Source organism: Tinamus guttatus, unplaced genomic scaffold (genome assembly GCF_059628265.1).
Source record: "Tinamus guttatus ecotype Peru unplaced genomic scaffold, ASM5962826v1 Tinamus_guttatus_pri_ptg000568l, whole genome shotgun sequence".
Taxonomy (NCBI): domain Eukaryota; kingdom Metazoa; phylum Chordata; class Aves; order Tinamiformes; family Tinamidae; genus Tinamus; species Tinamus guttatus.
Window position 1 is genome coordinate 1 of NW_028289102.1, and position 70,890 is coordinate 70,890.

The 70,890-nt window shown below is 64.1% G+C and overlaps 1 protein-coding gene across 1 annotated transcript; it reads right to left on the reverse strand.

Moving 5' to 3' along the window:
* Positions 1-4,497: 4,497 nt before the first annotated feature.
* Positions 4,498-58,621, reverse strand: LOC148592526 (SH3 and multiple ankyrin repeat domains protein 1-like; the record flags this gene model as incomplete). Its single annotated transcript, XM_088534569.1, has 17 exons — positions 58,579-58,621; positions 56,396-56,599; positions 54,779-54,850; positions 51,703-51,811; positions 48,989-49,146; positions 45,802-45,969; positions 41,508-41,624; positions 40,198-40,275; positions 38,573-38,639; positions 37,222-37,480; positions 33,980-34,146; positions 27,548-27,661; positions 25,681-25,756; positions 12,756-12,838; positions 9,720-9,844; positions 6,585-6,720; positions 4,498-4,581 (listed from the first exon to the last, which is right to left on the reverse strand). Coding segments are annotated over exons 1-17 (2,059 nt in total), but the record flags the coding sequence as incomplete, so codon positions are not given.
* Positions 58,622-70,890: the final 12,269 nt, after the last annotated feature.

A 70,890-nucleotide genomic window follows, 5' to 3' on the forward strand; every position in this document is an offset into this window, starting at 1 on the left:
GGTGTGCAAAGGGTGACAAGAGGGGGCAGAGACCGTGAGCCAGCGATGGGTGTGCAAAGGGTGCAACGAGTGTGCAAGGAGTGTGCAAAGGGTGCAAGGAGAGTGCAACGGGTGCAATGAGTGTGCAAAGGGTGCAATGAGTGTGCAAGGAGTCTGCAAAGGGTGCCAGGAGAGTGCAATGGGTGCAATGAGTGTGCAAGGGGAGTGCAAAGGGTGCAAGGAGAGTGCAATGGGTGTAATGAGTGTGCAAAGGGTGCAACGAGTGTGCAAGGGGGTGCAATGAGTGTGCAAAGGGTGCAATGAGTGTGCAAGGAGTCTGCAAAGGGTGCAAGGAGAGTGCAATGGGTGCAATGAGTGTGCAAAGGGTGCAACGAGTGTGCGAGGGGAGTGCAAGGGGGTGCAATGAGTGTGCAAAGGGTGCAAGGAGTGTGCAAAAGGTGCGAGGAGAGCGCAATGAGTGTGCAGAGGGTGCAATGAGTGTACAAGGAGTGTGAAAAGGGTGCAATGGGTGTGCAAAAGGTGCAAGGAGGGTGCAATGAGTGTGCAACGGGTGCAGTAAGTGTGTAAGGATGCAAAGGGTGTAAGGAGCGTGCAAAGGGTGCAGGGGGTGTGCAAAGGCTGCAAGGAGTGTGCAAAGGGTGCAAGAAAGGCTCAAAGGCTGCAAGGAGTGTGCAAAGGGTTCAAGGAGGGTGTAAGGAAGGTGCAATGAGTGTGCAAGGGCTGCAAGGAGTGTGCAAAGGGCGCAAGGAGTGTGCAAGGAATGTGCAAAGGGTGGAAAGGGTGTGCAAAGGGTGCAAGGAGTGTGCAAGCAAGGTGCAATGAGTGTACAAGGGCTGCAAGGGGTGTGCAAAGGGTGCAAGGAAGGTTCAATGAGTGTGCAAAGGGTGCAATGAGTGTGCAAAGTCTGCAAGGGGTATGCAAAGGGTGCAAGGGGTGTGCAAAGGCTGCAAGGGGTGTGCAAGGAGTCTGCAAAGGGTGGAAGGGGTGTGCAAAGGCTGCAAGGAGTGTGCAGAGGGTGCAAGGAAGGTTCAATGAGTGTGCAAAGGCTGCAAGGGATCTGCAAGGAGTGTGCAAAGGGTGCAAGGAAGGTGCAAGGAGCGTGCAAAGGCTGCAAGGAAGGTGGAATGAGTGTGCAAAGGGTGCAAGGGGTGTGCAAAGGGCGCAAGGAGTGTGCAAGGAGTGTGCAAAGGGTGGAAGGGGTGTGCAAAGGCTGCAAGGAGTGTGCAGAGGGTGCAAAGAAGGTGCAAGGAGTGTGCAAAGGGTGCAATGAGTGTGCAAAATCTGCAAGGGGTATGCAAAGGGTGCAAGGAAGGTTCAATGAGTGTGCAAAGGCTGCAAGGGATCTGCAAGGAGTGTGCAAAGGGTGCAAGGAAGGTGCAAGGAGCGTGCAAAGGCTGCAAGGAAGGTGGAATGAGTGTGCAAAGGGTGCAAGGGGTGTGCAAAGGGCGCAAGGGGTGTGCAAGGAGTCTGCAAAGGGTGGAAGGGGTGTGCAAAGGTTGCAAGGAGTGTGCAGAGGGTGCAAAGAAGGTGCAAGGAGTGTGCAAAGGGTGCAAGGGGTGTGCAAAGGGTGCAAGGAAGGTTCGATGAGTGTGCAAAGGCTGCAAGGGATCTGCAAGGAGTGTGCAAAGGGTGCAAGGAAGGTGCAAGGAGCGTGCAAAGGCTGCAAGGAAGGTGGAATGAGTGTGCAAAGGGTGCAAGGGGTGTGCAAAGGGTGCAAGGAGTGTGCAAGGAGTGTGCAAAGGGTGGAAGGGGTGTGCAAAGGCTGCAAGGAGTGTGCAGAGGGTGCAAAGAAGGTGCAAGGAGTGTGCAAAGGGTGCAATGAGTGTGCAAAATCTGCAAGGAGTATGCAAAGGGTGCAAGGAAGGTGCAATGAGTGTGCAAAGGGCGCAAGGGGTGTGCAACGAGTGTGCAAGGCCCCTGCAGCGTGCAGGGGCGGGGAGCATGCGATGCGTGCGCGACGTGTGGGCGATGCGTGTGCAACGCGTGTGCAACACGTGTAACATGTGCAACGCGTGTGCAACGCGTGTGCAACGCGTGTGCAAGGCCCCCCCCCACTCACCGCTGCGCTTCTTCCAGGGCGAGACTGGGGAGACACCAGGGGCCGTTATGGGGGGGGGTCCCCAGGATTTGGGGGGGGGGGGTCTTGGGGGGGCGGGTCCCAGGGTTAAGCCCCGCCCCCCGGGGTTAAGCCCCGCCCCCCTCAGCCCCCCCCCCCCAACTTACCCTTCTCCACTGGGGGCAGCAGTGGGGGGGGGGGGGAGAGGTTAGAGACCCCCCCAAATTGAGGACCCCCCCCAAATCCTCATGGACCCCCCCCAAACCCCTGAGCCCCCCCCAGACACCCCCAAATCCCTTGGGACCCCCCCCACTTGGGGGACCCCCCTCAAATCAGCCCCAGGGACCCCCCCAAAAACACCAGGACCCCCCCAGGGGACACCAAGGACCCCCCCATGGGGACACCAAGGACCCCCCCAAACCAGGAGTCCCAGAGACCCCCCCCAGAGACCCCTCCTTCCCAACCCCCCCCCAGGGACCCTCAAAACCTCCTTGGGGACCCAAGGAGCAGCTGAGACCCCCCCAAACCCCCCCCCAAATCCCAGGGAGACCCCAAAACACCCATGGGTGCCCCCCCCAAAGGACCCCCCCAAACCCCTCTGAGCCCCCCCAAAACTCTCAGGGCCCCCCCCACAGGGGACACCAAGGACCCCCCCAAATCAGGAGTCCCAGAGACCCCCCCCTTCCCAAACCCCCCCCCCAGGGACCCCCAAAACCTCCTTGGGGACCCAAGGAGCAGCTGAGACCCCCCCAAACCCCCCCCCAAATCCCAGGGAGACCCCAAAACACCCATGGGTGCCCCCCCACCCCAAAGGACCCCCCCAAACCCCTCTGAGCCCCCCCAAAACTCTCAGGGCCCCCCCCAGGGGTACCAAGGACCCCCCCAAATCAGGAGTCCCAGAGACCCCCCCAGAGACCCCCCCCTTTCAAAGCCCCCCCAGGGACCCCCAAAACCTCCTTGGGGACCCAAGGAGCAGCCGAGACCCCCCCAAAAACCTCCATATGAACCAACCCCCCCCCAAGCCCCCCCAAATCCAGGGAGACCCCAAAACACCCATGGGTGCCCCCCAAAGGACCCCCCCAAACCCCTCTGAGCCCCCAAAACCCCTCTGAGCCCCCCCAAAACTCTCAGGGCCCCCCCCAGGGGGTACCAAGGACCCCCCAAATCAGGAGTCCCAGAGACCCCCCAGAGACCCCCCCCTTTCCAACTCCCCCCCAGGGACCCCAAAACCTCCTTGGGGACCCAAGGAGCAGCTGAGACCCCCCCAAACCGCCCCCCAAATCCCAGGGAGACCCCAAAACACCCATGGGCGCCCCCCCCACCCCAAAGGACCCCCCAAACCCCTCTGAGCCCCCCCAAAACCCCTCTGAGCCCCCCCAAAACTCTCAGGCCCCCCCCCAGGGGGTACCAAGGACCCCCCCAAATCAGGAGTCCCAGAGACCCCCCCCAGAGACCCCCCCCCAGGGACCCCCAAAACCTCCTTGGGGACCCAAGGAGCAGCCGAGACCCCCCCAAAAACCCCCATATGTACCAACCCCCCCCCAAGCCCCCCCCAAATCCCAGGGAGACCCCAAAACACCCATGGGTGCCCCCCCCAAAGGCCCCAAACCCCTCTGAGCCCCCCCAAACCCCTCTGAGCCCCCCCAAAACTCTCAGGGCCCCCCCCCAGGGGGTACCAAGGACCCCCCCCAAATCAGGAGTCCCAGAGATCCCCCCAGAGACCCCCCCTTTCCAACCCCCCCCCAGGGACCCCCAAAACCTCCTTGGGGACCCAAGGAGCAGCCGAGACCCCCCCAAACCGCCCCCCAAATCCCAGGGAGACCCCAAAACACCCATGGGCGCCCCCCCCACCCAAAGGACCCCCCCAAACCCCTCTGAGCCCCCCCAAAACTCTCAGGGTCTCCCCCAGGGGGTACCAAGGACCCCCCCAAATCAGGAGTCCCAGAGACCCCCCCAGGGACCCCCCCCTTTCCAACCCCCCCCAGGGACCCCCAAAACCTCCTTGCGGACCCAAGGAGCAGCCGAGACCCCCCCAACCCCCCCCCCAAATCCCAGGGAGACCCCAAAACACCCATGGGCGCCTCCCCCACCCCAAAGGACCCCCCCAAACCCTCTGAGCCCCCCCAAAACTCTCAGGGCCCCCCCCAGGGGGTACCAAGGACCCCCCCAAATCAGGAGTCCCAGAGACCCCCCCCTTTCCAACCCCCCCAGGGACCCCCAAAACCTCCTTGGGGACCCAAGGAGCAGCCGAGACCCCCCAAAAAACCCCCATATGAACCAACCCCTCCCAAACCCCCCCCAAATCCCAGGGAGACCCCAAAACACCCATGGGTGCCCCCCCCAAAGGACCCCTCCAAACCCCTCTGAGCCCCCCCAAATCCCTCTGAGCCCCCCAAAACTCTCAGGGGACCCCGGAGGGGCCCAGGCGTCCGGGCACCCACCCATCTCCTCCAGCTCTGACGTCATCGACTTGGAACGCAGGGAAATGGCCGGGGCCGGGAGGCGCTTGGGCTGCTGGGGGGCGGCTGGGGGGGGGGGGTCAGGGTTAGGGGGGCCCAGGCGTCCGGGGGGACCCCCTAAACTCTCCATGGGGTCCAGGAATCCGGGGGGGATCCCCTTAAAGCCCCTTGGGGGGCCCAGGCGTCCAGGGAGACCCCCAAACCTCCCCAGGGGGTCCAGGAATCCAGGGACCCCCTTAAAGCCCCTTGGAGGGCCCAGGTGTCCGGGGACCCCCCTAAACCCCCTTGGGGGTCCGGAAATCTGGGGACCCCCTTAAAACCCCTTGGGGGCCCAAGCGTCCGGGGGGAGCCCCCCAAACCTCCCCAGGGGTCCAGGAATCTGGGGACCCCCTTAAAGCCCCTTGGGGGGCCCAGGCGTCCGGGGGGACCCCCCCTTTCCCAGCCACCAGGGGCCCAGGCGTCCAGGGACCCCCCTAAACTCCCCAGGGGGTCCAGAAATCTGGGGACCCCCTTAAAGCCCCTTGGGGGGCCCAGGCGTCCGGGGGGACCCCCCTTTCCCAGCCACCAGGGGCCCAGGCATCCGGGACCCCCCCCTAAACCCCCTTGGGGGGCCCAGGCATCCGGGGGGACCCCCCTAAACTCCCCAGGGGGTCCAGGAATCCGGGGGGACCCCCTTAAAGCCCCTTGGGGGGCCCAGGCGTCCGGGGGGACCCCCCCCTTTCCCAGCCACCAGGGGCCCAGGCGTCCAGGGACCCCCCTAAACTCCCCAGGGGGTCCAGAAATCTGGGGACCCCCTTAAAACCCCTTGGGGGCCCAGGCGTCCGGGGGGACCCCCAAACCTCCCCAGGGGGTCCAGGAATCCGGGGACCCCCTTAAAGCCCCTTGGGGGGCCCAGGCGTCCGGGGGGACCCCCCCTTTCCCAGCCACCAGGGGCCCAGGCGTCCAGGGACCCCCCTAAACTCCCCAGGGGGTCCAGAAATCTGGGGACCCCCTTAAAGCCCCTTGGGGGGCCCAGGCGTCCGGGGGGACCCCCCTTTCCCAGCCACCAGGGGCCCAGGCATCCGGGACCCCCCCCTAAACCCCCTTGGGGGCCCAGGCATCCGGGGGGACCCCCCTAAACTCCCCAGGGGGTCCAGGAATCCGGGGGGACCCCCTTAAAGCCCCTTGGGGGGCCCAGGCGTCCGGGGGGACCCCCCCCTTTCCCAGTCACCAGGGGCCCAGACGTCCGGGGACCCCCCTAAACTCCCCAGGGGGTCCGGAAATCTGGGGAACCCCTTAAAGCCCCTTGGGGGGCCCAGGCGTCCGGGGACCCCCCTAAACCAACTTGGGGGGCCCAGGCGTCCGGGGAGACCCCCAAACCTCCCCAGGGGGCCCAGGGACCCCCCCCCAATCCCCCCGGGGGCCCAGGCGTCCGGGGACCCCCCTAAACCCCCTTGGGGGGCCCAGGCGTCCGGGCCCCCCCCAACCCTCCCAGGGAGCCCAGGGAGCACCCCCCAACCCCTCCAGGGGACTCAGGCGTCCGGGGACCCCCCTAAATCCCCTTGGGGGGCCCAGGCGTCCGGGGAGACCCCCAAACCTCCCCAGGGGGCCCAGGGACCCCCCCCCAACCCCTCCAGGGGATCCAGGCATCCGGGGACCCCCCTAAACCCCCTTGGGGGGCCCAGGCGTCCGGGGAGACCCCCAAACCTTCCCAGGGGGTCCAGGAATGTGGGGACTCCCCTCAAACCTCCCAGGGGGCCCAGGAACCCGGGGACCCCCCCCAATCCCCCCGGGGGCCCAGGCGTCCGGGGGACCCCTCTAAACCCCCTTGGGGGGCCCAGGCGTCCAGGGGGACCCCCAAACCTCCCCAGGGGGCCCAGGAATCCAGGGGGACCCCCCTAAACTCCCCAGGGGGCCCAGGAATCCAGGGACCCCCCCAACCCTCCCAGTGGGCCCAGGCGTCCGGGGGGACCCCCAAACCTCCCCAAGGGGCCCAGGAATCCAGGGGGACCCCCCTAAACTCCCCAGAGGGCCCAGGAATCCAGGGACCCCCCCCAATCCCCCCGGGGGCCCAGGCGTCCGGGCGTTACCGCGGCGACGGGGACCCTCGGGGGCCTCGGGGTGTCGCGTCACCATGACGACCTTGACGACGAGGCTGTTGCCGCCCTGGCGGATCATGTTGACGACCTGGCGGTGCCCGACCTTGACCACGTTCTGCCCGTTCACCTGCACACGCGGGTGACACCCGTGTCACGCGTTTGTCACCCACGTCTCACCCGTGTGTCACCCGTGTGTCACCCGCGTCACCCGAGTGTCACCCACGTGTCACCCATGTCACCCGCATGTCACCCACGTGTCACCCGTGTCACCCGTGTGTCACCCATGTCACCCGTGTGTCACCCATGTCACCCGCGTGTCATCCGCGTGTCACCGGCGTGTAACCCGCGTGTCACCCCGTCACCCGCGTGACACCCGCGTGTCACCGCTATGTCACCCATGTGTCACCCATGTATCACCCATGTCACTCGTTTGTCACCCACGTGTCACCCGCGTGTCACCTGTGTGTCACCCGCATGTCACCCCAGTGTCACCCGCATGTCACCTGCGTCACCCGTGTCACCTGCATGTCACCCACGTGTCACCCGCGTCACCCGTGTGTCACCCACGTTTCACCCGTGTGACACCTGCATGTCACGCCCGTGTCACCCGCATGTCACCCGCGTCACCCGAGTGTCACCCCCGTGTCACCCCCGTGTCACCCACGTCAGCCGTGTGTCACCCGTGTCACCTGTGTGTCACCCATGTGTCACCCGCGTCACCCCCGTGTCACCCCTGTGTCACCCCCGTGTCACCCGCGTCACCTACGTGTCACCCGCGTCACTCGCGTGTCACCCGCGTGTCACCCCCGGCCGCGTCCCATCATCCCCACCACCACCGGAGCCCGCCGTGTGACACGCGTGTGACACGGCTTGGACATGCCTTGCACACATGTGTGGCATGCCTTGCACACGCGTGACACGCCTTGCACACGCGTGTGACACGCCTTGCACACACGTGTGACACTCCTTGCACACACGTGTGACACTCCTTGCACACACGTGTGGCATGCCTTGAACACGCATGTAGAGAGGTGTGCATGCAGGAGTACATTTGTGCATGCATGCAGAGGCATGTGGAGGCGTGTGCATATGTGTGCACGCATGTAGAGACATGTGCAAGCACAGATGTGTGCATGCAGGCACACGTGTGTGCATGCAGAGGCATGTGTGCATGCATGCAAAGATGTGTGCATGCAGGCACACGTGTGTGCAAGCATGCAGAGGCATGTGCATGCATGTGGAGGCATGTGCATGCATGTGGAGGCGTGTGCATGCATGTGGAGGCGTGTGCATGCATGAGGAGGGGAGTGCATGCATGTAGAGGCATGTGTGTGCATGCATGCAGAGGCATGTACATTCATGCAGAGATGTGTGCATACAGGCACACATGCATGCACGCATGCAGAGCCATGTGCATGTGTCCATGCATGTTGAGGCATGTGCATGTGTGTGCATGCATGTATAGATGTGTGCATGCAATTAGAGATGTGTGCATGTGTGTGCATGCATGCAGAGATGTGTGCATGCAGGAGTATGTTTGTGCATGCATGCAGAGGCATGTGTGTGCATGCATGCAGAGATGTGTGCACGCAGGAGCATGTTTGTGCATGCATGCAGAGATGTGTGCACGCCGGTGCACATTTGTGCATGCATGCAGAGGCATGTGCATGCATGTAGACACACGTGCGTGTGTGTGCGTGCATGCAGAGATGTGTGCATGCAGGCACATGTTTGTGCATGCATGCAGAGGCATGTGCATATGTGCATGCATGTAGAGGTGTGTGCATGCATGTAGAGACGTGTGCATGCAGGAGTACGTTTGTGCATGCATGTAGAGGCGTGTGTATGCATGTAGAGGTGTGTGCATGTGCATGCATGCAGAGAAGTGTGCATGCAGGAGTACATTTGTGCATGCATGCAGAGATGTGTTCATGCATGTAGAGGCGTGTGCATGTGCATGCATGCAGAGAAGTGTGCATGCAGGAGTACATTTGTGCATGCATGTAGAGGCATGTGCATGTGCATGCATGTAGAGGCGTGTGCATGTGCATGCATGCAGAGATGGATGCATGCAGGCGCACGTTTGTGCATGCATGCAGAGGCATGTGCATTTGTGTGCATGCATGTGGAGACGTGTGCATGGGTGTGCATGCATGCAGAGATGTGTGCATGCAGGCGCACGTTTCTGTGTGCATGCAGAGGCATGTGCATGCATGTGCATGTGCACGCATGTAGAGGTGTGTGCATGCATGCAGAGACGTGTGCATGCAGGAGTACATTTGTGCATGCATGTAGAGGCGTGTGCATGCATGTAGAGGCGTGTGCATGTGCATGCATGCAGAGATGGATGCATGCAGGCGCACGTTTGTGCATGCATGCAGAGGCATGTGCATTTGTGTGCATGCATGTGGAGACGTGTGCATGGGTGTGCATGCATGCAGAGATGTGTGCATGCAGGCGCACGTTTCTGTGTGCATGCAGAGGCATGTGCATGCATGTGCACGCATGTAGAGGTGTGTGCATGCATGCAGAGACGTGTGCATGCAGGAGTACATTTGTGCATGCATGTAGAGGCGTGTGCATGCATGTAGAGGCGTGTGCATGTGCATGCATGCAGAGACGTGTGCATGCAGGAGTGCATTTGTGCATGCATGTAGAGATGTGTGCATGCATGTAGAGGTGTGTGCATGTGCATGCATGTAGAGGTGTGTGCATGCAGGAGTACATTTGTGCATGCATGTAGAGGCATGTGCATGTGCATGCATGCAGAGATGGGTGCATGCAGGCGCATGTTTGTGCATGCATGCAGAGGCATGTGCATTTGTGTGCATGCATGTGGAGATGTGTGCACGTGTGTGCATGCATGCAGAGATGTGTGCATGTGCATGCATGCAGAGATGGGTGCATGCAGGCGCACGTTTGTGCATGCATGCAGAGGCATGTGCATTTGTGTGCATGCATGCAGAGATGTGTGCATGCAGGAGTACGTTTGTGCATGCAGGTGCATGTGTGTGCATGCATGCAGAGATGCATGCATGCAGGAGTATATTTGTGCATGCATGCACATGTGTGCGCATGCACGCCGAGGAGCCCCCCCGCGTGTCCCCGCGTGTCCCCGCGTGTCACCTCGATGAGGAAGTCCCCCATGCGCAGCCCGGCCCGCCAGGCGACGCCGCCCTCGTCCACCGACTCCAGGTACTGGAGCGCCGGGAACGCCGGCGTCGGCGTGAACTCCTCGATGGGGGTCTGCGCTGTGGGGGGGCGGCCCGTCACCCCCCGCCGGCACCCGGGAACCCCCCGGGAGCCCCCCAGATCCATAGGAACTACCCCAAACCCTCTGAGATCCATAGGAACCAGCCAAGATCCATGGGAACCCCCCGAGAGCCCCAGGAACCCCCCGAGACTCCCCCAAGAGCCCCAGGAACCCCCCGAGAGCCCCCCAGATCCATAGGAACGCCCCAAAACCCTCTGAGATCCATAGGAACCCTCCAAGATCCATGGGAAGCCCCCCCAGAGTCCCAGGAACCCCCCAAGAGCCCCCCAGATCCATAGGAACCCCCTGAGATCCATAGGAACCAGCCAAGACCCATGGGAACCCCCCCAGAGCCCCAGGAACCCCCCAAGAGCCCCCCAGATCCATAGGGAACCCCCAAAACCCTCTGAGATCCATAGGAACCAGCCAACATCCATGGGAACCCCCCAAGAGCCCCAGGAACCCCCCGAAAACCCCCCCAAGACCCTCAGGAACCCCCCAAGGAACCCAGGAACCCCCCAAGAGCCCCAGGAACCCCCCAAGAGCCCCCAGATCCATAGGAACTCCCCCAAACCCTCTGAGATCCATAGGAACCCTCCAAGATCCATGGGAACCCCCCGATAACCCCCAAGACCCTCAGGAATCCCCCAAGGAACCCAGGATCCCCCCGAGATCCACCCCAGATCCACAAGAACTCTCCAAACCCCTCTGCGATCCATAGGAACCCTCTAAGATCCATGGGAAGACCCCCCAGAGTCCCAGGAACCCCCCAAGAGCCCCCCAGATCCATAGGAACCCCCTGAGATCCATACGAACCAGCCAAGACCCATGGGAACCCCCCCAGAGCCCCAGGAACCCCCCAAGACTCCCCCCAGATCCATAGGAACTCCCCAAAACCCTCTGAGATCCATAGGAACCAGCCAAGATCCATGGGAACCCCCCGAGAGCCCCAGGAACCCCCCGAGAACCCCTCCAAGACCCTCAGGAACCCCCCAAGGAACCCAGGAACCCCCCAAGAGCCCCAGGAACCTCCCGGAGAGCCCCCCAGATCCATAGGAATGCCCCAAAACCCTCTGAGATCCATAGGAACCAGCCAAGATCCATGGAACCCCCCGAGAGCCCCAGGAACCCCCCGAGAACCCCCCCAAGACCCTCAGGAACCCCCCAAGGAACCCAGGAACCCCCCCAGAGCCCCAGGAACCCCCCGAGAGCCCCCCAGATCCATAGGAACTCCCCAAAACCCTCTGAGATCCATAGGAACCAGCCAAGATCCATGGGAACCCCCCGATAACCCCCAAGAGCCCCAGGAACCCCCGAAAGCCCCCCAGATCCATAGGAAACCCCCAAAACCCTCTGAGATCCATAGGAACCCTCCAAGACCCATGGGAACCCCCCGATAACCCCCAAGATCCTCAGGAACCCCCCAAGGAACCCAGGAACCCCCCGAGACTCCCTGAAGCCCCCCAAGATCCCCCCAGATCCATAGGAAACCCCCTGAGATCCATAGGAACCAGCCAACATCCATGGGAACCCCCCAAGAGCCCCAGGAACTCCCCGAGACAACCCCAAGACCTCCAGGAAGCCCCCAGGGCCCCAGGAACCCCCTGAGACTCCCCTGGGATCCATAGGAACTCTTCGAGATCCCCCAAGGTCCATGGGAACTCCCCGAGAGCCCCAGGAACCCTCCCAAGACTCCCAGGAACCCCCCAGGATCCATAGGAACTCTCTGAGATCCATAGGAACCACCAGAGACCCCCCCCCCCCCGAGATCCATAGGAATCCTTTGAGATCCACAGGAACCCCCCGAAACCCTCTGAGATCCATAGGAACCCTCTGAGATCCATAGGAACCCCCCGGGATTCCCAGGAACTCCCCGAGATCCATAGGAACCCCCCGAGACCCCCCCAGATCCATAGGAATCCTCTGAGATCCACAGGAACCCCCTGAGGGGCTCAGGAACCCCCCGAGACCCCTCCAAGACTCCCAGGAACTCCCTAAGGGCCCTTGGAACCCCCCAAGACTCCCAGGAATCCTCCAAGATCCATAGGAACCCTCTGAGATCCATGGGAACCCCCCAAGACTCCCAGGAACCCCCCTGGGATCCACAGGAACCCCCCAAAAGTCCCAGGAATCCCCCAAGACCCCCCAAGATTCCCAGGACCCCCCAAAAAACTCCCCAGAGACCCTCAGGACCCCCCAAATCCCCCCCAGAGGACCCCAGGGACAGGGCAGGACCCCCCAGAGACCCCCCCGGGGCAGCGAGATGTCCCCAAGGCCACCCTGGGTGTCCCCAAGAGACCCCAAAGCCCCTCCAGGACCCCCAGAGACCTCCCAGGGCCCCTTAAGACCCTCCAAAAGAGCCACCAGGGCCACCAAGAGCCACCAGGGCAACCAAGAGCCTCCAGGAGCCACCAGGGCCACCTGGGGACCATCCAGGGCCACCAAGAGCCACCAGGGCCACCAAGAGCCTCCAGGAGGCACCAAGAGCCACCAGGGCCACCTGGGGACCATCCAGGACCACCAAGAGCCACCAGGGCCACCAAGAGGCTCCAGGAGCCACCAAGAGCCACCAGGAGCCACCTGGGGACCATCCAGGGCCACCAAGAGCCACCAGGGCAACCAAGAGCCTCCAGGAGCCACCAAGAGCCACCTGGGGACCATCCAGGGCCACCAAGAGCCACCAGGGCAACCAAGAGTCTCCAGGAGCCACCAAGAGCCACCAGGGCCACCTGGGGACCATCCAGGGCCACCAAGAGCCTCCAGGAGCCACCTGGGGACCATCCAGGGCCACCAAGAGCCACCACGGCCACCAAGAGGCTCCAGGAGCCACCAAGAGCCTCCAGGGCCACCTGGGGACCATCCAGGGCCACCAAGAGCCACCAGGGCCACCCGGGGTCCCCTCCGCTCACCCTTGGCCCCGCGAAGGACGAAGCCGAAGCCCTCGTTGTCCTTCTTCTGCAGCAGGACGGTCTTCTCCTTAATGATGTAGTCGCTGTGGGGACACATGGGGACACATGGGGACATGTGGGGACACGTGGGGACACATGAGCTCGGAGGCACAGAGGGGACTCGGGGTCTTCTGCTGTCCCCATGGGCTCAGGTCACACGTGTCCCCATGGAGGGACCTGGCGCAGGGGACAGGGACCAGGATGAGGGTGACAACAGGGACCCCCCCATGGGGACAGGATGGGATTGGGGACAGGGACGTGGTGGAGGCCACAGCTGGGAGCCCCATGGGGACAAGGGAAGGGGACAGGGAGGGGACCTCCATGGGGAGAAGGTTGGCGACAGGATGGGGACAGGATGGGGACAGGGTTGAAGGCTTCCATGGGGACAAGGTTGAGGAGCTCATGGAGAAAGGGATGGGGACAGGGTTGGGGACAGGTTGGGGACAAGGTTGGGGGCTTCCATGGGGACAAGGTTGAGGAGCTCATGGAGAAAGGGATGGGGACAACGTTGGGGACAGGTTGGGGACAGGATGGGGACAGGGTTGAGGGCTTCCATGGGGACAAGGTTGAGGAGCTCATGGAGAAAGGGATGGGGACAACGTTGGGGACAGGGTTGGGGACAGGACGGGGACAGGGTTGAAGGCTTCCATGGGGACAAGGTTGAGGAGCTCATGGAGAAAGGAATGGGGACAACGTTGGGGACAGGGTTGGGGACAGGACGGGGACAGGGTTGAGGGCTTCCATGGGGACAAGGTTGAGGAGCTCATGGAGAAAGAGAGGGGGACAACGTTGGGGACAGGCTTGGGACCTCCATGGGGACAAAGTTGGGGACAGGGACACCGTGGGGACAGGGACACGCGCTGTGCAAGGACCAAAACGGGATGGCACCAGGGACCACGATGGGGACACCAAAGGCAGCCCTGGGGACACCAAAACCAGGGGACAGCAGAGCTGGGGCGATGCCAGAGTTGGGGACATCGTTGGGGACATCACAGCCGAGGAGACGCTGGAGCTGCCAGGAGGGGGGGACACCGGAGCAGGGGACACGGGGACACCAAAACTGGGGACAACAGAGCTAAGGAGCTGCCAGGAGGGGGGGGACATTGGAGCCAGGATGAAGGGGCCACCAAAACTGGGGACACCAGAGCCCAAGAGTCACCAGAGCCACCAGGAGGGGAGAGGACGCATGGAGGGGCCACCAAAACTGGGGACAGGAAAGCGCCGGAGCCACCAGGATGGGGGAGGACGTGTGGAGAGGCCACCAAAACTGGGGACAACAGAGCCCAGGAGCCACCAGAGCCACCAGGAGAGGGGAGGACACATGGAGGGGCCACCAAAACTGGGGACAGGAGAGCGCCAGAGCCACCAGGGGCCACCAAAACTGGGGACAACAGAGCCCGGGAGCCACCAGGGGCCACCGCAGCGGGGACAGGAGCGCGGCGGAGCCACCAGAGCCACCAGAGCTGGGGACAACAGAGCCCGGGAGCCACCAGGATGGGGGAGGACGCGTGGAGGGGCCACCAGAACTGGGGACAGGAGAGCGCCAGAGCCACCAGGGGCCACCAAAACAGGGGACAACAGAGCCCAGGAGCCACCACGAAGGGGGAGGACACACGGAGGGGCCACCGGAGCGGGGACAGGAGAGTCCGGGAGCCACCAAAACTGGGGACAACAGAGCCCGGGAGCCACCAGAGCCACCAGGATGGGCCACCAAAACAGGGGACAACAGAGCCCGGGAGCCACCAGGGGCCACCAAAACAGGGGACAACAGAGCCTGGGAGCCACCAGAGCCACCAGGAAAGGGGGACAACGCACAGAGGAGCCACCAAAACTGGGGACAGGAGAGTCCGGGAGCCACCAGAGCTGGGGACAACAGAGCCCCGGAGCCACCAGGATGGAGGAGGACGCACGAAGGAGCCACCAGAGCCACCAGGAGGGGGGACAATGCGCAGAGGGGCCACCAAAACAGGGGACAACAGAGCCCAAGAGTCACCAGAGCCACCAGGAAGGGGGAGGACGCACGGAGGAGCCACTGGAACCGGGGACAGGAAAGCACCGGAGCCACCAGAGCCACCAAAACTGGGGACAACAGAGCCCGGGAGCCACCAGGAAGGGGGACAACGCATAGAGGGGCCACCAAAACTGGGGACAGGAAAGCGCCAGAGCCACCAGGGGCCACCAAAACAGGGGACAACAGAGCCCAGGAGCCACCAGAGCCACCAGGATGGGCCACCAAAACAGGGGACAACAGAGCCCAGGAGCCACCAGAGCCACCAGGATGGGGACAACAGAGCCCGGGAGCCACCAGAGCCACCAGAGCTGGGGACAACGCACAGAGGGGCCACCAAAACAGGGGACGGGAGAGTCCGGGAGCCACCAGAGCTGGGGACAACAGAGCCCGGGAGCCACCAGGATGGAGGAGGACGCACGAAGGAGCCACCAGAGCCACCAGGAGGGGGGACAACGCGCAGAGGGGCCACCAAAACAGGGGACAACAGAGCCCAAGAGTCACCAGAGCCACCAGAGCTGGGGACAACGCACAGAGGGGCCACCAAAACTGGGGACAGGAGAGTCCGGGAGCCACCAGAGCCACCAGGAAGGGGGAGGACTCACGGAGGAGCCACTGGAACCGGGGACAGGAAAGCACCGGAGCCACCAGAGCCACCAAAACAGGGGACAACAGAGCCCGGGAGCCACCAGGAAGGGGGAAAACGCATAGAGGGGCCACCAAAACTGGGGACAGGAAAGCGCCAGAGCCACCAGGGGCCACCAAAACAGGGGACAACAGAGCCCAGGAGCCACCAGAGCCACCAGGATGGGCCACCAAAACAGGGGACAACAGAGCCCAGGAGCCACCAGGGCCACCAAAACAGGGGACAACAGAGCCCAGGAGCCATCAGAGCCACCAGGATGGGGACAACAGAGCCCGGGAGCCACCAGGATGGAGGAGGACGCACGAAGGAGCCACCAGAGCCACCAGGACGGGCCACCAAAACAGGGGACAACAGAGCCCGGGAGCCACCAGAGCCACCAGGAGGGGAGAGGACGCACGGAGGAGCCACTGGAACCGGGGACAGGAAAGCGCCGGAGCCACCAGAGCCACCAAAACTGGGGACAACAGAGCCCGGGAGCCACCAGGAAGGGGGACAACGCATAGAGGGGCCACCAAAACTGGGGACAGGAAAGCGCCAGAGCCACCAGGGGCCACCAAAACAGGGGACAACAGAGCCCGGGAGCCACCAGGGGCCACCGCAGCGGGGACAGGAGCGCGGCGGAGCCACCAGAGCCACCAGAGCTGGGGACAACAGAGCCCAGGAGCCACCACGAAGGGGGAGGACACACGGAGGGGCCACCAAAACTGGGGACAACAGAGCCCAAGAGTCACCAGAGCCACCAGGATGGGGGACAACGCACAGAGGGGCCACCAAAACTGGGGACAGGAAAGCGCCGGAGCCACCAGAGCAACCAAAACTGGGGACAACAGAGCCCGGGAGCCACCAGAGCCACCAGGAAGGGGGAGGACGCGCGGAGGAGCCACCAAAACTGGGGACAGGAGAGCGCCAGAGCCACCAGGGGCCACCAAAACTGGGGACAACAGAGCCCGGGAGCCGCCAGAGCCACCAGGATGGGCCACCAAAACAGGGGACAACAGAGCGCGGGAGCCACCAGGAAGGGGGACAACGCATAGAGGGGCCACCAAAACTGGGGACAGGAAAGCGCCAGAGCCACCAGGGGCCACCAAAACTGGGGACAACAGAGCCCAGGGGCCACCGGAGCCACCAAAACTGGGGACAACAGAGCGCGGGAGCCACCAGAGCCACCAGGATGAGGGACAACGCACAGAGGAGCCACCAAAACTGGGGACAGGAGAGTCCGGGAGCCACCAGAGCTGGGGACAACAGAGCCCTGGAGCCACCAGAGCCACCAGGATGGGGGAGGACGCACGAAGGAGCCACCAGGATGGGCCACCAAAACAGGGGACAACAGAGCCCGGGAGCCACCAGAGCCACCAGAGCTGGGGACAACGCACAGAGGGGCCACCAAAACAGGGGACAACAGAGCGCGGGAGCCACCAGGGGCCACCGCAGCGGGGACAGGAGCGCGGCGGGGCCGGCGGGGGGGCGGATGGGGGGGGCCGCGCTGGTGGCCGCAGTGTCCCCGCGGTGTCGCCGCTGTCCCCGGTCCCCGCGGTCCCCCCGTTGTCCCCGGTGTCCCCCCGTTGTCCCCGGTGTCCCCCCGTTGTCGCCGCTGTCCCCCCTACCTGTAGATGTACCACACGCTGCGGCGCCGCGGCCCCAGCGCGGGCCAGCTGGACGAGAGCGGCGCGGGGGCGGCGCGGGGGGGGCCCCGCCGGGCCATGGCCGCCCGCGCTGCCGCATCGCCCGGCACCGGCACCGGCACCGGGACCGGCACCGGAACCGGCACCGGAACCGGCACCGGCAGCGGCGGCGGGGCGGGGCCGACGTAACCCCCTCGGCACCGGGATCGGGATCGGCTCCGTCACGGGGCCGCCGTAACCCCCTCGGTACCGGCACTGGGGCCGCCGTAACCCCCTCGGTACCGGGATCGGAACCGGGATCGGGATCGGCAACGTCACGGAGACACCGTAACCCCCTCGGTACCGGGATCGGGACCGGGACCGGGATCGGGATCGGCTCCGTCACGGGGCCGCCGTAACCCCCTCGGTACCGGGATCGGCACCAGGATCGGGATCGGCTCCGTCACGGGGCCGCCTTAACCCCCTCGGTACCGGCACTGGGGCCGCCGTAACCCCCTCGGTACCGGTACCGGCACCGGCAGCGTCACGGGGCCACCGTAACCCTCTCGGTACGGGATCGGCACCGGCAGCGGCGGCGACTCCGTCACGGGGCCGCCTTAACCCCCTCGGTACCGGGATCGGAACCGGGATCGGAACCGGGATCGGGATCGGCAACGTCACGGAGACACCGTAACCCCCTCGGTACCGGGATCGGCACCAGGATCGGGATCGGCTCCGTCACGGGGCCGCCGTAACCCTCTCGGTACCGGGACCGCCAGCGGTAACCCCCTCGGTACCGCGATCGGGACCGGGACCGGGATTGGCTCCGTCACGGGGCTGCCGTAACCCCCTCGGTACCGGGATCGGGACCGGCAGCGTCACGGGGCCACCGTAACCCTCTCGGTACCGGGATCGGCAGCGGTAACCCCCTCGGTACCGGGATCGGGACCGGTACCGGGATCGGCTCCGTCACGGGGCTGCCGTAACCCCCTCGGTACCGGTACCGGCACCGGCAGCGTCACGGAGCCACCGTAACCCTCTCGGTACCGGGATCGGCACCGGCAGCGGCGGCGACTCCGTCACGGGGCCGCCTTAACCCCCTCGGTACCGGGATCGGAACCGGGATCGGGATCGGCTCCGTCACGGGGCCGCCGTAACCCCCTCGGTACCGGCACTGGGGCCGCCGTAACCCTCTCGGTACCGGGATCGGCAGCGGTAACCCCCTCGGTACCGGGATCGGGATTGGATCCGTCACGGGGCCGCCGTAACCCTCTCGGTACCGGGACCGCCAGCGGTAACCCCCTCGGTACCGGGATCGGGACCGGTACCGGGATCGGCTCCGTCACGGGGCCGCCGTAACCCCCTCGGTACCGGTACCGGCACCGGCACCGGCAGCGTTACGAGGCCACCGTAACCCTCTCGGTACGGGATCGGCAGCGGCGGCGACTCCGTCACGGGGCCGCCTTAACCCCCTCGGTACCGGGATCGGAACCGGGATCGGGATCGGCAACGTCACGGAGACACCGTAACCCCCTCGGTACCGGGATCGGAACCGGGATCGGGATCGGCTCCGTCACGGGGCCGCCGTAACCCTCTCGGTACCGGGATCGGCACCGGTATCGGCAGCGGCTCCGTCACGGGGCCGCCGTAACCCCCTCGGCACCGGGATCGGAACCGGGATCGGCACTGGCAACGTCACGGAGACACCGTAACCCCCTCGGTACCGGTACCGGCACCGGCAGCGCCGCGGAGCCGCCTTAACCCCCTCGGTACCGGGACCTGCGGCGGCTCCGTCACGGGGCCGCCCTGACCCCTTCGGCGCCAGCAGCGGCACCAGCAGCGGTACCGGCAGCGGTACCGGCCGGTACCGGGATACCGGGGAAGGGCGGGAGGGACCGCGCGGCGCCTGCTCCGCTGGTACGGGCTCCTGCACCCAACGCGGCACCGGGACCCAACCCGGTACCGGCAGCGGCACCGGGACCCAACGCGGCACCGGAACCCAACCCGGTACCGGCAGCGGCACCGGGACCCAACGCGGCAGCGGTAGCGGCACCGGGACCCAACCTGGTACCGGCTCCTGCACCCAACGCGGCACCGGGATCCAACCCGGCACCGGCAGCGGCACCGGAACCCAATGCGGCACCGGGACCCAACCCGGTACCGGCAGCGGCACCGGGATCCAACCCGGCACCGGCAGCGGCACCGGAACCCAATGCGGCACCGGGACCCAACCCGGTACCGGCAGCGGCACCGGGACCCAACGCGGCACCGGAACCGGCTCCTGCCCCAACGCGGCACCGGAACCCAACACGGCACCGGGACCGGCACCGGGACCCATCAGCTCCAGGACCGAACCTGGCAGCGGTACCGGCTCCTGCAACCGACGCGGCACCGACACCGGCACCAGCACCGGGACCCAACGCGGCACCGGCACCAGCACCCGGTTCTGCACCGGTTCCGGCTCCCGGTTCTGTACCGGCTCCGGCACCCATGGGTGCCCCCGGGGCTGCATCTGCACCCATGGGTGCCCCCGGGGTTGCACTGGTGCCCATGCAGCATCTGCACCTGCATCTGCACCCATGGGTGCCCCCGGGGCTGCACCTGCACCCATGGGTGCTCCCGGGGCTGCATCTGCACCCATGGGTGCCCTGGGGCGGCATTGGTGCCCGTGCAGCATCTGCACCTGCATCTGCACCCATGGGTGCACCCGGGGCTGCATCTGCACCCATGGGTGCCCCCGGGGTTGCACCTGCACCCATGGGTGCTCCCGGGGCTGCATCTGCACCCATGGGTGCCCCCGGGGCTGCATCTGCACCCATGGGTGCCCCCGGGGTTGCACTGGTGCCCATGCAGCATCTGCACCTGCATCTGCACCCATGGGTGCCCCCGGGGCTGCATCTGCACCCATGGGTGCACCCGGGGCTGCACTGGCACCCATGCAGTCTCTGCACCTGCAGCTGCACCCATGGGTGCCCCCGGGGTTGCACCTGCACCCATGGGTGCTCCGGGGCTGCACCAGCACCCATGGGTGCACCCGGGGTTGCATTGGTGCCCGTGCAGCATCTGCACCTGCATCTGCACCCATGGGTGCTCCGGGGCTGCATCTGCACCCATGGGTGCCCCCGGGATTGTATCTGCACCCATGGGTGCCCCCGGGGTTGCACTGGTGCCCATGCAGCATCTGCACCTGCAGCTGCACCCATGGGTGCTCCGGGGCTGCAGCTGCACCCATGGGTGCCCCCGGGGCTGCATTGGTGCCCATGCAGCATCTGCACCTGCACCCATGGGTGCTCCCGCGGCTGCACCTGCACCCATGGGTGCACCCGGGGTTGCACTGGTGCCCGTGCAGCATCTGCACCTGCATCTGCACCCATGGGTGCTCCCGGGGTTGCACCTGCACCCATGGGTGCTCCGGGGCTGCATCTGCACCCATGGGTGCCCCCGGGGGCTGCATTGGTGCCTGTGCAGCATCTGCACCTGCAGCTGCACCCATGGGTGCCCTGGGGCTGCATCTGCACCCATGGGTGCTCCCGGGATTGTATCTGCACCCATGGGTGCACCCGGGGGCTGCAGGAGCCGGTGATGGAGCAGGGGGACCCCGGAACCCCCAAAGCGCCCTGGGGACCCCCCCGACTGCCCCCAGCGCCCCCCAAAACTGCCCTAAGGGGGCGCGGGAGACCCCGAAACTCATCACGAGGGGCCCCGAAACCGGCCCAAAAACCCCCGGGAACCCCAAAACGGAGCCAAGAGCCCCCCAAAACGGAGCCGAGAGCCCCCAAAATGGAGCCAAGAGCCCCCAAAACAGCCCGAGACCCCCCAAAATGGAGCCAAGACCCCCCAAAACGCAGCCAATACCCCCAAAACGGAGCCAAGAGCCCCCAAATGGAGCCAAGAACCCCCAAAACAGCCCGAGACCCCCCAAAACGGAGCCAAGACCCCCCAAAACGCAGCCAATACCCCCAAAACGGAGCCAAGAGCCCCCAAAACAGCCCGAGACCCCCCAAAACCGGCCCCGGGGTTCCCCAAAGACCCCCGGGAACCCCAAAACGGAGCCAAGAGCCCCCCAAAACGGAGCCAAGATCCCCCAAAACGGAGCCAAGAACCCCCAAAATGGAGTCAAGACCCCCCAAAACGGCCCGAGACCCCCCAAAACCGGCCCCGGGGCTCCCCAAAGACCCCCGGGAACCCCAAAACGGAGCCAAGAGCCCCCCAAAACGGAGCCAAGAACCCCCAAAACGGAGGTAAGAGCCCCCAAAATGGAGGTAAGAGCCCCCCAAAACGGAGGTAAGAGCCCCCAAAACGGGGCCAAGAACCCCCAAAACAGCCCGAGACCCCCCAAAACCGGCCCCGGGGCTCCCCAAAGACCCCCAAAATGGAGCAAAGAGCCCCCAAAATGGAGCCAAGACCCCCCAAAACGGAGCCAAGAACCCCCAAAATGGGGCCAAGAACCCCCAAAACGGAGCCAGTACCCCCAAAATGGAGCCAAGAGCCTCCAAAACACCCCGAGACCCCCCAAAACAGCCCGAGACCCCCCAAAACCGGCCCCGGGGCTCCCCAAAGACCCCCGGGAACCCCAAAACGGAGCCAAGAGCCCCCAAAACGGAGCCAAGAACCCCCAAAATGGAGCAAAGAACCCCCAAAACGGAGCCAAGAGCCCCCAAAATGGAGCCAAGAGCCCCCAAAACTGGCCCCGGGGCTCCCCAAAGACCCCCAAAATGGAGCCAATGCCCCCCAAAATGGAGCCAAGAACCCCCAAAATGGAGCCAATACCCCCAAAATGGAGCCAAGAGCCCCCAAAACGGGGCCAAGAGCCCCCAAAACGGAGCCAAGAACCCCCAAAACCGGCCCCGGGGCTCCCCAAAGACCCCCGGGAACCCCAAAACGGAGCCAAGAACCCCCAAAATGGGGCCAAGAACCCCCAAAACGGAGCAAAGAACCCCCAAAACGGGGCCAAGCGCCCCCAAAATGGAGTCAATACCCCCCAAAACGGAGCCAAGACCCCCCAAAACAGCCCGAGAGCCCCAAAACTGGCCCCGGGGCTCCCCAAAGACCCCCGGGAACCCCAAAATGGAGCCAAGAGCCCCCAAAATGGAGCCAAGAACCCCCAAAACAGCCCGAGAGCCCCCAAAACGGAGCCAAGAGCCCCAAAACAGCCCGGGGATCCCCCAAACCATCGCAGAGCCCCACAGAGACCCCCCCAAACCCGTCACGGGGACCCCAAAATTGGGCTGAGAGGCCCCAAATCTGCCAGGGGAGCCCCAAAACAGCCCCCAAATGAGGCCGAGAACCCCCCAAAATGGGCAAGTGACCCCCAAAACTACCCGGAGGCTCCGAGATGCCACCACGGGGACCCCGAAACCATCACGGGGACCCCGAAATCATCACGAGGACCCCAAATTGGGGGGGACCCCCCCAAACCAAAGCAAGGAGCCCTCAAAAGCATCGCGGGGACCCCAAAATCAGACCAAGACCCCCAAGTCACCCTGAGGACCCCAAAAGCACCGCGGGGACCCCCCAAAATCAAGTGCCCCCCAAAAAGAAACAGCCTGGGGACCCCCATAGCCCCTACCTGCCCCATGGCCCCCCCCATAGCCCCTCACTGCCCCATAGATCCCCCATAGCCCCTACTTGCCCCATGGCCCCCCCATAGCCCCTACTTGCCCCATAGATTCCCCTATAGCCCCTATCTGCCCCATGCATCCCCCATAGCCCTTCACTGCCCCATAGATTCCCCTATAGCCCCTATCTGCCCCATGGCCCCCCCATAGCCCCTACTTGCCCCATAGATTCCCCTATAGCCCCTACCTGCCCCATGGCCCCCCCATAGCCTCTACTTGCCCCATAGATTCCCCTATAGCCCCTACCTGCCCCATGGCCCCCCCCATAGCCCCTCACTGCCCCATAGATACCCATAGCCCGCCAGCTGCCCCATAGCCCTGCAGCTGCCCCATAGATCCCCATAGCCTCCACTTGCCCCATTGCTCCCTATAGCCCCCTACAGCCTTCCAGCTGCCCCATAGTCTCCCCAGCTGCCCCATAGATCCCCATAGCCCCCACCTGCCCAATTGCCCCATAGCCCCCATCTGCCCCATAGCCTCCCAGCTGCCCCATAGTCCCTACCTGCACCATTGCCCCCTATATCCCCCCAGCTGCCCCAGCGCCCACCCCAGCTGCCCCATAGATCCCCATAGCCCCCCATGGACCCAGCTGCCCCATAGCTGCCCCATAGCCCCTACCTGCCCCATTGCCCCCTATATCCCCCCCAGCTGCCCCATAGATCCCCATAGCCCCCCATGGACCCAGCTGCCCCATAGCCCCCCCATAGCCCCTACCTGCCCCATTGCCCCCTATATCCCCCCCAGCTGCCCCACATCCCCCCATAGCCCCCATGGACCCAGCTGCCCCATAGCCTCCCCATAGCCCCTACCTGCCCCATTGCCCCCTATATCCCCCCCAGCTGCCCCATAGATCCCCATAGCCCCCCATGGACCCAGCTGCCCCATAGCTTCCCCATAGCCCCCAATGCCCCAATTACCCCATAGCCCCCCCCACAGCCCCCCAATTACCCCCATCAATTGCCCCCTACACCCCCATAACCCCCTCAGCCCCACAACTGCCCCCCAGCCCCACAACTGCCCCCCAGCCCCACAAAATTGCCCCCCAACCCCAGCCCCACATAATTGCCCCCCAACTCACCCCGGCTCCTCGGGCCCCATAGCGCCGCCGGGGGGGGTCCCGCAGCACCCATGGGTGCCCCCCAGCAGCCACCGCAGCCGCCCAAATGTGGGTCGCAATGGGGCGGGGGGGGGACACGTGCCCAACCCCCCCCCCCCGCCCCCCCCAACCGGCTCAAGGACGGGCCCAAAAACGGGACAGGTCCCGGGGGGGGGGGGGGGGGAATGGGGGCGGGGCTTGAGGTGAGGGGCGGGGCTTGAGGTGGGGGCGGGGCCTGAGGTGAGAGGGGGGAGATGGGAGGGGGGAGAGAGGAGGGGGCTGGTTGGGCGGGAAAGGGGCGGGGCTTGAGGTGAGGGGCGGGGCTTGAGGTGAGGGGGCAGATGGGAGGGGGGAGAGAGGAAGGGGCTGGTTGGGCGGGAAAGGGGCGGGGCTTGAGGTGGGAGGGGCGAGTAGGGAGAAGGGGCGGGGCTTGAGGTGGGAGGTGCGAGTGGGGGAGGGGGCGGGGCTTGAGGTGGGAGGGGCGAGTAGGGGGAAGGGGGCTGGTTGGGCGGGGGGAAGGGGGCGGGGCTTGGAGGAGATTTTCGATGGGGGGGGCGGTTGGGGGGAGGATCCAGGAGGGTTTGGGGCGAATTGGGGGGGATTTGGGACAATTTAGGGGGATTTGGGGCGAATTGGGAGGATTTCGGGCAATTTGGGGGGAGGTTTGGGGCAGTTTGGGGGATTTGGGGCAGTTTGGGGCGAATTGGAGGGATTTAGGGCAATTTGGGGGGAAGTTTGGGGCAGTTTGGGGGATTTGGGGCAGATTGGGGTGAATTGGGAGGATTTAGGGCAATTTGGGGCAGTCTGGGGGATTTGGGGAGGATCTGGGAGGATTTGGGGCAATTTGGGGGGATTTGGGGCAGTTTAGGGGGAGGTTTAGGGCAGTTTGGGAGATTTAGGGGCAATTTAGGGGGATTTGGGGCAGTTTGGGGCAAATTGGAGAGATTTGGGGCAATTTGGGGGGAAGTTTGGGGCAGTTTGGGGGATTTGGGGCAGTTTGGGGCGAATTGGGGAGGATCTGGGAGGGTTTGAGGCACTTTGGGGAGATTTGGGGCAGTTTCGGGCAAATTGGGGGGATTTAGGGCAATTTGGGGGGAGGTTTGGGGCAGTTTGGGGGATTTGGGGCAGTTTGGGGTGAATTGGGAAGATTTAGGGCAATTTGGGGGGAGGTTTGGGGCAGTTTGGGAGATTTGGGAGGATTTAGGGCAATTTGGGGCAGTCTGGGGGATTTGGGGAGGATCTGGGAGGATTTGGGGCAATTTGGGGGAATTTGGGGCAGTTTGGGGTGAATTGAGGGGATTTGGGGCAGTTTAGGGGGAGGTTAAGGGCAGTTTGGGAGATTTAGGGGCAATTTAGGGGGATTTGGGGCAGTTTGGGGGGATTTGGGGAGGATCTGGGAGGTTTTGGGGCATTTTGGGGGGGATTTGGGGCAGTTTGGGGCAAATAGGAGAGATTTCGGGCAATTTGGGGGGAGGTTTGGGGCAGTTTGGGGGATTTGGGGCAGTTTTGGGGGACTTGGGGCAATTGGGGGAGGTTTGGGGGGGATTTGGGAGGCAGTTTGGGGGATTTGGGGTCTTTTGGGGGAAATCGGAGGGATTTGGAGGGTTGCAGTTTTGGGGGAGGATTTGGGGATTTGGGGGGAATTTGGGGCAGTTTGAGGCTTTTTGGAGGGCTCAGGGGGGTCCTGGGTGTCTCCAGGGTGGATTTTTGGGGCGGATTCGGGATTTTTGGTGAGTTTGGGGCTTGAGGAAAGTTGGGATGGGGGAGACTTTGGGGTGGATTCGGGCTCTTTGGGCTGCGTTTTGGGGGGGATTTGGGGTGTTTTGGGGATCAGGAGGGTCCGGGGGGGTTTGGGGGTGGTTTTGGGGGTATTTTGGGGTGTTTTGGGGCGTTTCGGGGTGTTTTGGGGCTCACCTGGGCGCGTCGAAGCTGTCGTAGGAACCGACCGTGTAGTGACGGAAGAGGCGCTTGGCCCGGTCGCTGCGGCTCTCTGCGGGCGCCCCCAAAATGGGACGTTGGGGAGCCCGGAAACCCCCAAAACGGGACATTGGGGGGCCCAGAAACCCCCAAAACGGGGATCGGGGGGCCCAGAAACCTCCAAAACGGGAATTGGGGGGCCCAGAAACCCCCAAAATGGGAATGGGGGGCCCAGAAACCTCCAAAACGGGGATTGGGGGGCCCAGAAAACCCCAAAATGGGGATATTGGAGAGGTCAGAAACCTCCAAAATAGCGATTGGGGGGCCCAGAAACCTCCAAAATGGGGATCGGGGGGCCCAGAAACCTCCAAAATGGGGATTGGGGGGCCGAGAAACCCCCAAATGGGATGTTGGGGGGGCCCATAAACCTCCAAAACGGGGATTGGGGGGTGCAGAACCCCCCAAAATGGGGATTGGGAGGACCCAGAAACCCCCCAAAAGGGGATATTGGGGAGCCCAGAAACCCCCAAAATGGGGATGAGGGGCCCAGAAACCCCCAAAATGGGGATTGGGGGACCCAGAAACCTCCAAAATGGGGATCAGGGGGCCCAGAAACCCCCAAAATTGGGACTGGGGGGCCCAGAAACCCCCAGAATGGGAATGGGGGGCCCAGAAACCTCCAAAGTGGGGATTGGGGGGCCCAGAAATCCCCAGAATGGGAATGGGGGTACCAGAAACCCCCAAAAAGGGGATGGGGGGGGCCCAGAAACCCCCAAAATGGGGATTGGGGGGCCCAGAAAACCCCAAAATGGGGATATTGGGGAGGCCAGAAATGCCCCAAAATGGGGATGGGGGGACCAGAAACCCCGATCTCCGGTTTGGGGTTCCCGGGGTGGGTCCCAGGGGGTGTCTCCGGTTTTGGGGTCCCGGGGGGGTCCCAGGGGGGGTCCCAGGGGGTGTCTCCAGTTTGGGGGTCCCGGGCAGGTCCCAGGGGGTGTCTCCAGTTTTGGGGTCCCACGGGGGTCCCATGGGGGTCCCGGGGGGGTTGTCTCCAGGTTTGGGGTCCCATGGGGGGTCCCGAGGGGGGTGTCCCCGGTTTTGAGGTCCCAGGGGGGATCCCAGGGGGTGTCTCTGGTTTTGGGGGTCCCAGGTGGATCCCAGGGCTTATCTCCGGTTTTGGGGGTCCCATGGGGGTCCCGGGGGGGTGTCTCCAGTTTTGGGGTCCCACGGGGGGTCCCACGGGGGGTCCTGGGGGGTGTCTCTGGTTTTGGGGTCCCATTGGGGTCCTGGGGGGTCCCACGGGGTGTCTCCAGCTTTGGGGTCCCGGGGGGGTCCCGGGGGAGTCCCAGGGGGGTGTCTCTGGTTTGGGGGTCCCAGGGGGATCCCAGGGGGTGTCTCCGGTTTTGGGGTCCCGGGGGGGGTCCTGGGGGGGATCCCGGGGGGTTGTCTCCGGTTTTGGGGTCCCGGGGGGTTCCCAGGGGGTGTCTCCAGTTTTGGGGTCCCATGGGGGTCCCGGGGGGATCCCAGGGGGTGTCTCCGGTTCTGGGGGTCCCGGGGGGGTCCCGGGGGGTGTCTCCAGTTTTGGGGTCCCGGGGGGGGGCGGGGGAATCCCAGGGGGTGTCTCCCCCGGGGGGGGTGTCTCCCGTTTGGGGGTCCCATGGGGGTCCCGGGGGGGGTCCCAGGGGGTGTCTCCAGTTTTGGGGTCCCAGAGGGGGTCCCACGGGGGGCCCCAGGGGTTGTCTCCAGTTTTGGGGTCCCACGGGGGGTCCCAGGGGGTGTCTCCGGTTTTGGGGTCCCAGAGGGGTTCCTGGGGGGGATCCCAGGGGGTGTCCCCGGTTTTGGGGTCCCCCGGGGGTCCCCGTACCCGTTTTGCCCTCGGGGGTCCGGGCCGGCACCTCCTCGACGCACTCGGACGGGAACCAGCCGACCCGGCCCTTGGCCTGGCCCTCCCAGAAGCCGCCCTCGCCCACGCTGAGAACTGCCCAAAACGGCCCGTTTGGCCCCAAAATCCGCGCCCCGAAACCGCCAAGGACCCCCGGAAACCCCGAGGACCCCCCAAAACTCCCCCAAAAACCCAGAACCCCAAAAAAAACCCAAAACCCCCCAAAATCCCCCAAAACTCCCCCAAAAAACCCAGAGCCCCAAAGACCCCCAAAGTTCCCAAAACCCCAAAGTGCCCCCCAAAGTGCCCCCAAAACCCCAAAGACCCCCCAAAACCACCAAGAACCTCCGAAAACCCCAAAGAACCCCCAAAACCACCAAGAACCCCCCAAAACCCCAAAGACCCCCAAAATTCACCCAAAAAACCCAGAGCCCCAAAGACCCCCCAAAACCGCAAAGAACCCCCGGAAACCCCAAAGACCCCCCAAAACTCCCCCCCAAAAAACAGAACCCCAAAGAGCCCCCAAATCACAAAGAACCCCCAAAAACCCCAAGGACCCCCCAAAACTCCCCCCCAAAAAACAGAACCCCAAAGACCCCCCAAATCACAAAGAACCCCCGAAAATCCCAAGGACCCCCCAAAGCTCCCCCCAAAAACCCAGAGCCCCAAAGACCCCCCAAAACCGCAAAGAACCCCCGAAAACCCCAAGGACCCCCCAAAAATCCCCCCCCAAAAATAGAACCCCAAAGACCCCCCAAAGTCCCCCAAAACCCCAAAATGCCACCAAAGTGCCCCCAAAACCCCAAAGACCCCCCAAAACCACCAAGAACCCCCCAAAACCCCAAAGAACCCCCCAAACTACCAAGAACCCCCCAAAACCCCAAAGACCCCCAAAATTCACCCAAAAAACCCAGAGTCCCAAAGACGCCCCCAAAACCGCAAAGAACCCCAGAAACCCCAAGGACCCCCCAAAACTCCCCCAAAAACCCAGAACCCCAAAGACCCCCAAAGTTCCCCCAAAACCTTAAAGTGCCCCCCAAATCCCCCCAAAAGTCCCTCCCAAACCACCCTGACACCCCCAAAAACCCCAAGCCAGAAAACCAGGTGCCCAAGACACCCAAATCCAACGATCCCAAGAATTTGGGGTACCCCAAATCCCTCCAATCCATGGACCCAACTACCCAAGACACCCAACCTGATGATCCCAAGAATCTTGAACACCCCAAATCCCTCCAGTCCATGGACCCAAGACACCCAACCCAATGATCCCAAGAATCTTGGACACCCCAAAACCCTCCAATCCATGGACCCAACTACCCAGGACACCCAACCCAATGATCCCACCCAACAGCTTCCCAACCATGGACCCAAGTGTCCCATCACCCAATATCATCATCCCAATTACCCAAGACACCCAAGCCAATGACCCCAAGAATCTTGGACACCCCAAATCCCTCCCAACCATGGACCCAACTACCCAAGACACCCAACCCAATGATCCCAATGATCCCAATGATCCCAATGATCCCAACCCAATGATCCCAAGAACCTCGGGCACCCCAAATCCCTCCCAACCATGGACCCAACTACCCAAGACACCCAACTCAATGATCCCAATGATCCCAATGATCCCAATGATCCCAACCCAATGATCCCAAGAATCTTGGACACCCCAAAACCCTCCAATCCATGGACCCAACTACCCAGGACACCCAACCCAATGATCCCACCCAACAGCTTCCCAACCATGGACCCAAGTGTCCCATCACCCAACATCATCATCCCAGTTACCCAAGACCCCCAACCCAACGATCCCAAGAACCTTGGACACCCAACAGCCTCCCAACCATGGACCCAACTACCCAAGACACCCAACCCAATGATCCCAAAAATCTTGAACACCCCAAATCAATCAGATCCATGAATCCAAGTGCCCCATCGGCCACTACCATCATCCCAACTACCCAAGACACCCAACCCAATGATCCCAAGAACCTTTGACACCCAACAGCCTCCAACCACGGACCCAACTACCCAAGACACCCAACCCAATGATCCCAATGATCCCAATGATCCCAACCCAATGATCCCAAGAATCTTGGACCCCCCAAATCAATCTGATCCATGGACCCAACTACCCAAGACACCCAACCCAACGATCCCAAGAATCTTGGACACCCCAAATCCCTCCAGTCCATGGACCCAACTACCCAAGACACCCAACCCAATGATCCCAAGAATCTTGGAAACCCAACAGCCTCCCAACCATGGACCCAACTACCCAAGACCCCCAATCCAATGATCCCAATAAACCCAATGATCCCAACCCAAGGATCCCAAGAATCTTGGACACCCCAAATCCCTCTGATCAATGGACCCAACTACCCAGGACACCCAACCCAATGATCCCACCCAACAGCTTCCCAACCATGGACCCAAGTGTCCCATCACCCAACATCATCATCCCAGTTACCCAAGACCCCCAACCCAACGATCCCAAGAACCTTGGACACCCAACAGCCTCCCAACCATGGACCCAACTACCCAAGACCCCCAATCCAATGATCCCAATGAACCCAATGATCCCAACCCAAGGATCCCAAGAATCTTGGACACCCCAAATCCCTCCAGTCCATGGACCCAACTACCCAAGACACCCAACCCAATGATCCCAAGAATCTTGGACACCCCAAATCCCTCCAATCCATGGACCCAACTACCCAAGACCCCCAATCCAATGATCCCAGGACCTCGGACACCCAATCCCAGGCACCCGGGGGTCCCCACGCCGCGGGCCCCGGCGTCCGGGCCGCCCACCTTTGATCTTCCCAAGAATCTTGGACACCCCAAATCCCTCCAGTCCATGGACCCAAGTGCCCCCATCACCCAACATCATCATCCCAACTACCCAAGACACCCAACCCAATGATCCCAAGAACCTCGGGCACCCCAAATCCCTCCAATCCATGGACCCAACTACCCAAAACACCCAACCCAATGATCTCAAGAACCTCGGGCACCCAACAGCCTCCCAACCATGGACCCAACTACCCAAGACACCCAACCTGATGACCCCAAGAATCTTGAACACCCCAAATCCCTCCGATCCATGGACCCAACTACCCAAGACACCCAACCCAATGATCCCAATGATCCCAATGATCCCAACCCGAAGATCCCAAGAATCTTGGACACCCCAAATCAATCTGATCCATGGACCCAACTACCCAAGACACCCAACCCAATGATCCCAACAGCCCAACAGCCTCCCAACCATGGACCCAAGTGTCCCATCACCCAACATCATCATCCCACCTACCCAAGACACCCAACCCAACGATCCCAAAAATCTTGGACACCCCAAAACCCTCCAATCCATGGACCCAACTACCCAAGACCCCCAACCCAATGATCCCACTCAACAGCTTCCCAACCATGGACCCAAGTGCGCCCATCACCCAACATCATCATCCCAGTTACCCAAGACACCCAACCCGATGATCCCAAGAACCTTGGACACCCAACAGCCTCCCAACCATGGACCCAAGTGCCCAGGACACCCAACCTGATGATCCCAAGAATCTTGGACACCCCAAATCCCTCCGATCCATGGACCCAACTACCCAAGACACCCAACCCAATGATCCCAATGATCCCAATGATCCCAACCCAATGATCCCAAGAACCTTGGACACCCCAAATCCCTCCCAACCATGGACCCAACTACCCAAGACACCCAACCCAATGATCCCAATGATCCCAATGATCCCAATGATCCCAACCCAATGATCCCAAGAATCTTGGACACCCCAAATCCCTCCAATCCATGGACCCAACTACCCAAGACGCCCAACCCAATGATCCCACCCAACAGCTTCCCAACCATGGACCCGAGTGCCCCCATCACCCACCACCATCATCCCAGTTACCCAGGACACCCAACCTGATGATCCCAGGAATCTTGGACACCCCAAATCCCTCCGATCCATGGACCCAACTACCCAAGACACCCAACCCAATGATCCCAAGAACCTCGGGCACCCAACAGCCTCCCAACCATGGACCCAAGTGTCCCATCACCTACCACCATTATCCCAACTACCCAAGACACCCAACCTGATGTTCCCAAGAACCTCGGGCACCCCAAATCCCTCCGATCCATGGACCCAAGGGTCCCATCACCCACTACTATCATCCCACCTACCCAGGACACCCAACCCAATGATCCCAAGAACCTTTGACACCCAACAGCCTCCAACCACGGACCCAACTACCCAAGACACCCAACCCAATGATCCCAATGATCCCAATGATCCCAACCCAATGATCCCAAGAACCTTGGACACCCCAAATCAATCTGATCCATGGACCCAACTACCCAAGACACCCAACCCAACGATCCCAAGAATCTTGGACACCCCAAATCCCTCCAGTCCATGGACCCAACTACCCAAGACACCCAACCCAATGATCCCAAGAATCTTGGAAACCCAACAGCCTCCCAACCATGGACCCAACTACCCAAGACCCCCAATCCAATGATCCCAAGAATCTTGGACACCCCAAATCCCTCCAGTCCATGGACCCAACTACCCAAGACACCCAACCCAATGATCCCAAGAATCTTGGAAACCCAACAGCCTCCCAACCATGGACCCAACTACCCAAGACCACCAATCCAATGATCCCAATGATCCCAATGATCCCAACCCAATGATCCCAAGAACCTTGGACACCCCAAATCCCTCCCAACCATGGACCCAACTACCCAAGACACCCAACTCAATGATCCCAATGATCCCAATGATCCCAATGATCCCAACCCAATGATCCCAAGAATCTTGGACACCCCAAAAGCCTCCAATCCATGGACCCAACTACCCAGGACACCCAACCCAATGATCCCACCCAACAGCTTCCCAACCATGGACCCAAGTGTCCCATCACCCAACATCATCATCCCAGTTACCCAAGACCCCCAATCCAATGATCCCAGGACCTCGGGCACCCAATCCCAGGCACCCGGGGGTCCCCACGGCGCGGGCCCCGGCGTCCGGGCCGCCCACCCTTGATCTTCCCAAGAATCTTGAACACCCCAAATCCCTCCAATCCATGGACCCAACTACCCAAGACACCCAACCTGATGTTCCCAAGAATCTTGGACACCCCAAATCCCTCCGATCCATGGACCCAACTACCCAGGACACCCAACCCAATGATCCCAATGATCCCAATGATGCCAACCCAATGATCCCAAGAATCTTGGATACCCCAAATCCCTCTGATCAATGGACCCAGCTACCCAAGACACCCAACCCGATGATCCCAAGAACCATCACCCACCACCATCATCCCACCTACCCAAGACCCCCAACCCAATGATCCCAACGATCCCAATGATCCCAACCCAATGATCCCAAGAACCTCGGGCACCCAACAGCCTCCCAACCATGGACCCAAGTGCCCAGGACACCCAACCTGATGACCCCAAGAATCTTGGACACCCCAAATCCCTCCAATCCATGGACCCAAGTGCCCCCATCACCCAACATCATCATCCCACCTACCCAAGACACCCAACCCAACGATCCAAAGAACCTTGGGCACCCAACAGCCTCCCAACCATGGACCCAACTACCCAAGACCCCCAACCCGATGATCCCAATGAACCCAATGATCCCAACCCAAGGATCCCAAGAATCTTGGACACCCCAAATCCCTCTGATCAATGGACCCAACTACCCAAGACACTCAACCCAATGATCCCAAGAATCTTGGAAACCCAACAGCCTCCCAACCATGGACCCAACTACCCAAGACCCCCAACCCGATGATCCCAATGAACCCAATGATCCCAACCCAAGGATCCCAAGAATCTTGGACACCCCAAATCCCTCTGATCAATGGACCCAACTACCCAAGACACCCAACCCAATGATCCCAAGAACCTTGAACACCCAACAGCCTCCCAACCATGGACCCAACCACCCAGCACACCCAATCCAACGATCCCAAGAATCTTGGACACCCCAAATCCCTCTGATCAATGGACCCAACTACCCAAGACACCCAACCCAATGATCCCAAGAACCTTGGACACCCAACAGCCTCCCAACCATGGACCCAACCACCCAGCACACCCAATCCAACGATCCCAAGAATCTTGGACATCCCAAATCCCTCCAATCCATGGACCCAACTACCCAAGACACCCAACCCAATGATCCCAAAAATCTTGAACACCCCAAATCAATCAGATCCATGAATCCAAGTGCCCCATCGGCCACTACCATCATCCCACCTACCCAAGACACCCAACCCAACGATCCCAAGAACCTCGGACACCAAATCCCAGGCACCCAGGGGCCCCCCCGGCCCATGTCCGACGCGGGCCCCGGCGTCCGGGCCGCCCACCCTTGATCTTCTCGCCCTTGCTGAGCGTGAGCTCCCCGTCGCCCTGCGCCTGGTAGGGCTTCACGGCCAGGAAGGTGCGACCGGGCACGGCCGAGTAGAGCTTCCGCTTGACCCCCCGGCTGCCCAGGGTGCCGCCGGGAGCCGCGTCCCGCGGGAAGCCGCTGGAGCTGGGAGGGACGACGGGAAGGGGACGGATACGGGGCGGCCGGAGCGGGGCCCGGGTGTCCGGGGGGGATCCAGGGATTCTGGAGGGGTCCCAGGGATTCCGGAGGGGGCCCAGGCGTCCGGGGTGGCCGTTCCCACCCGGAGGGGGGCCCAGGTGTCCAGGGGGACCCAAGGATTCCGGAGGGGGGCCCAGGCGTCCGGGAGGGATCCAGGGATTCCGGAGGGGGGCCCAGGGATTCCGGAGGGGGCCCAGGCGTCCGGGAGGGATCCAGGGATTCCGGAGGGGGCCCAAGGATTCTGGAGGGGGGCCCAGGCGTCCGGGGGGTCCCAGGGATCCGGGAGAGACCCAGGGATTCCAGAGGGGGATCCAGGGAATATGGAGGGGGTCCCAGGGAACCCGGAGGGGGGCCCAGGCGTCCGGGGGGGATCCAGGGATTCCGGAGGGGGGCCCAGGGATTCCGGAGGGGGCCCAGGCGTCCGGGGTGGCCGTTCCCGCCCGGAGGGGGGCCCAGGCGTCCGAGAGGGGGCCCAGGTGTCCAGGGGGTCCCAGGGATTCCGGAGGGGGGCCCAGGAATTCGGGAGAGACCCAGGGATTCTGGAGCGGGGCCCAGGCGTCCGGGGGGTCCCAGGGAGCCCAGGGGGGCCCAGGAATCCGGGGAGAGACCCAGGGATTCCAGAGGGGGATCCAGGGAATATGGAGGGGGTCCCAGGGAACCCGGAGGGGACTCAGGTGTCCAGGGGGTCCCAGGGATTCTGGAGGGGGCCCAGGCGTCCGGGGTGGCCGTTCCCACCCGGAGGGGGGCCCAGGCGTCCGAGAGGGGGCCCAGGTGTCCAGGGGGTCCCAGGGATTCCGGAGGGGGGCCCAGGAATTCGGGAGAGACCCAGGGATTCCGGAGCGGGGCCCAGGCGTCCGGGAGGGGGGCCCAGGCGTCCGGGGGGGTCCCAGGGAGCCCAGGGGGGCCCAGGAATCCGGGGAGGGACCCAGGGATTCCAGAGGGGGATCCAGGGAATATGGAGGGGGTCCCAGGGAACCCGGAGGGGACTCAGGTGTCCAGGGGGTCCCAGGGATTCTGGAGGGGGCCCAGGCGTCCGGGAGGGGGGCCCAGGAATCCGGGAGAGACCCAGGGATTCCAGAGGGGGATCCAGGGAATATGGAGGGGGTCCCAGGGAACCCGGAGGGGACTCAGGTGTCCAGGGGGTCCCAGGGATTCCGGAGCGGGGCCCAGGCGTCCGGGGGTGTCCCAGGGATTCCAGGGGGGGTCGCAAGGATTCCAGGGGGTTCCAAGGGATCCCGGAGGGGGCCCCGGCGTCCGAGGGGTCCAGGGATTCTGGGGGGGGGGGGGGGTCCCAGGGATTCCGGAGGGGGTCCAGGGATCCTGGGGGTGTCCCAGGGATTCTGGGGGGGGGTCCCAGGGATTCCGGGAGGGTCCCGGAGATTCTGGGGGATCCCAGGGATTCTGGGGGCGTCCCAGGGATTCCAGGGGGATCCCAAGGATCCGGGGGCTGGGGGGGGTCCCAGGGATTCCAGAGGGGTCCCAGGGATTCCGGGGCGATCCCAAGGATTCCAGAGGGGATCCCAAGGATTCCAGGGGGGTCCCAGGGATTCCGGAGGGGGCCCCAGTGTCTGGGGGGGGGTCCCAAGGATTCCAGAGGGGTCCCAGGGATTCCAGGGGGGTCCCAGGAATTCCAGAGGGGATCCCAAGGATCCGGGGGGGGGTCCCAGGGATTCCGGAGGGGACCCAGGAATTCCGGGGGGGATCCCAAGGATTCCAGAGGGGTCCCAGCAATCCCAGGGGGTTCCCAAGGATTCCAGGGGGATCCCAAGGATCCGGGGGGGGGTCCCAGGGATTCCAGAGGGGACACAGGGATTCCGGGGGGGTCCCAAGGATTCCGGGGTGATCCCAAGGATTCCAGGGGGTCCCAGGGATTCCGGAGGGGGCCCCGGTGTCTGGGGGGGTCCCAGGGATTCTGGAGGGGCCCAGGCGTCCGGGAGGGGTCCCAGGCATTCCGGGGGGGTCCCAAGGATTTCAGGGGGATCCCAAGGATTCCAGAGGGGGTCCCAAGGATTCCGGGGGGTCCCAGGGATTCCAGGGGGGTCCCAAGGATTTGGGGGGGGGTCCCAAGGATTCCAGAGGAGGTCCCAAGGATTCCAGGGGGATCCCAAGGATCCGGGGGGGGGGGGTCCCAAGGATTCCAGGGGGATCCCAGAGATTCCGGGGGCTCCCAGGGATTCCAGGAGGGTCCCAAGGATTCCAGAGGGGACCCAGGGATTCCAGGAGGGTCCCAAGGATTCCAGGGCGATCCCAAGGATTCCAGAGGGGACCCAGGGATTCCGGGGCGATCCCAAGGATTCCAGGGCGATCCCAAGGATTCCAGAGGGGATCCCAAGGATTCCAGAGGGGACCCAGGGATTCCGGGGCGATCCCAAGGATTCCAGGGCGATCCCAAGGATTCCAGAGGGGATCCCAAGGATTCCAGAGGGGATCCCAGCGATCCCGGGGGGTCCCAGGGATCCCGGGGGGTTCCCAAGGATTCCAGGGGGATCCCAAGGATTCCAGAGGGGTCCCAGCGATCCCGGGGGGTTCCCAAGGATTCCAGGGCGATCCCAAGGATTCCAGAGGGGTCCCAAGGATTCCGGGGCGATCCCAAGGATTCCAGGGCTATCCCAAGGATTTCAGGGGGATCCCAAGGATCCGGGGGGGGGGGGGTCCCAAGGATTCCAGAGGGGATCCCAGCGATCCCAGGGGGTCCCAGGGATTCCAGGGGGGTCCCAAGGATTTGGGGGGGGGGATCCCAAGGATTCCAGAGGGGACCCAGGGATTCCGGGGCGATCCCAAGGATTCCAGAGGGGATCCCAAGGATTCCAGAGGGGACCCTGGGATTCCGGGGCGATCCCAAGGACTCCAGAGGGGATCCCAAGGATTTCAGGGGGATCCCAAGGATTCCAGAGGGGATCCCAGCCATCCCGGGGGGTCCCAGGGATTCCAGAGGGGATCCCAACGATTTCAGGGGGATCCCAAGGATTCCAAAGGGGATCCCAGCCATCCCGGGGGGTTTTTTCCCAGCGTTCCCGGTACCTGGGGCGCCCGCGGGGCTGGCGGCTCCGGGCGTCCTCCGGGTGCCGGGGCCGGGACGGGGAGCGGGCGCGGGCGCCGCGGGGGCTGCTGGCGCTGCGCAGGGCGCCGGGGGGCGGCCCCCGGGGCGGCGCCGTGGGGCCGGCTATGGGGCCGGGCGGCCCCGCGTCGCTGTGGGCCCGGAGCAGCCCCCGCGGCAGCGGCAGCCCCCGCGGCCCCTCGCGGCGCCGCCCGCAGAACTGGGGGCTCTCCTGGAACGGCACTGGGGGGCCGTCAGCTATGGGGCGGCTATGGGGCGGCTATGGGGCAGGTGTGGGGCGGCTATGGGGCGGCTATGGGGCAGCTGTGGGGCACCTATGGGGTAGCTATGGGGCGGCTATGGGGTGGCTGTGGGGTGGCTATGGGGCAGGTGTGGGGCGACTATGGGGCAGCTGTGGGGCAGCTATGGGGCGGCTATGGGGTGGCTATGGGGCGGCTATGGGGTGGCTGTGGGGTGGCTATGGGGCAGGTGTGGGGCGACTATGGGGCAGCTGTGGGGCAGCTATGGGGCGGCTGCGGGGCAGCTATAGGGCACCTATGGGGCAGCTATGGGGCGGCTGTGGGGCAGGCTATGGGGTGGCTATGGGGCACCTATGGGGTAGCTATGGGGCGGCTATGGGGCGGCTATGGGGCAGGTGTGGGGCAGCTGTGGGGCACCTATGGGGCAGCTATGGGGTGGCTGTGGGGCGGCTGTGGGGCAGCTATGGGACTGGAGGGGCAATCAGAGCATCTGGGGGCACCTATGGGGCTGGAGGGGCAATTGGAGCACCCTGGGGCAGCTGTGGGGCAGCTATGGGGCTGGAAGGGCAATTGGAGCAGCCAGGGGCACCTATGGGGCACCTATAGTGCACCTGTGGGGCAGCTATGGGGCACCTATGGGGCTGGAGGGGAAATCGGAGCAGCCAGGGGCACCTATGGGGCAGCCATGGGGCTGGGGGATCATCAAGGGGAACCTATGGGGCTGAGGGCTCTGCAGGGTGGTCCCCCATGTCCCCCATGTCCCCATGTCCCCAATGTCCCCATGTCCCCCCATGTCCCCCATGTCCCCATGTCCCCAATGTCCCCATGTCCCCCCATGTCCCCAATGTCCCCCCATGTCCCCCGTGTCCCCATGTCCCCAATGTCCCCATATCCCCCCATGTCCCCGTGTCCCCCCATGTCCCCCGTGTCCCCATGTCCCCAATGTCCCCATGTCCCCCCATGTCCCCATATCCCCCCATGTCCCCCGTGTCCCCCCATGTGTCCCCATGTCCCCATGTCCCCAATGTCCCCAATGTCCCCCCATGTCCCCCCGTGTCCCCCGTCCCCGACTCACCCACGTCCGAGTCCCGGTGGTTCTTGATGAGCTCCCCCAGTTCAAAGTTCCCCGCAATGACGGCGACCTGGGGACACAGGGGACATGGGGACATGGGGACACAGGGACACAGGGGACATGGGGACATGGGGGGACATGGGGGGACATGGGGACACGGGGACATGGGGACATGGGGATATGGGGACACGGGGGGACATGGGGGAACATGGGGACATGGGGGGACATGGGGACATGGGGACATGGAGGGACATGGGGGGACATGGGGGACATGGGGACACAGGGACATGGAGGGACATGGGGGATATGGGGGACATGGGGACATGGGGGACATGGGGACATGGGGACACAGGGACATGGGGACATGGGGGGACATGGGGGGACATGGGGGACATGGGGACACGGGGGGACATGAGGACACAGGGGACATGGGGGACATAGAGGGACATGGGGGACATGGGGACACGGGGGGACATGGGGGACATGGAGGGACATGGGGACACAGGGGACATGGGGACATGGGGACACGGGGGACATGGGGACACGGGGGGACATGGGGGGACATGGGGGACATGGGGGGACACGGGGACATGGAGGGACATGGAGGGACATGGGGACACAGGGGACATGGGGACATAGGAACACGGGGGACATGGGGACACAGGGACATGGGGACACAGGGACATGGGGACATGGGGGGACATGGGGACATGGGGGACATGGGGAACATGGGGGGACATGGGGACATAGGGACACGGTGGGCCACGTGTCCCCATCCCTCCACGTGTCCCCATGGCCCCGGTGTCCCCAGCTGCCACCCCCAAAGCTTCCCAAGCCACCCAAACTGTCCCCATCAGCAAGTCCCCTGGTGGCACCTTTGGGGACCCTTGGGGACACTTGGGGACCCTTGGGGACACCGTGGGGACCCTTGGGAACCCTTGGGGACAGCTGGGGACATTTGGGGACCCTTGGAGATACCTGGGGACACTCGGAGACCCTTGGGGACACCTGGGGACACCTGGGGACCCTTGGGGACACTTGGGGACACTCGGGGACCCTTGGGGACACTAGGGGACCTTTGGGGACACCTGGGGACCCTTGGGGACCCTTGGGGACACCTGGGGACACGTGGGGACCCTTGGGGACACCGTGGGGACCCTCGGGGACCCTTGGGGACACCTGAGGACACTTGGGGACACTTGGAGACCTTTGGGGACACTTGGGGACCCTTGGGGACACCTGGGGATACTCGGGGACCCTTGGGGACACTTGGAGACCCTTGGGGACACTTGGGGACCTTTGGGGGCACCTGGGGACACCTGGGAACACCTGGGGACATTTGGAGACCCTCGGGCACCCTTGGGGACACTTGGGGACCTTTGGGGACACCTGGGGACATTTGGGGACCCTTGGAGACCCTTGGGGACATTTGGGGACACTCGGGGACCCTCGGGGACACCTGGGGACCTTGGGGACACTTGGGGACCTTTGGGGACTCTGGGGACCTTTGGGGACCCTCGGGGACACTGTGGGGGCACTTGGGGACACCTTGGGGACCCTTGGGGACATCGTGGGGACCCTCGGGGACACTTGGGGACCCTTGGGGACACCTGGGGACAGGGCCACACCTGGAAGGGCGTCTGCCCGCTGTTGTTCTTCACCTCCTTGTTGGCCCCGCGGTAGAGCAGGATCCGGGCGCAGCTCTCCTGGGGACAGCGCTGTCACCAAACGTGTCCCCAAACGTGTCCCCACAGCCCCCCGTGTCCCCCCATGTCCCTCCATGTCCCCCATTGTCCCTCCATGTCCCCTATTGTCCCCCCATGTCCCCCATTGTCCTCCCATGTCCCTCCATGTCCCCCTATGTTCCCATGTATCCCCATTTGCCTCCATATCCTCCCATGTCCCCCCATGTCCCCATGTCACCTTGTTGTCCCCATGTCCCCCTGTTGTCCCCATGTCCCCATGTCACCCTGTTGTCCCCATGTCACCTTGTTGTACAGCGCGCAGATGTGCAGGGCCGTGTCCCCATGTCCCCCATGTGTCCCCATGTCCCCCATGTCCCCATGTCCCCCTGTTGTCCCCATGTCCCCATGTCACCTTGTTGTCCCTATGTCACCTTGTTGTCCCCATGTCCCCATGTCACCTTGTTGTACAATGCGCAGATGTGCAGCGCGGTGTTTCCCGACGCTCCCCATGTCCCCATGTCCCCCATGTCCCCATGTCCCCCTGTTGTCCCCCATGTCCCCATGTCCCCCTGTTGTCCCCATGTCCCCATGTCCCCCTGCTGTCCCCATGTCCCCATGTCACCCTGTTGTCCCCATGTCCCCCTGTTGTCCCCATGTCCCCATGTCCCCCTGTTGTCCCCATGTCACCTTGTTGTACAACGCGCAGATGTGCAGCGCGGTGTTTCCCGACGCTCCCCATGTCCCCATGTCCCCCTGCTGTCCCCATGTCCCCATGTCCCCATGTCCCCCTGCTGTCCCCATGTCCCCATGTCACCTTGTTGTCCCCATGTCCCCATGTCCCCCTGTTGTCCCCATGTCACCTTGTTGTACAACGCGCAGATGTGCAGCGCGGTGTTTCCCGACGCTCCCCATGTCCCCATGTCCCCCTGCTGTCCCCATGTCCCCATGTCCCCATGTCCCCCTGCTGTCCCCATGTCCCCATGTCACCCTGTTGTCCCCATGTCCCCATGTCACCTTGTTGTACAATGTCACCTTGTTGTACAATGCGCAGATGTGCAGCGCGGTGTTTCCTGACGCTCCCCATGTCCCCATGTCCCCCTGCTGTCCCCATGTCCCCATGTCACCTTGTTGTACAATGTCACCTTGTTGTACAATGCGCAGATGTGCAGCGCGGTGTTTCCCGACGCTCCCCATGTCCCCATGTCACCTTGTTGTCCCCATGTCCCCATGTCACCTTGTTGTCCCCATGTCACCTTGTTGTACAATGCGCAGATGTGCAGCGCGGTGTTTCCCGACGCGTTCTGCGCCGCCGGTTGTGCCCCGTAGAACAGCAGATGCTCCAGGTGTTGCGAGTGGCCGTGCTGGCAGGCCTGGCACCGCGGGGACATTGTCACCGACGGTGACACCGCCACCCATGGGTCACCATGCACTGCCACCACCCCGTGGGGACATTGTCACCGACATGGTGACACTGCCACCCATTGGTCACCATGCACTGCCACCACCCCGTGGGGACACCGCCAGGTCACCCTGTACTGTCACCACCCCATGGGGACACTGTCACCAACGTGGTGACACTGCCACCCACAGGTCACCATGCACTGTCACCACCCATGGGGACATTGACACCGACGTGGTGACACTGCCACCCACAGGTCACCATGCACTGCCACCACCCCGTGGGGACACTGACACTGTCACCGGTGTGGGGACACTGCCACCCACAGGTCACCATGCACTGCCACCACCCATGGGGACATTGTCACCAACGTGGTGACACTGCCACCCACGGGGTCACCATGCATTGTCACCACCCCATGGGGACATTGTCACCGACGTGGTGACACTGCCACCCATGGGTCACCTTGCACTGTCACCACCCCATGGGGACACTGTCACCGGTGTGGGGACACTGCCACCCACGGGTCACCATGCATTGTCACCAACCCGTGGGGACATTGTCACCGACGTGGTGACACTGCCACCCACAGGTCACCTTGCACTGCCACCACCCATGGGGACACTGACACTGTCACCAGTATGGGGACACTGCCACCCACGGGTCACCTTGCACTGTCACCACCCTGTGGGGACATTGTCACCAACGGTGACACTGCCACTCACGAGTCACCCTGCACTGTCACCACCCCATGGGGACATTGTCACCGACGTGGGGACACCACTACCCACGGGTCACCATGCATTGTCACCAACCCGTGGGGACATTGTCACCGACGTAGTGACACCGCCACCCATGGGTCACCTTGCACTGTCACCACCCCGTGGGGACACTGACACTGTCACCGGTGTGGGGACACTGCCACCCACGGGTCACCCTGCACTGTCACCACCCCATGGGGACGTTGTCACCGACGTAGTGACACTGCCACCCACGGGTCACCCTGCACTGCCACCACCCCGTGGGGACACTGACACTGTCACTAGTGTGGGGACACTGCCACCCACGGGTCACCATGCACTGCCACCACCGTATGGGGACATTGTCACCGACGTGGGGACACCACTACCCACAGGTCACCATGCATTGTCACCAACCCGTGGGGACATTGTCACCGAGGTGGGGACACTGCCACCCGCGGGGTCACCCTGTACTGTCACCATCCCATGGGGACACTGACACTGTCACCGACATGTGGACACTGCCACCGACATGTGGACACTGCCACCCACGGGTCACCCTGCACTGTCACTACCGTGTGGGGACATTGTCACCGACATGGTGACACTGCCACCCACGGGTCACCTTGCACTGTCACCACCCATGGGGACACTGACACTGTCACCGGTGTGGGGACACTGCCACCCACGGGTCACCATGCAGTGTCACCACCCATGGGGACGTTGTCACCGACATGGGGACACTGCCACCCACAGGTCACCATGCACTGCCACCACCCATGGGGACACTGACACTGTCACCGACGTGGGGACACTGCCACCCACGGGTCACCATGCAGTGTCACCAACCCGTGGGGACACTGTCACCGGTGTGGGGACACTGCCACCCACGGGATCACCCTTCACTGCCACCACCCATGGGGACATTGTCACCACCACCACCAGGTCGCCATGTCCCACCCCCACGGGTGCTGCTGAGGCCCCCGTGCCCACCCGTGGGTGCCCCCCAGCGCAAGTGGGTGCCCTGTGCACACCCGTGGGTGCCCCACGCCCACCCGTGGGTGCAGCTGGGTGCCCTGTGCACACCCGTGGGTGCCCCGCGCCCACCCGTGGGTGCCCCACGCCCACCCGTGGGTGCAAGTGGGTGCCCCGTGCCCACCCGTGGGTGCCCCCCAGTGCAAGTGGGTGCCCTGTGCACACCCGTGGGTGGCCCCCTGCTGCAAGTGGGTGCCCTGTGCATGCTCATGGGTGCCCCACGCCCACCCGTGGGTGCCCTGTGCATGCTCGTGGGTGCAAACGAGTGCCCCGTGCACACTCGTGGGTGCCCCGCGCCCACCCGCGGGTGCAAGTGGGTGCCCTGTGCACACCCGTGGGTGCCCCCCGGTGCAAGCGGGTGCCCCATGCATGCTCATGGGTGCAGATGGGCGCCCCGTGCCCACTCGTGGGTGCCCCCCGTGGGTGCCCCGCGCTCACCCGTGGGTGCCCTGCGTACACCCGTGGGTGCCCCCCACTGCAAGCAGGTTCCCCGTGCATGCTCATGGGTGCAGATGGGTGCCCCGTGCACACTCATGGGTGCCCCGTGCCCACCCGTGGGTGCCCTGTGCATGCTCGTGGGTGCCCCGCAGTGCAAGTGGGTGCCCCGCGCCCACCCGTGGGTGCCCTGTGCACACCCGTGGGTGCCCTGTGCACACCCGTGGGTGCCCTTTGCACACCCGTGGGTGCCCTGTGCATGCTCATGGGTGCAAGCGGTTGCCCTGTGCACACTCATGGGTGCCCCGCGCCCACCCGTGGGTGCCCTTTGCACACCCGTGGGTGCCCCCCAGTACAAGTGGGCGCCCTGTGCACACTCGTGGGTGCCCTGCGCCCACCCGTGGGTGCCCCGTGCATGCTCGTGGGTGCAAACGGGTGCCCTGTGCACACTCGTGGGTGCCTCCCGCCCCCCGTGGGTGCCCCCGGCTCCCCCCGTGGGTGCCCCCCGCCCCTCCGTGGGTGCCCTTTGCACACCCGTGGGTGCCCCGCGCCCACCCGTGGGTGCCCTGTGCATGCTCATGGGTGCAAACGGGTGCCCTGTGCACACTCACGCGTGCTCCGCGCCCACCCGTGGGTGCCCTTTGCACACCCGTGGGTGCCCCCCGCTGCAAGCGGGTGCCCTGTGCACACCCGTGGGTGCCCTGCGCCCACCCGTGGGTGCCCTTTGCACACCCGTGGGTGCCCTGTGCACACCCGTGGGTGCCCTGTGCATGCTCGTGGGTGCAAACGGGTGCCCTGTGCACACTCATGGGTGCCTCCTGCCCCCCGTGGGTGCCCCCCGCCCCCCCGTGGGTGCCCTTTGCACACCCGTGGGTGCCCTGCGCCCACCCGTGGGTGCCCTGTGCATGCTCGTGGGTGCAAGCGGGTGCCCTGTGCACACTCGTGGGTGCCTCCCGCCCCCCGTGGGTGCCCTTTGCACACCCGTGGGTGCCCTGTGCACACCCGTGGGTGCCCTGTGCATGCTCGTGGGTGCAAACAGGTGCCCTGTGCACACTCGTGGGTGCCTCCCACCCCCCCATGGGTGCCCTCCACGCCCCCCGTGGGTGCCCCCCGCCCCCCCGTGGGTGCCCTTTGCACACCCGTGGGTGCCCCCCGCTGCAAGCGGGCGCCCTGCGCCCACCCGTGGGTGCCCCGTGCATGCTCGTGGGTGCAAACGGGTGCCCTGTGCACACTCGTGGGTGCCTCCCGCCACCCGTGGGTGCCCCGCGCCCACCCGTGGGTGTCCTGTGCATGCTCATGGGTACCCTGTGCCCACCCCGTGCACACTCATGGGTGCCCTTTGCACACCCGTGGGTGCCCTGTGCATGCTCGTGGGTGCAAACGGGTGCCCTGTGCACACTCATGGGTGCCCCCCAGTACAAGTGGGTGCCCTGTGCACACTCGTGGGTGCCCCGTGCCCACCCGTGGGTGCCCTGTGCATGCTCGTGGGTGCAGATGGGTGCCCCGTGCACACTCATGGGTGCCCTACGCCCACCCGTGGGTGCCCCATGCATGCTCGTGGGTGCAAACGGGTGCCCTGTGCACACTCGTGGGTGCCTCCTGCCCCCCGTGGGTGCCCCCGGCGCCCCCCGTGGGTGCCCCCTGCCCCTCCGTGGGTGCCCTTTGCACACCCGTGGGTGCCCCCTGCTGCAAGCGGGCACCCTGTGCACACTCGTGGGTGCCCCATGCCCACCCATGGGTGCCCTGTGCATGCTCATGGGTGCAGATGGGTGCCCCGTGCACACTCGTGGGTGCCTCCCGCCCCCCGTGGGTGCCCTGTGCATGCTCGTGGGTGCAAACGGGTGCCCTGTGCACACTCGTGGGCGCCCCCCGCCCCCCCGTGGGTGCCTCCCACGCCCCCCCCGCCCCCCCCCCGTGGGCCCCCCCACTCGTGCCCACCTGGTGGATCTCCTGCCAGCCGTTCTCGTCCACGGTGCCCACGTGCGCGCGGTTGTAGAGCAGCAGCTCGCAGCACCGCGGGTCGCCCCCCACCATGGCCGTGTGGTACAGGGGGGTCAGGCCCCGGCGGTCCTTGTAATTGGGGGAGCCCCCCAGGTCCAGCAGCGCCTGGGGGGGGCGGGGAGGGGTGAGGGACCCCCCCTCTGCACCCCGGAATGCAGCCGCGGCGCGGGGAGGGGGTGCAATGTGCATGCGGTGCAATGGTGCATGCGGTGCAATGGTGCATGCGGGTGCATGCGGTGCAATGGTGCATGCGGTGCAATGGTGCGTGCATGTGCATGTGAGTGCATGCGGTGCAATGGTGCATGCGGTGCAATGGTGCATGCATTGCAATGGTGCATGTGGTGCAATGGTGCATGCTGTGCAATGGTGCGTGCGGGTGCATGCGCTGCAAGGTGCATGCGTTGCAATGGTGCATGCGAGTGCATGCAAGGGCATGCGCTGCAATGGTGCATGCGCTGCAATGGTGCATGCTGGTGCATGCGGTGCAATGGTGCGTGCATGTGCATGTGAGTGCATGCGGTGCATGCGTTTCAATGGTGCGTGCGGGTGCATGCGCTGCAAGGTGCATGCGTTGCAATGGTGCATGCAAGTGCATGCAAGGGCATGCGGTGCAATGGTGCATGCGCTGCAATGGTGCATGCGTTGCAAGGTGCAAGCGGGTGCATGCGTTGCAATGGTGCATGCATTGCAATGGTGCATGCGTTGCAGGGTGCATGCGTTGCAGGGTGCATGTGTTAAAACGGTGCGAGCACTGCAATGTGCATGCGGGTGCATGCGGTGTGGTGGTGCATGCGTTGCAATGGTCCATGCGGGTGCATGCGTTGAAATGTTGCATGCAGGTGCATTCGGTGCATTGGTGCATGCGGTGCAAGTGCTGCAATGGTGCATGCAGGTGCATGCGGGTGCATGCGTTGCAATGGTGCATGTGAGCGCGTGCAGTGCAATGGTGCATGCCATGCAATGGTGCACGTGTTAAAATGGTGCATGCACTGCAATGTGCATGCGGGTGCATGCGTTGCAATGGTGCATGTGTTGTAATGGTGCATGTGTTGTGGTGGTGCATGCAGTGCAATGCTGCATGTGTTGCGATGGTGCAGGCGTTGCAATGGTGCATGCGCTGCCATGTGCATGCGAGTAAATGCAAGGGCATACATTGCAATGGTGCATGCGGAGCTCCTCGTGCACGCCGCGCGGTGCAGCGCCATCGCCCCGTGCCCTGTTCACACCCATGCACACTCACGCACACTCTTGCACACCCTTGCACACCCTTGCACACTCACCAACAGCGCCCCGTATCTCCTCGTGCACACCGCGCGGTGCAGCGCCGTCGCCCCGTGCACATTCATGGACACCCTTGCACACTCTTGCACACTCTTGCACACTCACACACACCCTTGCACACTCTTGCACACCCTTGCACACTCACCAGCAGTGCCCCGTATCGTCTCGTGCACACCGCGCGGTGCAGCGCCGTCGCCCCGTGCACATTCATGGACACTCTAACGCACTCTTGCACACTCACACACACTCATGCACACCCTTGCACACTCTTGCACACCCTTGCACACTCACCATCAGTGCCCCGTATCTCCTCGTGCACACCGCGCGGTGCAGCGCCGTCGCCCCGTGCACATTCATGGACACTCTAACGCACTCTTGCACACTCACACACACTCATGCACACCCTTGCACACTCTTGCACACTCTTGCACACTCACCAGCAGTGCCCCGTATCTCCTCGTGCACACCGCGCGGTGCAGCGCCGTCGCCCCGTGCACACTCTTGCACACTCTTGCACACTCTTGCACACCCTTGCACACTCACCAGCAGTGCCCCGTATCGTCTCGTGCACACCGCGCGGTGCAGCGCCGTCGCCCCGTGCACACTCTTGCACACTCTTGCACACCCTTGCACACTCTTGCACACCCTTGCACACTCACCAGCAGTGCCCCGTATCTCCTCGTGCACACCGCGCGGTGCAGCGCCGTCGCCCCATGCACACTCTTGCACACTCACACACACTCTTGCACACTCACACACACTCTTGCACACTCTTGCACACCCATACTCACCAACAGTGCCCCGTATCTCCTCGTGCACACCGCGCGGTGCAGCGTCGTGGCCCCGTGCACACTCATGCACACTCACACACACTCATGCACACTCTTGCACACTCTTGCACACTCTTACGCACTCTTGCACACTCTTGCACACCCTTGCACACTCACCAACACTGCCCCGTATCTCCTCGTGCACACCGCGCGGTGCAGCACCGTCGCCCCGTGCACACCCTTGCACACTCTTGCACACCCTTGCACACCCTTGCACACTCACCAGCAGTGCCCCGTATCTCCTCGTGCACACCGCGCGGTGCAGCGCCGTCGCCCTGGGCACACTCACACACACTCTTGCACACTCTTGCACACCCTTGCACACTCATGCACACTCTTGCACGCCCATATTCACCAACAGTGCCCCGTATCGTCTCGTGCACACCGCGCGGTGCAGCGCCGTCGCCCCGTGCACACTCTTGCACACCCATGCACATTCATGCACACACTCTTGCACACTCTTGCACACTCTTGCACACCCTTGCACACTCACCAGCAGTGCCCCGTATCGTCTCGTGCACACCGCGCGGTGCAGCGCCGTCGCCCCGTGCACACTCACACACACTCACACACACTCTTGCACACTCACACACACTCTTGCACACCCTTGCACACTCACCAACAGCGCCCCGTATCTCCTCGTGCACACCGCGCGGTGCAGCGCCGTGGCCCCGTGCACACTCACACACACTCATGCACACTCACACACACTCTTGCACACTCTTGCACACCCTTGCACACTCACCAACAGCGCCCCGTATCTCCTCGTGCACACCGCGCGGTGCAGCGCCGTCGCCCCGTGCACATTCATGGACACCCTTGCACACTCTTGCACACTCACACACACTCACACACACTCTTGCACACCCTTGCACACCCATACTCACCAACAGTGCCCCGTATCTCCTCGTGCACACCGCGCGGTGCAGCGCCGTCGCCCCGTGCACATTCATGGACGCTCTAACGCACTCTTGCACACTCACACACACCCTTGCACACTCTTGCACACTCACCAACAGTGCCCCGTATCGTCTCGTGCACACCGCGCGGTGCAGCGCCGTCGCCCCGTCCCGCGCCCTGAAGTCCAGGTGGGCTCCCCCCAGGCACAGCAGCCGGATGATCTCCACCTCGCCGGGGCCGTCCCGCTGCGCCGCCAGCGTCAGCGGCGTCTCTGCGCGCGGGGACATCGCGGCGTGAGGGGACATTGGGACACTTGGGGACATCGGGGCCAAAGGGGACATTGGGGCGAGAGGGGACATCGGGGCATGTGGGGACGTCAGGGCGCTTGGGGACATCGGGGCCAAAGGGGACATCAGGGCGCATGGGGACATCAGGGCGCATGGGGACATCGCGGCGCATGGGGACATCGGGGCGTGTGGGGACATCGGGGCGTGTGGGGACATCGGGGCGCTTGGGGACATTGGGGCCAAAGGGGACATCAGGGCGCATGGGGACATCAGGGCACATGGGGACATTGGGGCACGTGGGGACCTCAGGGCGAGAGGGGACATCAGGGCACATGGGGACATCAGGGAGCACAGGGACATTGGGGCGTGAGGGGACATTGGGACACTTGGGGACATCGGGGACAAAGGGGACATTGGGGCGAGAGGGGACATCGCGGCGCATGGGGACATCGGGGCGTGAGGGGACATCGGGGCGCACGGGGACATTGGGGCATGTGGGGACATCAGGGTGTGCGGGGACGTCAGGGCACGAGGGGACATTGGGGCATGAGGGGACATCAGGGCACGTGGGGACATCAGGGCACTTGGGGACATCGGGGCCAAAGGGGACATTGGGGCACGCGGGGAAATCAGGGCACATGGGGACATCGGGGCATGTGGGGACATTGGGGTGTGTGGGGACATTGGGGCACGAGGGGACATTGGGGTGCGTGGGGACAACAGGGCACGTGGGGACATTGGGGTGTGAGGGGACATTGGGGCACATGGGGACGTCAGGGCACTAGGGGACGTCGGGGTACACGGGGACATCGGGGACCACAAAGACCTCTGGGCATGCGTGTCCCCAAGGGTCAGCAGGGTGTCCCCAAGGGTAGGCAGGGTGTCCCCAAGGGTTGGCAGGATGTCCCCAGGGGCCATCAGGACGTCCCCAAGGACCATCAGGACGTCCCCAAGGGTCAGCAGGACGTCCCCAAGGGCCATCAGGACATCCCCAGGGCACAAAGGGATGTCCCCAGGTGCCATCAGGACGTCCCCAAGGGCCATGAGGACGTCCCCAAGGGTCATTGGGATGTCCCCAAGGGTCATTGGGACATCCCCCAAGGGTCATCAGGATGTCCCCAAGGGCCATGAGGACGTCCCCAAGGGCCATCAGGACATCCCCAAGGGCCATCGGGACGTCCCCGCGGGCCATGAGGACGTCCCTGCAGGTCATTGGGATGTCCCCAAGGGTCACAAGGATGTCCCCAAGGGCCATCAGGACATCCCCAGGTGTGCGGGGATGTCCCCAAGGGTCAATGGGACGTCCCCAAGGGCCATGAGGATGTCCCCAAAGGCCATGAGGACGTCCCTGCGGGTCAATGGGACGTCCCTGCGGGCCATGAGAACGTCCCCAAGGGTTGAGGGGAGGACCCCAAGGGTCAATGGAACGTCCCCAACGGCCATCAGGATGTCCCCAAGGGTCACTGGGATGTCCCCACGGGCCATGAGGACGTCCCTGCGGGTCATTGGGATGTCCCCAAGGGTCACAGGGATGTCCCCAAGGGCCATCAGGACATCCCCAGGTGTGCGGGGATGTCCCCAAGGGTCAATGGGACGTCCCCAAGGGCCATGAGGATGTCCCCAAAGGCCATGAGGACGTCCCTGCGGGTCAATGGGACGTCCCCAAGGGCCATGAGAACGTCCCCAAGGGTTGAGGGGAGGACCCCAAGGGTCAATGGGACGTCCCCAACAGCCATCAGGATGTCCCCAAGGGTCACTGGGATGTCCCCGCGGGCCATGAGGACGTCCCTCCGGGTCATTGGGATGTCCCCAAGGGTCACAGGGATGTCCCCAAGGGCCATGAGGACGTCCCCAAGGGCCATCAGGACATCCCCAAGGGCCATCGGGACGTCCCCGTGGGCCATGAGGACGTCCCTGTGGGTCAATGGGATGTCCCCAAGGGTCACTGGGACGTCCCCGCGGGTCAATGGGACGTCCCCAAGGGCCATCAGGACGTCCCCAAGGCATGCGGGGACGTCCCCAAGGGTCATTGGGATGTCCCCAAGGGCCATCAGGACATCCCCAGGTGTGCGGGGATGTCCCCAAGGGTCAATGGGACGTCCCCAAGGGCCATCGGGACATCCCCAAAGGCCATCAGGACGTCCCCGCGGGCCATCAGGACGTCCCTGTGGGTCAATGGGATGTCCCCAAGGGTTGGCAGGACGTCCCCAGGGCACATGTGGATGTCCCCAAGGGTCATTGGGATGTCCCCAAGGGTCGGCAGGACGTCCCCAAGGGATGAGGAGACGTCCCCAAGGGTCATTGGGATGTCCCCAGGGCACACTGGGATGTCCCCAAGGGTCATGAGGACGTCCCTGCGGGTCGGCAGGACGTCCCCACGGGTCACTGGGATGTCCCCAAGGGTGATTGGGACGTCCCCCAGGGGCCATGAGGACGTCCCCAAGGGCCATGAGGACGTCCCCAAGGGTCACAGGGATGTCCCCAAGGGTCACAGGGATGTCCCCAGGTGTCGGTGGTGGCCCCGGGGTGGCAGCGCTCACCGCCCGAGTCGCAGTCGTGGTAGTTGGGGTCCAGGCCGCGCTCCAGCAGCCGCGCCACCTTGTCGGCCGCGCCGTGTTGAACGTAGTCCAGGAACTTGCGCAGCCCGGTCTGCGAGGGGACACGGGGACAGCGTGGGGACATGGGGACAACGCGGGGACACGGGGACATGGGGACACCGCGGAGACACAGGGACATGGGGACAGCGTGGGGACATGGGGACAGCGCGGGGACACGGGGACATGGGGACACCATGGGGACAGCGCGGGGACATGGGGACGTGGGGACAGCGTGGGGACATGGGGACACCGTGGGGACATGGGGACAACGCGGGGACACGGGGACATGGGGACACCGCGGAGACACAGGGACATGGGGACAGCGTGGGGACATGGGGACACCGTGGGGACATGGGGACAGCGCGGGGACACGGGGACATGGGGACAGCGTGGGGACATGGGGACACCACGGGGACATGGGGACAGCTCCAGCAGCCGCGCCACCTTGTCGGCCGCGCCGTGTTGAACGTAGTCCAGGAACTTGCGCAGCCCGGTCTGCGAGGGGACACGGGGACATGGGGACAGCGTGGGGACATGGGGACAACGCGGGGACACGGGGACATGGGGACACCGCGGAGACACAGGGACATGGGGACACCATGGGGACATGGGGACATGGGGACAGCACGGGGACAGCGTGAGGACATGGGGACACCGTGGGGACATGGGGACACCGTGGGGACATGGGGACAACGCGGGGACACGGGGACATGGGGACACCGCGGAGACACAGGGACATGGGGACAGCGTGGGGACATGGGGACACAGGGACATGGGGACACCGTGGGACACCGCGGGGACACAGGGACACAGGGACACCGCAGGGACACCACGGGGACAGCGCGGGGACATGGGGACGCGGGGATGTGGTGACCCCACAGGGGCATGGGGACCCCACGGGGACACCGCGGGGACACCATGGGGACACGGGGACACAGGGACATGGGGACACCGCGGGGACATGGGGACCCCACGGGGACACCGCGGGGACAACGCGGGACAGCGCGGGGACAGTGCGGGGACAGTGCGGGGACGTGGGGACACGGGGACAGGGACACCGCGGGGACAGCGCAGGGACAGGGCGGGGACATGGGGACACAGGGACATGGGGACACCGCGGGGACATGGGGACCCCGCAGGGACACCGCAGGGACACGGGGACACGGGGACATGGGGACGCGGGGACACCGCAGGGACATGGGGACCCCATGGGGACACCGCGGGGACAACACGGGGACACGGGGACACCACGGGACACCGTGGGGACAGCGCGGGGACATGGGGACATGAGGACACCGCAGGGACAGCACGGGGACATGGGGACACCGCGGGACACCGTGGGGACACAGGGACACCACAGGGACACCGCGGGGACAGCACGGGGACGCGGGGACCCCATGGGGACGTCACAGGGACACCAGAGCACGGGGACACGGGGACGTGGGCGCAGGGACGCGGGGACCCCATGGGGACACGGGTGCGGGGACATGGGGACCCTGCAGGGACGTTGGGGCGTGGGGACGCGGGGACACAGGCACAGGGATGTGGGGAGCCAGGGACACCGTGGGGACATGGGACCATGGGGATGGCAGGAGCGTGGGGACACCGTGGGGACATTGGGGAGCATGGGACAGCATGGGGATGGGGACACCATGGGGACATGGGGATGCCAGGGGCATGGGACACTGTAGGGACACCATGGGGATGGGGACACTATGGGGACATGGGGTCATGGGGATGCCAGGAGCGTGGGGACACCGTGGGGACGTTGGGGAGCATGGGACACCATGGGGATGGGGACACCATGGGGACATGGGGTCATGGGGATGCCAGAGGGGCATGGGACACTGTGGGGACACCGTGGGGATGGGGACACCGTGGGGACATGGGGACATTGGGGTGCATGGGACACCATGGGGATAGGGACACCATAGGGATGGTGACATGGGGACATTGGGGACCATGGGACACCACAGGGACACCGCGGGGTCATGGGGCACCGCGGGGTCATGGGGACACCATGGAGATGGGGACATCATGGGGACATGGGGACGTTGGGGAGCGTGGGACACCACGGGGACACCGCGGGGACATAGGGACAAGGGGACACTGTGGGGCACAGGGACGGGAGCGTGGGGACACCGTGGGGATGGGGACACAGTGGGGACATGGGGACATTGGGGAGCATGGGACAGTATGGGGATGGGGACACAGTGGGGACATGGGGACATTGGGGAGCAGGGGATGGGGACATGGGGACATGGAGATGCCAGGGGCATGGGACACTGTGGGGACACCATGGGGATGGGGACACCATGGGGACATGGGGACATTGGGGAGCATGGGACACCATGGGGATGGGGACACAGTGGGGACATGGGGACATTGGGGAGCAGGGGGATGGGGACATGGGGACATGGAGATGCCAGGGGCATGGGACACTGTGGGGACACCATGGGGATGGGGACACCATAGGGATGGTGACATGGGGACATTGGGAGCATGGGATACCATGGGGACACCACGGGGACATAGGGACAAGGGGACACTGTGGGGCACCGGGACAGGAGCGTGGGGACACCGTGGGGATGGGGACACCATAGGGATGGTGACATGGGGACATTGGGGAGCATGGGACACCATGGGGACATGGGGACACCATGGGGACATGGGGACATTGGGGAGCATGGGACACCATGGGGACATGGGGACAAGGGGACACTGTGGGGCACAGGGACGGGAGCGTGGGGACACCGTGGAGATGGGGACATGGGGACATGGGGATGCCAGGGGCATGGGACAGTGTGGGGACACCATGGGGATGGGGACACCATGGGGACACGGTGGGGACATGGGGACCAGGGGACACCGCGGGGCACATGGCTGGGGACACCGGGGACATAGAACAAGGGGATGGGGGCGGGGGCAGGAGTGGGGGGCGTGGCCGTGGGCGTGGCCAGGGCCTTGGGGGGCGTGTCCATGGGAGGGGGCGTGGCCTGGGGAGGGGGGCGTGGCCCACCTTGGTGTGCAGCTTGGCCAGCTGCTTCTCGTCCAGGTTGGTCTGTTTGTAGACCCGGGTCTTGTACCGGAACTGGGGGGGAGGAGCCGCGTTAGCCACGCCCCCTCCCGGGACACGCCCCCTCCCGGGACACGCCCCCTCCCGGGCCACCCCCTCTGGCCCCTCCCCCTTTAAGCCCCACCCACATCGGTGTGGGACACGCCCCCTGCTAACAGGCAGGGGGAGCCCCTCCCCTCCCAAGCCCCGCCCCCAGGCCCTTCGGCCCCGCCCCCAGGTTTATCCCCGCCCACCTCGAGCTAGGACACGCCCTATTTGAACGGGGGGGGAGGGAGCTGCATGGTGGGCGGGAAGTTGTCTCTTAGCCCCGCCCCCTCTAGCCCCGCCCCTCCTCTTTAGGCCACGCCTTACTTGAATGGAGGGGCGGGAGAGCTGAGTGGGCGGAGGGAGCCGCTTTGGCCCCGCCCCCCACCCTTTGTCCCTGCCCCTTGCTTTTAGCCCCGCCTTCTCCATCCCCGCCCCATCAAGCTCCGCCCACCTCGAGGTACGACACGCCCTGGTCGAAGCTCTGAGGGTAGTCACGTGGGGGGGGCTCCCTTTGCTCCGCCCCTAGCTCCGCCCCCTTAGGCCCCACCCCCTTTAGCTCCGCCCACCTCGAGGTAGCGCACGCCCTGGTCGACGCTCTGTGGGTAGTCACGTGGGGGGGGCTCCCTTAACCCCGCCCTTTAGCTCCGCCCCCTCTTTAGCTCCACCCCCTTTCGCCCCACCCACCTCGAGGTAGGGCACGCCCTGCTCGAATCTCTGGGGGTAGTCACGTGGGGGGGGGCTCCCTTCGCTCCGCCCCTAGCTCCGCCCCATTGGCTCCGCCCCTTTAGCTCCGCCCCCTTTAGCTCCGCCCACCTCGAGCTAGGGCACGCCCTGGTCTTAGCCCTGCGGGTAGTCGCTTGGGGGGGGGGATCTCCCTTGGCTCCGCCCCTAGTTCCGCCCCCTCTTTAGCCCCGCCCCCTCTAGCTCCGCCCACCTCGAGGTAGGGCACGCCCTGGTCGAAGCTCTGCGGGTAGTCACGTGTGGGGGGGGGGCGCTCCCTTAACCCCGCCCCTCTCTTTAGCTCCGCCCCCTTTAGCTCCGCCCACCTCGAGGTAGGGCACGCCCTGGTCTTAGCCCTGCAGGTAGTTGTGTTTGGGGGGGGGGGGGGCTCCCTTAGCTCCTCCCCTAACTCCGCCCCCCTTAGGCTCCGCCCCCTTTGGCTCCGCCCACCTCGAGGTAGGGCACGCCCTGCTCGAATCTCTGGGGGTAGTCACGTGGGGGGGGCTCCCTTCGCTCCGCCCCTAGCCCCGCCCCATTAGCTCCGCCCCCTTAGGCTCCGCCCCCTCTAGCTCCGCCCACCTCGAGGTAGGGCACGCCCTGGTCTTAGCCCTGCGGATAGTCGCTTGGGGGGGGGGGTCTCCCTTCGCTCCGCCCCTAGCTCCACCCCCTCTTTAGCCCCGCCCCCTCTAGCTCCGCCCACCTCGAGGTAGGGCACGCGCTGGTCGAAGCTCTGTGGGTAGTCGCGGGGGGGGGCTCCCTTTGCTCCGCCCCTAGCTCCGCCCCCTTAGCCCCGCCCCCTCTAGCTCCGCCCACCTCGAGGTAGGGCACGCCCTGGTCGAAGCTCTGCGGATAGTCCCGCAGCGGCCGCTCCTCGTCCAGGAACTTGGCGTCGCGGCCGGCGGCGGCCGGCTGGAAGAGGCCGTAGTTGAGCACGTCCTGGAGGCCCTCGGTGAGCGTGCACAGCACCTGCTGCTTGGCCGCCCACACGGCCGCGCCGGGGTCGAACCGCAGGCACTTCTGGGGGGAGCGGGGGACACGCGGTTGGGCCGAAAAAACGCGGTTTTGGGGGTGTCCCCCCGCCGCTCGGGGGGCGTTTCCGCCTTTCCACAGCGAGCCGCCATGGGGGGCCGGCCGCTATTGCGCTCCCCCGCGCGCCTCGGTCCGCCCCCTATTTCCGTCCCCCATTCGCCTCGGTCCGCCCCCTATTTCTGTCCCCCATTCGCCTCGGTCCGCCCCCTATTCCGCTCCCCCGCGCGCCTCGGTCCGCCCCCTATTTCCGTCCCCCAGCCTCCCACAAACCCTTCCCCTTCCATCATGCGGTCCGGCCCCTATTCCGCTCCCCCAGGCGCCTCGGTCCGCCCCCTATTTCCGTCCCCCATTCGCCTCGGTCCGGCCGCTATTCTGCTCCCCTACGTGCCTCGGTCCGTCCCCTATTTCCGTCCCCTATTTCCGTCCCCCAGCGGCCCACAAACCCTTCCCCATCATCATGCGGTCCGACCCCTATTACGCTCCCCCATTTTCCTCAGTCCGTCCCCTATTCCGCTCCCCCATGCGCCTCGGTCCGGCCCCTATTTCCGTCCCCTATTTCCGTCCCCCAGTGGCCCACAAACCCTTCCTCCTCCATCATGGGGTCCGGCCCCTATTCCACTCCCCCGTGCACCTCGGTCCGCCCCCTCTTTCTGGCCCCCATTCGCCTCGATCCGCCCCCTATTCCGCTCCCCCATGCGCCTCGGTCCGTCCCCTAATTTGGTCCCTCGGTGACCCACAAACCCTTCCCCCTCCATCATGCGGTCCGCCCCCTATTCCGCTCCTCGGTCCGTCCCCTATTCCGCTCCCCCACGCGCCTCGGTCCGTCCCCTATTCCGCTCCCCCATGCGCCTCGGTCCGCCCCCTATTTCCGTCCCCCAATGGCCCACAAACCTTTCCCCCTCCATCATGCGGTCCGCCCCCTATTCCGCTCCCCCATTCTCCTCGGTCCGTCCCCTATTTCCGTCCCCCAGTGGCCCACAAACCCTTCCCCCTCCATCACGCGGTCCGGCCCCTATTTCAGCCCCCCACCCTCACAACCCCCCCATTTAGCCCCCCATAATTTATTCCCCCCAAATATCCCCCCCCCAATAAATATTTTGTCCCCCCAACTTGTTCCTCCCCCCCATAATTCAGGGTCCCTCCCCCATTTCAGCCCCCCTCTATTTTGGAGCCCCCGCACCCCATTTTTCCTCCCCCTCCATGTAATTTTGGGCCCCCCATATCCTAGATGCCCCCCCAAATCCTTTACCCCCCCCCCATATTTTGCACACATCCCTCCAGGATGAGGGGGGGGTTTCCCCTGCAATTTCCCACCCATTTTTCCCATTTTTTCCGGATTTTCCCCCAAATTCCGCCCCCCCCGGAATTCCCAATATTCCAGGCCTCTCCCCATTTCCCAAGATTTTCCCCCAATTCCACCCTCCTCCAATCCCCCCCCAGCATTTTGCAGCCCCCCAAGATAGGGGGGTTTCCCCTGCAATTTCCCACTCATTTTTCAACCCATTTTTCCCATTTTCCCACCCATTTTTCCCATTTTTTCGGGATTTTCCCCCAAATCCCTATCCCCCCGGAATTCCCAATATTCCGAGCCTCCCCAGCTCACTGTTTGGTGGGGATCGGGAATTCCAATGCGGAAAACCATCATGCCAAAGTGGGCCCCCCCCTCCCCCATTTATTCCCCCCCCCATATTCGGGGCCTCCTCCCTATTTGACCCCCCCAATTACCCATTTTCCCACTTTCCCCATTTCCCAAAATTTCCCCCCAATTCCACCCTCCTCCAAGCCCCCCCCCCAGCATTTTGCACACATCCCTCCAGGATGAGGGGGGGGGTTTCCCCTGCAATTTCCCACTCATTTTTCAACCCATTTTTCCCATTTTTCCACCCATTTTTTCCCATTTTTTCGGGATTTTCCCCCAAATCCCTATCCCCCCGGAATTCCCAATATTCCAGGCCTCTCCCATTCACCATCTGGTGCAGGTCGGGAATTCCGATGTGGAAAACCATCATGCCAAAGTGGGGTGCCCCCCCGGATTTATTCCTCCCCCCATATTCGGGGCCTCCTCCCTATTTGACCCCCCCCAACTTCCCATTTTCCCACTTTCCCCATTCCCCATTTTCCCACTTTCCCCATTTCCCAAGATTTCCCCCCAATTCCACCCTCCTCCAAGCCCTCCCTAAGATAGGGGGGTTTCCCCTGCAATTTCCCACTCATTTTTCAACCCATTTTTCCACCCATTTTTCCCATTTTTTCGGGATTTTCCCCCAAATCCCTATCCCCCCGGAATTCCCAACATTCCGGCCTTTTCCTGCTCACTGTTTGGTGGAGATCGGGAATTCCGATGCGGAAAACCATCATGCTGAAGTGGGCGTCGTCGGGGGCCGGTCCCGGGTTGGGGCCGTCGCGGGAGCTGCCGGAGTCGGAGTCGGGGCCCTCGGAGGGCCGGGCCTCGTCCTCGTCCTCGCTGGAGGCCGCCGAGCGCCGCATGGCGCCGCGCGCAGCATCACACGCCTGGGGGCACACGCGCGTGTAAGGGGGGGGCACACAGGCGTGTAAGGGGGGGCACACGCGTGTGTAAGGGGGGCACACGTGTGTGTAAGGGGGGCACATGTGTGTGTAAGGGGGGGCACGTCTGTGTAAGGGGGGGCACACACGTGTGTAGGGGGCACACATGTGTGTAAGGGGGCACACTCGTGTGTCACGTGTGTAAGAGGGGGCACATGCGCGTGTAAGGGGGGGCACACGTGTGTGCAAGGGGCACACGTGCGTGTAGGGGGGCACACGTGTATGTAAGGGGGGCACACGTGTGTGCAAGGGAGGCACACGCCTGTGTAAGGGGGGCACACGTGTGTGGGGGCACACGCGTATGTCACACGGGGGGCACGCGTGTGTGTAAGGGGGCACACGTGTGTGCAAGGGGGCACACGCCTGTGTAAGGGGGTGCACACGCGTGTGTAAGGGGGGCACACGTGTGTGTAAGGGGGGGCACACGCATATGTCACACGGGGGGCATGCATATGTGTAGGGGGCACACGCGTGTGTAAGGGGTCACACGCGCGTGTAAGGGGGCACACGTGTGTGTAAGGGGGCACATGCGTATGTCACACGGGGGCACACGTGTGTGTAGGGGGCACATGCGTGTGTAAGGGGGGCACACGTGTGTGCAAGGGGGCACACGTGTGTAAGGGGGCACACGCGTATGTCACAGGGGGATGCACATATGTGTGTGTAAGGGGGCACATGCGTGTGTAAGGGGGCACACGCATGTGCAAGGGTGCACGCATGGGGGCACACGGACACGTGGGGGCACATGTGTGTGTAAGGGGGTGCACACGTGTGTGTAAGGGGGCACCCGCATGTGTCACGTGGGGGATGCACACGTGTGTGTCACACGTGAAGGGAATGCGAATGCACATGCATGGGAGGGATTGCACACGCGTGTGTCATGCGGGGGGATGCACACGCGTGTGTCATGCGTGGAGGGAATGCACACAAGTGGGAGGGAATGCACACACGTGTGTCACGTGGGGGATGCACATGCGTGTGTCACATGGGGGATGTACACACGTATGTCACGGGCGTGCACACATGTGTCACGGGGCACACGGGTGTGTAAGGGGAGTGCACATCCGTGTGTAATGGGGGCACACGTGTGTGTGTCACAGGGGTGCACATGCGTGTGTAAGGGGGCACACACGTGTGTCATGTGTGTAAGGGGGCGTGCGTGTCACGGGGGGGTGCACACCTGTGTGTCACGTGGGGGGGAGGATGCACACGCGTGTGTCACATGGGGGGGGATGCACACGCGCGTGTCCCATATGGGAGGGAATGCACACAAGTGGGAGGGAATGCACACGTGTGTGTCACGGGGATGCACACATGTGGGTCACGGGGGGTGCACACGCGTGTGTAAGGGGGCAGACGCATGTGTCACAGGGGGATGCACACGCATGTGTAAGGGGGGCACTCGTGTGTCACGGGGCACACACGTGGAGTGAATGCGCACACATGGGAGGGAATGCACATGCATGTGTCATGGGGGGATGCACACATGTGGGTCACGGGGGGTGCACACGCGCGTGTAAGGGGGGCACACGCAGTTGTCAGGTGGGGGGATGCTCACACGTGTGTAAGGGGGCACACGTGTGTGTAAGGGGGGCACACGTGGGTGTAAACGTGCGTAAGGAGGCACACGCAGGTGTAAGGGGGCACACGCGTGCGTAAGGGGGCACACGCGTGTGTGGCACGTGTGTAAGGGGGCACACGCGTGTGTAGGGGGCGCACACGTATGTAAGGGGGGCACACGCGTGTGTAAGGGGGCACATGCAAGTGTAAGGGGGGCACGTGCGTGTGTAAGGGGGCACATTCATGTGTCACGTTTGTGAGGGGGCACACGCGTGTGTCACGGGGGGGTGCACACGCGTGTGTCACACGTGGAGGGAATGCGAATGCACACGCATGGGAGGGATTGCACACGTGTGTGTCATTTGGGGGAAGGAATGCACACGCGCGGGTCACGGGGGGGTGCACACGCGTGTGTCACGTGTGGAAGGAATACACACATGGAAGGGAATGCACACACGCGTCGGAGCGCACACGCACGTGTGGGAGGGAATGCGCATGTATGGCAGTGAATGCACACACGTGGACGTGCACACGTGCACACATAGGAGTGTGCACACGTGTGGCAGTGCATGAACACACGTGGACGTGCACACGTGCACACATAGGAGTGTGCACACGCGTGGCAGTGCACACGCGTGGGGCTGCACGCACGCACACGGCCGCGTTGCACGCTTGCACCGCAGAGACGGGTCAGCACGGCGCAGGTCCCCGAGCACCTACACACCTCTCACACGCTTGCACACGCTTGCACACGCATGGGAGTGCACGCACACACACGGGCATGCATGCACACGCGTGGGTGTGCATGCACACATGAGGATGTGCTGCACGTGTGCACCACGGGTCAGTACGGATGAGCTCCCACACGCTTGCACACGCTTGCACACGCATGGGAGTGCATGCACACGCATGGGCGTGCATGCACATGCATGGGTGTGCATGCACACATGAGGATGTGCTGCACGTGTGCACCACGGGTCAGTACGGATGAGCTCCCTGAGCACCCACACGCTTGCACACGCTTGCACACGCATGGGAGTGCCCGCACACACACGGGCATGCATGCACACACGTGGGTGTGCATGCACACATGAGGATGTGCTGCATGTGTGCACCACGGGTCAGTACGGATGAGCTCCCTGAGCACGCACACGCTTGCACACGCATGGGAGTGCATGCACACGCATGGGAGTGCATGCACACACATGGGTGTGCATGCACACGCATGGGCGTGCATGCACACATGAGGATGTGCTGCACGTGTGCACCACGGGTCAGTACGGATGAGCTCCCACACGCTTGCACACGCTTGCACACGCATGGGAGTGCACGCACACACACGGGCATGCATGCACACGCGTGGGTGTGCATGCACACATGAGGATGTGCTGCACGTGTGCACCACGGGTCAGTACGGAAATGCTCCCTGAGCACCCACACGCTTGCACACGCTTGCACACGCATGGGAGTGCATGCACACACACGGACATGCATGCACACGCGTGGCCACGCTGCACCTTGCACACTGGAGGCGTGTAAATCCACAGGATGGACCCCCCTCCCAGCACCCCCATGCTTGTGCACGCATGCAACATTTCGCAGCCCACATTTGCACACGCGTGTGCCCGGGAAGGGGGCCCAGGCCTGTATCTGCACACTGGGCACACGCCTGTGCACGGATGCTCATTGCAGCGCACATGGTGTTGCACACCAATGCATGCAGAAACGCCCCATGCACATGCATGTGCATGCACAAATGGAGCCCCCCTGTGCACACGCGTGTGCAAGGCCCCCCCGGCTGCAGCGGGCGGCCCCCGCGTCGCCCTTCGCTGCTAATTTTGGCGGAGGGAAGTGGGGCAGCCCCCAAGGGACATGTGGGGCTGCCCCAGTTTGAAGCCCCGGCGCCGCCGGCGCGACCTTGCGGGCCCTTGTCCCAGTTGCGGTGGCACCAGGGGACACGCGGGAGCGTGCAAGGAGGAGCGGGAAGGGGGTGCGTGCGCCGGGGAGCGCGCGTGTGCAAAAAGGAGCGTGCACAAGGTGCGTGCATGCAAGAGGTGCAAACCTCAGGGTGCATGCGTGTGCAAAAATGAGCGTGCACGAGGTGCATGCGTGAGGGTGTGCATGCAAGAGGTGCAAACCTCAGGGTGCATGTGTGTGCAAAAAAATGAGCGTGCACAAGGTGCGTGCATGCAAGAGGTGCAAACCTCAGGGTGCATGTGTGTGCAAAAATGAGCATGCACGAGATGCATGCGTGAGGGTGTGCGTGCAAGGGATGCGTGTGTGAGGGAGCATGTGCGTGCAAGGGATGCATGTGTGAGGGAGTGTGTGCATGCATGCAGGTATGTGTGCAAGAGGTGCAAACCTCAGGGTGCATGCGCGTGCAAAAATGAGCATGCACAAGGTGCATGCGTGAGGGTGTGCATGCAAGAGGTGCAAACCTCAGGGTGCATGTGTGTGCAAAAATGAGCGTGCACAAGGTGCGTGCATGCAAGAGGTGCAAACCTCAGGGTGCATGTGTGTGCAAAAATGAGCGTGCACAAGGTGCATGCGTGAGGGTGTGCGTGCAAGGGCTGCATGTTTGAGGGAGCATGTGCGTGCAAGGGATGCGTGTGTGCATGCATGCAGGTATGTGTGCAAGAGGTGCAAACCTCAGGGTGCATGCGTGTGCAAAAATGAGCATGCACGAGATGCATGCGTGAGGGTGTGCATGCAAGAGGTGCAAACCTCAGGGTGCATGTGTGTGCAAAAATGAGCGTGCACAAGGTGCGTGCATGCAAGAGGTGCAAACCTCAGGGTGCATGCGCGTGCAAAAATGAGCATGCACGAGGTGCATGCGTGAGGGTGTGCGTGCAAGGGCTGCATGTGTGAGGGAGCGTGTGCGTGCAAGGGATGCATGTGTGAGGGAGCGTGTGCATGAATGCAGGTGTGCGTGCAAGAGTTGCAAACCTCAGGGTGCATGCGTGTGCAAAAATGAGCATGCACAAGGTGCATGCGTGAGGGTGTGCATGCAAGAGGTGCAAACCTCAGGGTGCATGTGTGTGCAAAAATGAGCATGCACGAGGTGCACACGTGAGGCAAGTGTGCTTGCAAGGGATGCATGTGTAAGGTGGGTGTGCATGCAAGGGATGCACGTGTGAGGGAGCGTGTGCATGCATGCAGGTGTGTGTGCAAGGGTTGCAAACCTCAGGGTGCATGCGTGTGCAAAAATAAGCCTGCATGCATGAGTGCGGGTGTGCGTGCAAGGGATGCATGTGTGAGGGAGCTTGTGTACATGTATGTATGCGTATGTGCATGTGTGTGCAAACCCCAGGGTGCATGCGTGTGCCAAAAAGAGCATGTGCGAGGTGCATGCATGAGGGTGTGCGTGCAAGGGATGCACGTGTGAGGGAGCGTGTGTACATGCATGTAGGTGTATGTGCAAGAAATGCAATCATCAGGGTACTTGTGCATGCATGCGTGTGCAAAAATGAGCATGCACGAGGTGCAAGTGTGAAAGGAGCATGTGCATGCATAGGATGCACATGTGTTGGAGCGTGTGTGTGCAAGAAGTGCAAACATTATGGTGTGCGTGCACATGGGAGCACACGTGTGCAAAAATGAGCATGCATGAGGTGCAGGTATGAAGGGAACTCGTGTGTGCAAGGGATACACATGTGCAGACAGGGGCTCGGCACACGTCCTGGTGTGCAAATGTGTATGTGTAGGCTGGGTCAGGCACACGTGCGTGTGCGCACAAGGATTAACATGTGCAAAGGCGTGTGTTTGCACACATAATGGAGGAGAGCACACAAGTTACTGTGCACACAGGATCACGTGTGTGCACACATGATTACATGAGCGTTTGCATGTGGCACATGGCTTGCACGTGCCCTTTGCACACCTGCACATGCCCCCTGCACACTTAGACCCGCGTGCACGCTCACCCAGCTTGCACATGCCTCGTGCACACCTGAACACGCTGCAAGCATGCTGCCCTGCTTTGTGCACACTTACACATGCCCCGTGCTTGCACACAGGTCGTGTGCACCCCGTGCACACTTGCACACCTGCACATGCCTCGTGCACGCTCTCATCCCGCATGCATGCCTGCACGTGTGCTGCACAAGCTTGCACATGCTCCATGCTGGTGCATGTGCACGCTCACACATGTTCTGTGCACACTCCTAGCACACGTGCACGCTCACACATGCTCTATGCACACTCCCAGCTCCTGCGCACGCTCCCAGCACACGTGCACACTCACACATGCTCTGTGCACACTCCCAGCTCCTGTGCACGCTCACAAATGACCCGTGCACGCTCCCTTCACACATGCACGCTCACACATGCTCCATGCACGCTCCCTTCACACGTGCACGCTCACACACACTCCGTGCACGCTCCCGGTTCCCCTGCACGCTCGCACATGCTCCCTTTGCACGTGCACGCTCACACATGCTCCATGCACGCTCCCTTCACACGTGCACGCTCACACACGCTCCATGCACGCTCCCAGCTCCCGTGCATGCTCACACATGCTCCGTGCACACTCCTGGCACATGTGCACGCTTGCACCCGCTCTGTGCACACTCCCTTCACACGTGCACACTCACACACACTCCGTGCACGCTCCCGGTTCCCCTGCACGCTCGCACACGCTCCCTTTGCACGTGCACGCTCACACATGCTCCATGCACGCTCCCTTCACACGTGCACACTCGCACACGCTCCATGCACGCTCCCAGCTCCCATGCATGCTCACACACGCTCTGTGCACGCTCACACACGCTCCGTGCACACTCCCAGCTCCCGTGCACACCCCCTTCACACGTGCACGCTCACACACGCTCCATGCACGCTCCCAGCTCCCATGCACGCTCACACACGCTCCGTGCACACTCCCTTCGCACATGCATGCTCACACGCACTCCATGCACGCTTCCAGCTCCCATGCACGCTCACACCCGCTCCATGCACGCTCCCTTTGCACGTGCACGCTCACACACACTCCGTGCACACTCCCTTCACACGTGCACGCTCACACACGCTCCGTGCACACTCCCAGCTCCCATGCATGCTCACACGCTCTCCATGCACACTCCCTTCACACGTGCACACTCACACATGCTCCGTGCACGCTCCTAGCACATGTGCACGCTCACACATGTTCTGTGCACACTGCCAGCTCCTGTGCACGCTCGCACACTCTCTATGCACGCTCCTAGCACATGTGCACGCTCGCGCACGCTCCGCGCACACTCCTAGCACATGTGCACGCTCACACACACTCCGTGCACGCTCCTAGCACACGTGCACGCTCACACATGCTCCGTGCACGCTCCCAGCTCCCGTGCACGCTCACACACACTCCGTGCACGCTCCTAGCACACGTGCACGCTCACACATGCTCCGTGCACACTCCCTTCACACGTGCACGCTCATACACGCTCCGTGCACACTCCCAGCTCCCATGCATGCTCACACGTGCTCCATGCACACTCCCTTCACACGTGCACACTCACACACGCTCCATGCACGCTCCCAGCTCCCGTGCACGCTCACACCTGCTCCATGCACACTCCCAACTGCCGTGCACGCTCACTTTGCACGTGCACGCTCACACGTGCTCCATGCATGGTCCCAGATCCCGTGCACACTCACACATGCTCCGTGCATGCTCCTAGCACATGTGCACGCTCACACATGTTCTGTGCACACTGCCAGCTCCCGTGCACGCTCGCACACTCTCTATGCACGCTCCTAGCACATGTGCACGCTCACACACACTCCGTGCATGCTCCCAGCTCCCATGCATGCTCACACACGCTCCGTGCACACTCCCTTCACACGTGCACGCTCGCACATGCTCCGTGCACACTCCCTTCACACGTGCACGCTCGCACACGCTCCATGCACGCTCCCAGCTCCCGTGCATGCTCACACACGCTCCGTGCACACTCCCAGCTCCCATACATGCTCACACACGCTCCGTGCACACTCCCTTCACACGTGCACGCTCGCACACGCTCCATGCACACTCCCAGCTCCCGTGCACGCTCACACACGCTCCGTGCACACTCCCTTCACACGTGCACGCTCACACACGCTCCATGCACACTCCCAGCTCCCGTGCACGCTCACACACGCTCCGTGCACACTCCCTTCACACGTGCATGCTCACACATGCTCCATGCACACTCCCAACTGCCGTGCACGCTCCCTTTGCACGTGCACGCTCACACGTGCTCCGTGCACACTCCCAGCTCCCGTGCACGCTCACACCCGCTCCGTGCACGCTCCTAGCACACGTGCATGCTCGCACACGCTCCATGCACGCTCCCAGCTCCCGTGCACGCTCACACACGCTCCGTGCACACTCCCTTCACACGTGCACGCTCACACATGCTCCATGCACACTCCCAACTGCTGTGCACGCTCCCAGCTCCCGTGCATGCTCACACACACTCCGTGCACACTCCCGGCTCCCGTGCACGCTCACACATGCTCCGTGCACGCTCCCAGCTCCCGTGCATGCTCACACAGGCTCCGTGCACACTCCCAACTGCTGTGCACGCTCCCAGCTCCCGTGCACGCTCACACATGCTCCGTGCACGCTCCCAGCTCCCGTGCATGCTCACACAGGCTCCGTGCACACTCCCTTCACACGTGCACGCTCACACATGCTCCGTGCACGCTCCCAGCTCCCGTGCACGCTCACACCCGCTCCGTGCACGCTCCTAGCACATGTGCACGCTCACACATGCTCCGTGCACACTCCCGGCTCCCGTGCACGCTCACACACGCTCCGTGCACACTCCCAGCTCCCGTGCACGCTCGCACACTCTCTATGCACGCTCCCAGCTCCCGTGCACGCTCACACCCGCTCCGTGCACGCTCCTAGCACATGTGCACGCTCGCACACGCTCCGTGCACACTCCCTTCACACGTGCACGCTCACACACGCTCCGTGCACGCTCCCTTTGCACGTGCACGCTCACACGTGCTCCGTGCACACTCCCAGCTCCCGTGCACGCTCACACACTCTCTATGCACGCTCCTAGCACATGTGCACGCTCACACAGGCTCCGTGCACACTCCCAGCTCCCGTGCACGCTCACACACGCTCCGTGCACACTCCCTTCACACGTGCACGCTCACACATGCTCCGTGCACGCTCCCAGCTCCCGTGCATGCTCACACACGCTCCGTGCACACTCCCTTCACACGTGCACGCTCACACATGCTCCGTGCACACTCCCAACTGCCGTGCACACTCCCAGCTCCCGTGCACGCTCACACCCGCTCCGTGCACGCTCCTAGCACATGTGCATGCTCACACCCGCTCCGTGCACACTCCCAGCTCCCGTGCACGCTCACACACGCTCCATGCATGCTCCTAGCACATGTGCACGCTCGCACACGCCCCGCGCACGCTCCCGGAGCCCGCACGCGCCCCGCGCACGCTCGCGGCGCCCCCCCCCGCGCGCGGCTCCTGCCCACGCCCCCCCGCGCGCCGCCGCTCGCGCCGAATCAAAGGCGGCCGCTAAAATTAGCCCGGGCTGGCGCAGCCGCCACGCGGGGGGGACGGGGAGGAGGGGACAGCGAGCGGGGGGGGGGGGGGACCGTGGGGAGGGGGCGCCGGGATGGGGACAACGGGGGACGCGACGGACCCGGGGACATCCCGGCACCCACGTGCAAGCGGAGGGAGGGAGGAGGAAGCGGCTCCCGGGACACACGCGCGTGTGCAAGGGTGTGCAAACGCCCCCGGGTGTGCAAACGCCCCCGGGGACGGGCGCCGCCCGGGCACACACGTGTGCGGGGCCGGCCCCCACGCGCACACGTGTGCGCGCCGCACGTGTGCGCCCGCCGGCGCCTTGCACGCGCGCCCACGTGCAACCCCCCCTTTGCATTGCACCTCCCCAGGGCATTGCACCAACCCCTCCGGTTTGCACACTCCTCCCCATTGCATTGCACGTGCCAAGCGTGTTGCACATGTGCACGGCCCCGTTGCACGCACACTCCTTGTGCACGACTGCCCCGCTGCCTTGCACAACGGGCAGCCCCTTGCGCGGGTCTGGGCGTTGCACGCCTGCCTCGCACGCTCCCTTGCACGCCCACGTTCACCTTGCAGAGGCACTTCCATAGGCTGCACGTGGACACCCAGTGCCCCGTGCATTGCACGACTGCCCCCCTTCTTGCACAGATCACCTTGTGCATTGCACAGGTCACTCGAGATGGTGCTCACTTGCACCCCCGCCTTGCACAGATCCCCCCCGGGCATTGCACAATTGCACCCGCCCTTGCTCCTACCCAGCACTGCAGCGCTCGCTTGCACCCCCCTTGCACAGACCCTCCCCATGCATCGCACCATTGCAGCCCCTCTTGCACACGTCACCTCGTGCGTTGCACAACTGCCCCTCACCTTGCACAGGGTCCCCACGTGCATTGCACAATTGCACCCCCCTCCTTTTGCACAGATCACCTTGGGCACTGCACGACTGCCCCTCACCTTGCACAGAGCACCGGGCGCCGTGCACAACTGCACCCCCTCTTGCACAATCACCACGTGCTTTGCACGACTGCCCCCCCCCCTTGCACCGATGCCCCCAGCCGTTGCACCCCCCTCCCCGGTGCTTGCACCCCCACGTGGCACAGCCCCCCCCTCCTTGCACCGATACCCTCCCCCGGCCCCGTTTCACCGCCCCCCCGCCCCGGTGCGTTGCACGGCGCTGCCCGGTGCCTTGCACGCCCCCGTTGCACGCCCTTTCCCCCGTGCTTTGCACGCGCCCGTGGAACCCCCGTCCTCGGTGCATTGAGTGGCCCCGTTACACCGGAGCCTCCCGGTGCTTTGCACGGCTCCCCCCCCCTCCGCCCCGGTGCATTGCACGCCCCCGTTGCACGCCCTTCCCCGGGGAACCGCCGGCCCCGTTACACGCCCGTCCATCCCCGGTGCGTTCCCGTTACACCGCCCCCTCCCCGTGCATTGCACGGCTCCCACTCCCCTCCCCGGTGCATTGCACGCCCCCGGTTGCACACCCGTCTCCGGTGCATTGCACGGCCCCGTTACGGCGATCCCCCCGGTGCTTTGCACGCCCCCGTTACACCGACCCCTCCCCGATGCACGGCCCCGTTGCACCGAGCCGTTCCGGGCGTATCGCAAAGCCCCGTTATTCCGACCCACCCCCGGTGCGTTGCACGGCCCCGTTACACCGAGTCCTCCCCGGGGAATCGCCCGGCCCCGTTACGGCGGTCCCCGGTGCATTGCACGGCCCCGTTACACCGACCCCTCCCCGGGGGAATCGCCCGGCCTCGTTACAACGACCCCCCCGCCACGCCGCACGCCCCCGTCACGCCGACCCCCGGTGCATCGAATAGCCCCCGTTCACACCGAACCGCACGCCCCCGTTACACCGAACCCCCCGTGCACCGCCCGGCCCCGTTACACGGATCCTCGGGGCATCCCGGAGGGGGGAGAACCCCCTGCACCGACCCCCCCCCCCAACAAAACACCGGGAATTCCGCCCCCCCCCTCCCCGTACCTGCCGGGGGCGCGGGGCGGCCCGCGGGGCCGGGGCCGGTGCGGAGCCCCCGGCGCGGCCGGTGCCTCCCCCAGCGGCCGCCTCCGCCGCCGCCGCCCCCCCCCGGCGCCGCCGCCGCCGCCCCGCCCCCCGCGGCGCGCAGGCCACGCCCCCTCCCGGCCGCGCCCCGCCCGCCCCCCCCCCGCGGCGCGCGGGCCCCGCCTCCGCCGGAGGCGACGCCCTTGGAGTGCCCCGCCCCTTTGCGCCGGCCCCGCCCCCCGGAGCGCCCCTCCCGCGCGGCACCGAGGCCCCGCCCATAGGAACGCCCCGCTCTACTTGCCCCGCCCTCTGCAACCCGCCCAGCGGCCCCACCCACCAGCGGCCCCGCCCCCAAGCCCCTCCCCTGGCTCCGATCCCAGACCCACAAGCCCCGCCCCCGCGCTAGGGCCCCGCCCCCGTCCAGCTTCCCACCGCCCCGGGAAGCCCCGCCCATCGGCCCCGCCCCTCCCGAGAGGCTCCGCCCCCATTCTCCCCCCCCCGCAGGTCACAGGGCACCCAAAGGGGGGGGACCCAAAGGGGCCCTGGGCACCCCGACCCCCCCCCGTTCCCCGGCCCCCCCCCCCCCGGACGCCTGGGCCCCCACAGAGCACACGGCAG